Source organism: Homarus americanus, unplaced genomic scaffold (genome assembly GCF_018991925.1).
Source record: "Homarus americanus isolate GMGI-L3 unplaced genomic scaffold, GMGI_Hamer_2.0 scaffold39155, whole genome shotgun sequence".
Lineage (NCBI taxonomy): Eukaryota > Metazoa > Arthropoda > Malacostraca > Decapoda > Nephropidae > Homarus > Homarus americanus.
The window spans coordinates 20,532,947-20,599,524 of NW_024737042.1; the positions used below are offsets into that span (position 1 = coordinate 20,532,947).

At 37.8% G+C, this 66,578-nt stretch overlaps 3 protein-coding genes across 4 annotated transcripts; 1 reads left to right on the forward strand and 2 right to left on the reverse strand.

Annotated features, from left to right (window-relative positions):
* Positions 1–8,829: 8,829 nt before the first annotated feature.
* LOC121872544 (myosin heavy chain, clone 203-like) lies at positions 8,830–11,403 on the reverse strand. Its single transcript, XM_042375329.1, has 2 exons — positions 11,368–11,403; positions 8,830–9,780 (listed from the first exon to the last, which is right to left on the reverse strand). The coding sequence occupies exons 1-2, from the start codon at positions 11,401–11,403 to the stop codon at positions 8,830–8,832; spliced, it is 987 nt and encodes a 328-aa protein (XP_042231263.1).
* An 8,769-nt stretch (positions 11,404–20,172) lies between these two features.
* Positions 20,173–27,425, reverse strand: LOC121872757 (RNA helicase aquarius-like). The gene is made up of 2 exons (XM_042375808.1): positions 27,233–27,425; positions 20,173–24,828 (listed from the first exon to the last, which is right to left on the reverse strand). Exon 2 carries the CDS (start codon positions 24,769–24,771, stop codon positions 20,551–20,553), a length of 4,221 nt encoding a protein of 1,406 aa, XP_042231742.1. The 5' UTR covers positions 24,772–24,828; positions 27,233–27,425; the 3' UTR covers positions 20,173–20,550.
* A 1,347-nt stretch (positions 27,426–28,772) lies between these two features.
* On the forward strand, positions 28,773–60,731 carry LOC121872758 (unconventional myosin-XIX-like). 2 transcript variants are annotated; one of them, XM_042375810.1, is made up of 19 exons: positions 28,773–28,947; positions 31,930–32,149; positions 33,764–33,906; positions 34,942–35,067; positions 35,367–35,560; positions 35,901–36,033; positions 36,465–36,638; positions 37,583–37,673; positions 38,183–38,289; positions 38,753–38,909; positions 39,503–39,627; positions 40,975–41,082; positions 41,567–41,743; positions 43,241–43,466; positions 45,629–45,719; positions 46,817–46,951; positions 49,844–49,944; positions 50,477–51,483; positions 52,014–60,731. In XM_042375810.1, the coding sequence occupies exons 1-19, from the start codon at positions 28,945–28,947 to the stop codon at positions 52,110–52,112; spliced, it is 3,417 nt and encodes a 1,138-aa protein (XP_042231744.1). In that variant the 5' UTR covers positions 28,773–28,944; the 3' UTR covers positions 52,113–60,731. The 2 variants fall into 2 exon arrangements, with proteins under 2 accessions (XP_042231744.1, XP_042231743.1); XM_042375809.1 differs by having other exon boundaries at positions 28,774–28,947; positions 41,558–41,743.
* Positions 60,732–66,578: the final 5,847 nt, after the last annotated feature.

A 66,578-nucleotide genomic window follows, 5' to 3' on the forward strand; every position in this document is an offset into this window, starting at 1 on the left:
CCGAACGCTCTTCATCCCCAAGGCCCTACACGGGAAGATCATCGGTCATCGTGGTCAAAACATTCGACCCATTATTCAATCACTGAAAATAAATATCGTATTTCCCAATAAAAATAACAACAATGATGAAGTTATCATCACTGGTCTGCCTAATCAGGTGGACCAGGGCATAAGTCACCTCCTAAGCCTGGTGACCAGCTTCCCCCCATGTATGGCCTGAGGACATAAGGCCAGACCAGACTTCTGCCACCGACAACAACCCTAAAAAAAAAAAAAAAAAAAAAAAAAAGGACCTCACCCACTGGCCTCCACGGCAGGGTCTGGAAACTCAGGATTTATCTCTGGGGCTAAGTGGCTTATTATTATTATTATTATTATTATTATTATTATTATTATTATTATTATTATTATTATGAGAGAGAGAGAGAGAGAGAGAGAGAGAGAGAGAGAGAGAGAGAGAGAGAGAGAGAGAGAGAGAGAGAGAGAGAGAGAGAGAGAGAGAGAGAGAAGGAAAAAATATAGAAAGAGAAATGAAAATGAAAGGTGAAGATCAGTGACCCCCCCCCAAAAAAAAAAAAATCTCCACTTGATCAGGAGTATGGTAGTAGCCGATTATTTTTATGTTCAGGTTAATATTCTTTTTTTTATAATATACAATATAAAAGATAAAGGCTTCTGAGAGCATGGGTGATACACAGTGTTAAAGGGTCTTGGCGGTGTATAAATCTACGGTCATCACCACCCGTATTTCACTTCCCTCGCGTTACTCTCCTTATTGAACTGATCCCTCACTTTCTTCTTTACGATGACTTAACCTTTGAGTACGATGACTTAATTTTTTAGTACGATGACTTAACGTTTGAGTACGATGATTTAATCTTTAATCACGATGACCAACTTGTAGAAGATGTGGCCAGAGATCAAGAGTGTAGTGTACTGACAACAAGGAATTATCAACTAAAATATAAGGAGGTGAAAGTAATAAACACAAGGGAGACGTGACATAAAAAACATGAATTATAGAAGTGTCGGATCAAGCACAATGAAGCATGAGATGAATAGCGATCAATACATTTGAACTGAAATAAAAATCAGGAATACGATATATTATTGAGAGGGAAAAAGGAATATATGACTTAGAAAATTAACAACAAGAGGGATATATGAATCACTAAGACGAAACAAGAGATGAATGTGAAGCGCAAGACAGACCCCCCTCCACCCCCTAAGATACAACAACCGGTGACAGATGTGATCTAAACGAGTAAACAAAATGACACAATAATGGTAGAAATACGAAAGTAAAACGAAAAATAAAAATAACAGAAGAAACAGTTAAATAAACACCACCCGATATACTATCCAAAGGCCTCCAGCCACTTTAATATGCGTTAACGATGAGTCAAATATATTTTATGTTATGGCGTCAAAGGGGGTCATTCACCCCCTCACAGTGTCTGAGCGAGTTCTGCCGCTCTCCAATATTCACGTAATGAGTTCCAGACTTGATCTTCTTTTTTCTACGTCTGTCCTTCACTCTTGATTTAACACATCGCCAATCTATTAATTTTGTCAGTTGCCAACTACATACAGTATTACAAAGATATGTTAAATTCACCCTCTGTTACTTTGTATAGGAATGCGAAAATACCACATTCAATAGATATTCCAATTTATAGGAAAATCGTGTGTGTGTGTGTGTGTGTGTGTGTGTGTGTGTGTGTGTGTGTGTGTGTGTGTGTGTGTGTGTGTGTGTGTGTGTGTGTAAATCATTCTTCTAAAATATGTATCCTCATATTATCATTTTACTATTTCGTACAGCCATGTGCGTTAAATTCTCTTTCATAATGTAAATACATTGAAAGCGTTTTGTTCTTGTGTAATTCACATCACGTTAAATCTCAGCGGACTATTCACAAAAACCGTCCGTTCGGCAGAGTTAATAACCTCACTTTTACACTGCCGTAAATGGTCTAGAAATTCTGTCAGATATTCCATCATCCCTCCAACGTTCCAATAATGCAGCATAGCTTAATTTATTACAGCTGTAACGATTACAAATTTCTTAAAATCACACACACACACACACATATATATATATATATATATATATATATATATATATATATATATATATATATATATATATATATATATATATATATATATATATATATATATATATATATATATATATATATATATATATATATATATATATATATATATATATATATATATATATATATATATATATATATATATATATATATATATATATATATATATATATATATATATATATATATTCAGTACTTCCAGTATATATATCGCAAAGTAATACACATTAACTGGTCTTATAATTTCACTGAGGGGGATCAAGGTGATAACCAATTGGGTCTGTTTTATCTTATTTATTTTTAAGTTTGAAATGAATGGTAATTAATATAGCCAAGATTGTCAGTGACCCTGGGTCACTACTTGTAAGGGCGGAAACGATCTTCCTGCTGGTTACCGCTGCTAACTCGCTCGTTTGCTGGTGGGGACGACACTTGGGGCAGTTGGACAGAGGTGAGAACGGCAGCGACTATCTGGGTCATGGGCAGATTCAACCCAGCCGCCATACAGTCACTATCTAGCTACCCGGCTGTCCGTCAAATTCTGGCTGTGATCTCATCATAGGTCCTGGACTCGTGGGCTGTGTTCCCAGACCTTCACCTATCGACTGACAATTCTCTGGTCATCTACCACTACCGCATACCACGACTGCCAGTTCATCTCATTCCGTCTGTGTCCAGGTGTTCTCCTGCCATTTCAAGACGTCGCTCGAGTGTGCATCACCATGTTCCAGAACCTTACCCCAGGGCCACTGCAGTAGGAAATATTTGTTCATTGTTTGATTCTATCAGTTGGTGACTCCCATTAATTGTTTGATTCTATTAATTGCTGACTCCCATTAATGGTTTGCTCCCTTTAATTGTTTGCTTCCATTAATTGTTTGACTCCATGAACTGTTGACTGCAATAATTGTTATTTGATGTTTGTTGCGTGGTGTCAGAGTTTTGTGTTATATTTTTAAAGTAAAGAGATGTCAATCTTAAACGGTTGTTTGTTATTCCTCAGAAAACCATGGTCCTTGACTTTCCTTTATTAAGATCTTGATTAGCCAGGTAAGGGATTTCTATCCCTATGTCCCAGGCCTTTACACTACTAAATAAATTATATTGATTAATTTAGTTATTTTCTGATTTACTTAAGAATAATTTTCCATGGTACAGTCGTACAACTAAGATATTTATTCTTATTACTGGTAACCATTTATTCACACTCCCACCAACCTTTGTTTTTATCATAATATCTTTAAACAGGTATTGATATATTCACCAATCTATTAGCTCCTTTCATTGTGTGTTTCGGAAAATGTTTAATATAATACCGAGATTTTCGTCAATATTCTTATTATTGTATTCATGAAGAGCTTCGGCAATTAAGGCTATATCGCCCCTCTCTTCATTATTGACTCCATTTACACAGTAGGGTTGATGGCTCGGCCAGAGATCAGGTCCCTTGTGTGTCTGTGTGGCTGTAAAAGGTGAAGAAAGGGGAGGATGGGGTTGAGAGCCTTGTTCGTCACCACCTTCAGCAGCTCGGTGGTGGTATGGGAGAGGAAACCATTAAAGTACGATGACTTAAACCCTTGATTACGGTAACTGAGTACGATAATCCGGTACCGCTAAATACGATAACTAAACCTCTTTGACCAGGCTGATGATAATCGCATGAGTATGGAGTCTATGTTCAGGTGTTTAATCATCAGGTAAAATAAACTGGGGTGGGAGGGGGTAGAGGTGGAAGGGGTGTGGGAGGGGGTGTAATCTTCACGTGTCCTAACAACAGAACAGAAGATATGTGAATGGGATGAATTTGAGTGATTGGGCGAGGTGGACTATTTTTTTTTAAGGTTAAACACTGATCTGGATACATGAGGTGTGTGTGTGTGTGTGTGTGTATCTTATGGGATGGGTGGTAAGTCGCATAGTCTCTGATCTCCCCCCCCGAAAGTATTGGAGGTGGACAGTAAGAAAGTACAGTATGTGTTATTGAAGGTAAATAAACTCGAGAAAGCCTTGACTTAGCAATTGCTCCCTCACTTCATGTTGAATGTTGCTAGCAGTCGGAGAATTATATTTTTAAGTGTATTATAAAGCAAATACAACATCAACCTATCACGTAATCGGACAAAAATCGGGTCGTAAAAATCTAGCGTACGAATATGACGAAATGGAAGTTTTAAGGATTTCACAAATGTCATTCAAATCTACCTACTGTACACTGTTTATAACTACATCTAAAAGTCATTATAATACGGTAGCTTCAACATAAAAGGAGAGGTAGTTTATTTTATTACCCAACAATACACAAAATAAAACTATTTCTGAGACTATCGAAACTAACCCACAAACTTTGGCTTGGCGTAAGATGTTTCACCTTCTGTTAGAGTTTGGTAGCTGTGTAAACTTTTTTTTTGATTCCTTCTTCTCAAATTCAAACTTCTCGTCACACACAACTTTTAGCAGACACAAAATTTTTATTACTCAATTCTCGCCCCTACCACCACATGACACCACCATAACACCACCTCAAAACAACCCAACAACACAACCCACAACCACAATCACCACAACCCAGACCTCACCCCCTAACCACTAGGGTCGGCTTATAGAAAGCTTAAACCGATTTACTTAAATTGTATTCTGAAATTCAGTCCACTAAACATGGCTAGTCGAAAAGTCCTGGAAGTGGCAGGAAGCTAAACTGTAACTGAAGCTAAAGTGCGAATAGCTGAAGTTAATATTTCTGTAACTGAAGCTAGAATGTTGGTAACTGAAACTAGAATTTATGTATCTGGAGCAAATATTTGTTTAATTGAAGCCAGAGTTAGCGGTGCTGAAGTAAGGCTGTGTAACTGAAGCTGAAATATACAAGGATGTGACTAAAGCTGGAATTTATGCTGATGAAGCCACACTGTGTGAAAACTGAAACAAGGATGAGTGTGACTTAAGTGGCTGGTGGATGATATGAATTATAATGAAAAAAATTTTATCCATCTAAAAATCCTCTGAAATCCCAAAATTAACAATATGAATATTCAGTAGAGAACTATAACTCACCCACAGCGGCATGAGAGCCTCGGTCTTATGGCGTTTTATATGAAAATTTATATTTATATATATTGTACTATAATTAGGCTCTCAGGTGAAGGATATTAGGGTAAGTATGATGTGTACGTTATGGTGTTTTAGTGTGTGTGTGTGTGTGTGTGTGTGTGTGTGTGTATTTTGCGAAGGGAGTACCCACAGAGGCTTGGAAAACACTAACGGACAGGTGGTGTGAGGGTAAATGTGTGCCGGTGTAAAAGACCCGATTATACCCTCTGACCATTATAACCCCGGGTATAAACTAACCAAGGCTAGATACCACCCCGGGGGTTAAACTGGCCGAGGTTCTTTTAAACTCCCCAGGGCCAAAATAAACCTCTATACTTCAAGGGACTTTGAAATACATGTTGAGTTATGAAGTCGGCTAATGAGATGCCGATTCAGTGAATTGACGTTGACTTGGACTCAAAACGCATGTTGGGGCTTAGTTTAGTATTTACTTATTAAGTATAGAGTCTTATGTGCGTCTATTACAATGATGCCATTAACAGATAATTTCTCACAGCTCATCAAACTTCAGCAGGAGCGTTCGATCCTTTACCTTGTGGTTTTTCTCGATTTATTCATTTCTATTCGGCAATGGAATATCACAACTGTAAGGATTGATGTCACATGGCTGGCTTGGAATAAGTGAACTGCGATGATTCATGAGACGAGCTGATGACTCTTTCTGCTTGTTTCAACGTACTGTATATGCTGACAAAATTCTTGAGCCATTTATTCAGTTAATATCATCCAGTGATTTCGATTTGAAGCATTGACCGTTAAGTGATATTTTTTCGAAGTAGTTCGGACAAAATTTCATCACCTTTCTGTAGTCTCCAAATGTATCTATAGTTGCACTACTGTAGTTACCCAGTTTTATCAATTTTGCCAAAATAATATGTAAATTCTGGCGAAGGTGCGATAACGGCTTGCTGGTCTGGAAGGGGTGCGATAACGGCTTGTTGGTCTGGAAGGGGTGCGATAACGGCTTGTTTGTCTGGAAGGGGTGCGGACAGCAAAAAGAGGTAAAGAATCACTCACTGGTCTAAATGAAGTAACGATAACTGCAGTCGTAATAAGGTGTTGTGTGGCGCGGTTCAACTGACTAAGGGGTGTATTTTGCCCTGGGGAGATTATTCCAGCCTAGGCCGAGGTAGTCTCCACGGTGGTATCTGGCCTAGGCCAAAATAAACCCGGGGTTAAATTGGTCTGACCCATTTTAACCCCAGGTCTAATTTGGCGGGAGTTTATTCTGGCCTGCTACACCGGTAATGCGATCAACACCTGCTAACCCCCGCTACTAACTACACTCTCACGCATAAGGAGTTCGAACCTGTGTACCACTTTAGCCCGTGAGGGTCAAGAGACTCCTATTCTCCCTCTTCTCCATCTTCCTCTGCCGTCAACACCGAATCCAATTACTTAATCCGATTAATTTTCACCAGTTCTGAGCCTGTCTCCTCCCCTCTTGCTACACAACATAATCTCCGTCTTCCCTGGGTTCATTTCCCACCTTCGATTGGTACAACTCTCCTCCTTGCAGTTCCTCATCGCTGCTACTGCTGCTGTGGCCACATCATACGCACACAGGAGCCCCCGCAACAACCCACCAGTTCCTATGTTCTCACTTGGTATATTTATCACAATCACAAAGAGTAAGGCACGCTGAACTATGATAAAGACCAAATTTAGCTCCTATGTACAGTCCCCCCAATAAAGTATCGTTAGCCATGGGATCGATGTGATTCGAATGATGTGAATCCTACGAGGCTTCAGATCACATATTACACGACTCGGAGTGGATGTTGTAAATGGAAACCAACGCCATGCCAGTCATCAACGGGATCTTACATCTACTGGGGCGAGGAATTATTGAGGAGACATCACAAGATGAGAGAGGTGCTATTATTGGCCTTCACAACGATGGTATATACGTAACGCTGAGATAGCACGGAGAACTGGGATGAGTGAACCCACAGTATCACGATGGGTTAGGTGCCATGAAACAACTGGCGCCACACTGAAACACAACCACAAATGTCTTACTTTAGGTGGGCGGAGGGTTGGGGGGTTCTGTTCCCGCAAGTCCATTGATTTGAAACCTGATTTCGGTATTAAACCAATACAGTTTATACACCAGTAACATGGCAGATCCCATGTAGACCGAGATATTGTTTATTACTGTAGCTGTTCACTCTAATATCAAGTATTATTTGCTTAGTCACTCTTCATAAATGAGACATATCGTGAACAACATGAGTAGGCATATTGTGAAACTCAGTATGAATGAAATTCTGTTAGTACAATGACGTAATGGTGAAATGTCCGTTTTGAGGTCTATATCCGTCTCAGTTATGACGTTCCGAAACCCTTCCATTTAATGTACATTTCAGTGTCATTGTAATCATCAGTCAGTGGTTTGTTTACATATGCCTTGCTTCTACCCAGCATGATACATACATTAATATAGCTTAATGGATTTCTTGTTATATTTAAGTATTTAGTATAGCATACAAGGACGACTCCCTTTCCCCAGTCCTACCTCCATCTCTAGCTGTTGTTGATATGGCGAGCAGGCGTACCAACTTATGATAATGCACTGGGGATCACATCAAAGAATTTCGTCTAGTTTCAACTTGTAGCGACGGAAATTCTAACGATACTTTTTTTTGGGGGGGGGGACTGTACATTCCCTCCACAATTTTAATAATTTATTTCAATGAACCTTTCCTCCGATATCACCACACCACATTTTTCTTGGGACAGTACCATTATACCTTCTCCAGACCCACACAAACACGCATTGCATATTCCTTTTTCCCTTTAAAATCTTCTCTTGAATTTGACGTGTAATATAGATACCATCCACTGTTCCTTTCCCCTTCATGAATGTATATTGCATTTCATCAACATGCATCTATTTACAAGGGGGGAGGGGTAAGGTTTGATGCATGCATGAATACTAGTATGAAAGGTAATTCAAAATGTTTCCAAATTTAGGCTATACGACACAATTTTCCCTGTTGAATAATGTTACATTGAGGTGAGACGAGAGAGGGAGACAAAGGATAGGAAGTGAGGAGAGTGGAGTGAGAGGAGAGAGGTGGTGAGAGAAACGGATCCCTCTCACCAGGAGGAGGGGAGGTGAGGAGAGTGGAGTGAGAGGAGAGAGGTGGTGAGAGAAACGCGTCCCTCTCACCAGGAGGAGGGGAGGTGAGGAGAGTGGAGTGAGAGGAGAGAGGTGGTGAGAGAAACGGATCCCTCTCACCAGGAGGAGGGGAGGTGAGGAGAGTGGAGTGAGAGGAGAGAGGTGGTGAGAGAAACGGATCCCTCTCACCAGGAGGAGGGGAGGTGAGGAGAGTGAGTGAGAGGAGAGGTGGTGAGAGAAACGCGTCCCTCTCACCAGGAGGAGGGGAGGTGAGGAGAGTGGAGTGAGAGGAGAGAGGTAGTGAGAGAAACGGATCCCTCTCACCAGGAGGAGGGGAGGTGAGGAGAGTGGAGTGAGAGGAGAGAGGTGGTGAGAGAAACGCGTGAGGGAGAAGAGAACCTTTCACCTAGACGGAATGGACCACAGCCTTCACGCTTGACATCCTCCTCCTCCCTATTGAAGCATCTGTGATACATATTAACCTGAACTGTTGGAGATACGTCTGTCCTCGTTGGAGATACGTCTGTCCTCGTTGGAGATACGTCTGTCCTCGTTGGAGATACGTCTGTCCTCGGTGGGGATAAGTCTGTCCTCGTTGGGGATAAGTCTGTCCTCGTTGGGGATAAGTCTGTCCTCGTTGGAGATACGTCTGTCCTCGTTGGAGATACGTCTGTCCTCGTTGGAGATACGTCTGTCCTCGTTGGAGATAAGTCGTCCTCGTTGAGATAAGTCTGTCCTCGTTGGAGATACGTCTGTCCTCGTTGGAGATAAGTCCTCGGGGGGGATAAGTCTGTCCTCGGTGGGGATACGTCTGTCCTCGTTGGAGATACGTCTGTCTTCGTTGGAGATAAGTCTGTCCTCGTTGGAGATACGTCTGTCCTCGTTGGAGATAAGTCTGTCCTCGTTGGAGATACGTCTGTCCTCGTTGGAGATACGTCTGTCCTCGTTGGAGATACGTCTGTCCTCGTTGGAGATAAGTCTGTCCTCGTTGGAGATAAGTCTGTCCTCGGTGGGGATACGTCTGTCCTCGTTGGAGATACGTCTGTCCTCGTTGGAGATAAGTCTGTCCTCGTTGGAGATACGTCTGTCCTCGTTGGAGATAAGTCTGTCCTCGTTGAAGATACGTCTGTCCTCGTTGAAGATAAGTCTGTCCTCGTTGGAGATAAGTCTGTCCTCGTTGGAGATACGTCTGTCCTCGTTGGAGATAAGTCTGTCCTCGTTGGAGATAAGTCTGTCCTCGTTGGAGATACGTCTGTCCTCGGTGGAGATAAGTCTGTCCTCGTTGGAGATAAGTCTGTCCTCGTTGGAGATAAGTCTGTCCTCGTTGGAGATAAGTCTGTCCTCGGTGGAGATAAGTCTGTCCTCGGTGGAGATAAGTCTGTCCTCGGTGGAGATAAGTCTGTCCTCGGTGGAGATAAGTCTGTCCTCCTAAATTAATTCATGTAAATTTTGTCTTGAGTCGGTTACTCCCAGTTGAGAGACAGGTGTTCACTCCACCTCGAAAGACAACACACTGACTCGAATCTATGTGATTGATTCTAAAGTCTTCCAAAAAAAAAAATCAAATTACGTACTAACATCAATACAAATCTAAACTATTATTAAACTCAGAAAGAAGATTAGTGGTGTTTGTGTATTTTTTCCTCATAATTACCATAGGTGATAGTTCAACATGAAGTTTTGTTTGATGACGTCACATCTTGTTGAGATAAAAACACAATAGAATAATTAAACCATTACTTGTCGATTTGGCAACTTAGAATGACTATTTTGTCTCTGCTGTGTAGTACACAGTGGCGGCTCGTGAAAAATAAAATGGAGGGACTGCAAGCCTCACACAACAGTAGGATACACAAATTTGACCTACCTCAGGTATGAGTTGTAGTTGATGTCCACGAATTCCCAGGGCATGGTAGTAGTGTTGGTGGTGATGGACCAGTATTAATTGAAAATAAAGTCGGCGTGTCTGCTCTTCGATGTAGCAAAATTGTTTATTACTGGAAAGCAGAATAAAGTATTTGCCTCGTCACAACCACAGAGCCATAAACACTGATGTTAAACTGGCGTGTATATTCTTTGTTCCTGCTTGTACTGTTCTGTTGAATGGATAAAACTGGTGTAGGTCTTCCTCTTGCTTTGATTTCAGTCTTTTCATTTAATGTCAGCTGGGAAAAGTTGATGTTTTGCAAATACTTCACTCGATTTTCCATCGTCAAAGGGTAATTAAAGAAAGCACGATTTAACCACACCGTCCACACGTTGTACGAGACTGAGCTGCTTCAAGTGCAGCTCATTATGCGGCGGCGGCGCCAATTAATAACAGACATGAATCGTACAGCATTGACAGCAACTATGAAAGTAACTTAAATTTTGGTCTGATTTTAATGAAAATTCACTTAGCAACGTATTGAAAATAATTAAATAACATATAAAATGATATATTTGTTGGTAGTGTATTATTCAGCTGTCTCTCTAAAGGAATCATACGCCTGGCAGTGAGTGTCTGGGGGGACTGCAGCCCTATGCACGAGCCGCCACTGGTAGTACAGATATAAAGGAACCAGCGCTTCCTTAAACTGATCATGAAGAGTTTGTATCCTCAGTGTGGGCTACAATAAACGCCTGCATCCTCGGTCTAGGTACAGTAAGTGGCTGTAACCTCAGCGTGGACTACAAAAGCTGTGTCTGTCTCGGGTGACGGTGGGTGTAGGTGTTGGCTGGTGGTTTGTTTACTCTGTACACAAGTGGGGTGTCAGGCCCCACGCCATGGTAGTTGGAGGATAGGAGGGAGGCGAGGGAAGGATGGAGGCGAGAGAAGGAAGGAAGGGCAGTAAGGAGGTAAGGGAGGGAAGGAGGTAGGAGAAGGAAGGCGGGAGGGGAAGGAAGGAGGGAGGTGAGGGAAGGAGGGAGGCGAGAGAAGGAGGAACGGAGGGAGGGGACGGAAGGAGAGAAGGGGTATAGAATAAACACAAGCTAACCATCGTCTAATTTTCTGTTTTATTTTTTCCATCCCACACCCTCAGGCTGCGAGTACTGGTAAGTGTTCGCCATGTTTACTCGGCAGGGGTGAGAGAAGTGAAGATGGTAGGGGTGTAGGGGGGTGTATGTGACACAGTTGTCATGTTACTGATTCCTGATGGTTAATTATGGAGGTAACTATGGCTCAGAGATAAATGTTTACATATTCCGTAAATATATTTAAGAAGAAGAAAAAATATATATATAAGTATGTAAAGGAAGAAAGGATAACATACGGTAAAATATTGAAACTTTCCACGCAGTGACGTTAAGAATGTCAGTAGCCAATCATAATGCAGCCGAGGTATTGTCAGGCTCACAAAAGTATTAAAGCTTATTATCAGCGCTGACTTCTCACAATGAATAGGCGGAAAGGACACCTAGTATTACGAGGAAGAATTGTAAGCCTGAGGGAAAGTGGCAACTTCCACCTGCATCAAACTCTGTGACTACCACCAACCCCTAACCGAGTAAGCGTCCACCACCCATCCCTGTCGCCACCTCAGACAGTGTTACCAGAATAACGGAACTCTACCAACTGCTTCGAGCTCATTGGTATCCCATTATGTAAGGTTCGATAGGTGAGGTACTGAAGACTGATGAAAATATAAATAAAATATAGAAATAATAGACAAATAGCATTAAGTGAATTATATACCTATTATACAAAAATAAAAGTATGATAAATGAATAAATAATGGAATGAATATTTTAAGAAAGGTGAATAAATGAATAACACTTACCCAAGAGAGGTTGAAGGTTCGGTATAGCAACGATGGTAAAAAAAATTTGTGACCAAAATTTACATATAAATACAAGAGACAAATATAAATGAATATAAATTAAGAATACTGAGAAAAGAGATGAAAAGTCATAAACAGTATTGGAGAGAGAGAGAGAGAGAGAGAGAGAGGTCTTACAGGGGTCAACTTCATAACACTCACTCACACATCCTACACAACCGCTCACCTAACACACACCAAGGAGAGTTAGTGGGTGTAGCAGCAAGAGCTTGTACAGCACGTGATACTAGAGGTATACCTTAGTTTACCTTAAGGCGTGTTGTATACGTTCAGGGACAGTAATTAGCCTCAAGGTTGTGTCGTCTCAGATTGCCATAGTCCAAGACGAAGGTTCCAATTTTAGACGGGGATAACTGTAATACGTGTGTGTGTGTGTGTGTGTGTGTGTGTGTGTGCGTGCGCTAATAATCACAATTATTTTAGTAAAAGTCAACTAATGAAGAGAAAGGAATTCAATTAGAAATAATTTTATTTAATATTATGTCAAATGGTATAAACAAAGCAGAGCAGGTCAAGGTGTGAGAGATTAAAGTTGCCGAGGAAAAAGTCACAATACATTTTCTCTACTTAAAACTAATGGAGTCTTCTGAAAAGCAATTTACTTAATGTGTATTTGTGTGTGTGCGTCACTTCGTGTGTGTGCGTCACCTCGTGTGTGTGTGTGTGTGTGTCCCCAAGGAGCGTATACCCCCCCCCCCCCAAGACGCAGATATTGTCTGACTGGCTTAGGAGAGGATCAGGGAGCGCTTTAATTAACCCATGTGTGAGGTTGGAGAGGAGGTGGTGGAGGTGGTAGTGCCGTAAGGTGCCCGGGGCCGCCATCTCCTTAACCCAGAAGAAATTTTTACTAATTTTATAACTTCGCAAAACACATCATATGAGTCAAGTAAAATATTGATACTTTCACTAGGAACAATATGGGAAAAATTGCCAGATGGTGTAGGTCGGTCTGTCTGTCTGTCTGTCTCTCAGTGGGGTGAATATTAGGAACTAGTAGTGAAGGCAAAGTCAGTATCAACACTGTAGCTGCCAACATTACTATATTGTAGTACCCAACATAATGACACTAAGCTGCCAACATCACATTATTGTAGTAGCCAAATCCACAACACTAAGCTGCCAACATCACAATATTATAGTATTCAACATCACAATACTGTAGCTGCCAACATCACAACCAACACTATAAGCTGCCAACATCACAATACTGTAGCTGCCAACATCACAACCAACACTATAAGCTGCCAACATCACAATACTGTAGTTGCCAACATCGCAACAGTGTAGCTTCTGCCCTCATCACAACACTATAGCTGCCCTCATCACAACACTATAGCTGCCAACATCACAACACAATAGCTGCCAACATCACAACACAATAGCTGCCAACATCACAACACAATAGCTGCCAACATCACAACACAATAGCTGCCAACATCACAATATTGTAGCAGCCAACATCACACTACTGTATCTACCAACATCACAACAATGCACCAGCCAACATTCCAATAATTAATGCAATGGCAACATTCGCCTTCAAATGCACTGTAGGACATCAGTGAAAGTTATCGTCACAAAAGTTTGCTCTCTTGTTGGTGCTTGTGTCAGACATCTAAACGATAATATCAACAATAAAATAATTCGCCTTTGCTGTTATTTGTAGCACCATTTTACCCGTAAGTAAAACAGAACACTCGCTCTAGTAATCCACCTGACATGATAGTTGGGGTATTTTAACACCGGCTCTCGTTATTGGATCAGTAAACACTACAGATCAATGAATGTCCCTCAGCGGGGAAAAATAATCTTGAAATCAATTTGATTGAGGTTTATTACTGTGAATGCCAACGACAGACATTGTTAAATGTCGTTTCGTGACTAAGAGTAAAATAAATAATGTTGACGAATATTCATCAATTAAATCATTTTGGCAAATACAGAAACTGATCAGTGAAGCCTCAGCTAAAACTAATAACAGAGATAGTGGATATTAACACTAACTACTGATTGCCTTTTAGTAAATAATAATAATCCTTTTATAAACGTCGATTAAAGGGAAACAGCATTTGAACTTTGCGATAAAACTCTAAAGCAAACTCATTGTATTATTGAATGTGACACCGGTGACCTCAACCCCTCTGGCCTACTTTTTTTTTTATTATTATTTATTGGGCACTCCCCTACATCCTTGTGTAAGGTGAAACGCAGAAGCGTTTACAGCGCCCAACAGGGAAGCATGCTAAGTTCATGCTTGCCTTTATGTCTCACGAGTTAAGGGCGTAGAAGCCTGAAGAGTCAAGGGCGTAGAAGCCTGAAGAGTCAGTGGTTTATGTCATGAAGTTATTGGAAGCTCCAACAACTTTCCCTGAATACGAATTCGCAATTTTCGATTTACACCAGGTACCTACTTTACTGCTAGGTGAACAGGGACTAGTGGGGGTTAGGAAGGAAGTCCAACCAACTTCCACCGGCCCGCCTCTGGCCTACTCTACAATATACGGCATGTAACTACGGTACTCCATTGCCTCAGAAGTTCTTGAAAATATCGTGACTATGTTTTATAAATTCGCCCGCCCACACTTATTGTTCAATTTATGATGAAATAAATGAGTACGGTAAATTTTGCGCTTTGTACATTACAGTTGTGGACAAAAAGAATTTGCAGGGAGGGAGGGAGGGGGTGTATGGGAGGGTAGGGGGAAGGTGGAGATTTGGCAAGTTACACACAGCTGGCGATTAAAAGTCTACGATTTTCTTTCCACACTACAAACTGATTTTTTTTAGTTTAATTATAAGGCAGACGCAATCCATTCACGCGTTTGCGGTTGCGTTAGCGTTAGCGCCAAAAATAAATCACATATATATATATATATATATATATATATATATATATATATATATATATATATATATATATATATATATATATATATATATATATATACTGTATATTTCACTTTTTGAAGGTCACTACGAGTCACAACGAGTTGCCAGTAAACATAACGTGGGTTTGTTGACGTCTTATTACTGGGTCGCAGGCCCAGCAGCTCCACGTGTCGAGCGAAACATTTGCAAGAAGTTCATAAATAATTATTGTGATTGAAGAAATTGCTCAATACCGAGATTATCTTATTTATACAGTCTCTATCTGTATTGATTTTTTCACATACCTTTTGAAATTAATATTAGTTAAATCAAAACTTTGAAGTAACTTATGCCAGAAGCTTATTCTCACATTAGTCATCTCCCGATAACAACCACCAATCACCCGATCAGAGTACCGTCCTCATGTCTGAGGGATGGCAACCACAGTCCTCCACTCTCAACGTTCTCGGGGTGTTTTTACCAATCCTCTGATATTTTGTACCTCAAATCTTTGGTTTATTCGAATAATAAAGTAAAGATAACCAAGGTATTTGGTTATTCATTCAATGAGACAATCATTTAATCAATTATGAGCCATTTTTTGCAGTGTCTCTATTGAGCTATTCTTGCAGTGTCTCTATTGAGCTATTTCCTGTAGATGTATCGTGACTCAGAAGCTTCCGGCATGTAAACAAATCATTGTAACTCGCTTTAAACGGAACTCAACTTTTAAATACTGTAGACTACAGTATTTAATGTAAAGTATGCAATGATTTTTCATTATTTTGTAATTTAAGAAGTAAAACAATATTTCAAGTGGGTATGTGTGTGTGTGGAAGTAAAACTTGTAGCAAGGGAAGATATTCTAATCGAACTCAGGGAAAAATGTCTGTATATACTGTATATATATATATATATATATATATATATATATATATATATATATATATATATATATATATATATATATATATATATATATATATATATATATATATATATATATATATATATATATAACACATACATTTATACAGTAATACCCGCTTTACGCTGTTCTCGTTTACGCGTTTCTATATTTACTCAGTACCTTGCCAGAACCGGAATTCCCACTTTACGCATTGCATCTACTCATATACGCAGGTGAAGTATAATTTTTATATTTAGCTCATAAAATTCATACAAATTACCCGGCCAGAATATAATTTACATTGCTAGAATTCTTACAATATGATGATCATACAAATTTTAGATCTAATGTAAGAATTTTGTTTACTCAGAGCAAATATGTTATCTTGCATGCAAAATATATGATGTGTATATTCAAAATATTCCTGGTCTTGCAAGGAATCTAGCAATGTCAATTATGTTATCCTAACTTTAGTTTGAGGTATTATTTATTACTATACCTAAAAATCTAGTGTTTTCACCCAAACATTTCTCAGAGAGGGAGGAGCCAGCGAGCGTGGGAAGAGAGGGGGGGGGATGTTGAGTCCATTATTTGAATGGACATTAACCTGGCGACTGTATTTCTCTTCAATTTTAATTGTGTGTGCATACCATCATAAAATTAAGATGTTATTTTTACTACAACATAGGTATTCTGTCAGAAAAAGTGGAGTTTGGGAGTCGGCCCAGTCTCTATTTCAATTAATCCCATATGTTCTGTTATTCCATTTACGCGTTACTCGTTTTATGCGGACCCCTGCAGGTTCAATTGACCGCGTAAATCCGGGTATTACTGTGTGTGTGTATATATATATATATATATATATATATATATATATATATATATATATATATATATATATATATATATATATATATATATATATATATATATATATATATATATATATATATATATATATACTTGCTCATACCCTGACCTTGCATAAAAACGTGAACCTTTAGCTGCCAAAGTAGTTCACAACCATTTAATGTACAGTACAGATAATACGGTACCATAGGTCAAGGTGAAGTTTTGACATGTACAAATACAACTGGCATAAAATATCAACATCTAACACTTTTAGCTTATATTTGTTTTAATTTCATTACATATGCAAGATTTTGTTCATTTGAAGTATCCGAGACTGGGTAGCTTAATATAATCTTGAATTTCAGAACTGATGAAGGGGTTGACTTCATATATTTCTGAAGGAGGGTGGAAGTTGTGGAACCTCACATTTCCGTATCCCTGATGGGGACGAGACCCTACACATCACTTTCATGAATGAGATGAGACCCTGTACATTGGAATTCATAATTTGAGTACGGTAAGCCTTATATGTTAACAATTCCCGAAGGGATGACACACTAGTATCCAATAGTGAGAAGGGGTTTTAAGCATTTTAGAATGTACTCGGAAAACTTGGTGAACCTGTCTGTGGTGAGGGGAGACAAGTCAAAGCCATGGTGTTGTCCCAGTACCTATTGGCTGGCAGTATGTTGCCGATTAAATACCGTATTTGAATGTTTATCAAACTTGACTATTGGTTTATATTAATTGATCACTTCCTCTAACAACAGTATGAAATTCTCTGTAGCTATAACCTTTATGAGTGAAGTACAGTATCATTTCTGTGCAAATCACTTTGGTTATATGAACACTTCCAATCTTGTCTTGAAAAGGTTGCACTGTTTCTTGTGTTTAATTCTAGTTTTAGCGCATACTTCAATGATGGTGAATCTTGTATTTTTGCATGGGTTGGGGGGATGGTGGGTTGGTAGTGATTCTCAATCCAACATAAAAAAATAGCACCTATCATCCACAAATCACATTGGGACATGAAAAAGGTATTGGCTTTCTCCCCTACACTGTGAGTAGTCAATGGGGGAGGATGAAACCCCATTAACTTCCCCATGCACCCCTAAACTCCTCCACCAACCCCTTTAACTCCCTCACCCACCTCTTTAACTCCCTCACCCACCCCTTTAACTCTCCCCACTAACCCTTTAACTCCTCCACCCATTCCCTTAACGCCTGCTCGCCTCAGTCCGGTATAAATGGATCCCTTGTTAACGTTGCAACACGTAAGAGGATTGTCAACAGTCCTCACTACAGAGTCTACATGTAAAGTTGTGTTAACACCTGTTTTCCTGGGCCTGACTCGGATGAACAGATAGACAGGCTTACAAACAGACATCCAGACAGAGAGCAATAAGAGGAGAATAAGACAGAGAGATGGGGGAGCATGGAGAGTGGTTGTGAGTGGAAGAGGGAAATGGGCAGCCACTCAGGCAGTGTGTGGGGGAGACAAATAGAAAAGTGAAAGTGAGGGGAATTTATTTTTTAATTTGCTATCTATAACAGCTAGTTTATTGTGCACCCCATACTCATCCTGTGAGCAGTAGTGCAAAAGGATTACAGAGTAGAAGTCACAAGGGGTGTATATAACAAACTCTAGTGGTCCGAATATTATACTTTTACTTTTTACTTTTATCCTTTTCGCCACTGATTAGCTCATTAGTTGCTTGGGTGTTCGTGTCTCTGTTACGTACTCTTGGCTAGTACTTGGCATTTACTGGCTCCAAAATGTATCTGTACCTGTGCCAGTGTTGGTCAAGTTTGGTCTTGAAAGAGCTCACACTCTGGGCCACCACAACAGTCTCCGGCAGATTGTTCAAAGAGTTTACAATTCTCACTCCGAAAAAGTATACAGTACCTGGTTCTTTCCTGATATTAAATACTGTATTGTTTTATTTTGCATTTTTTCGAGTTTGTCAGTGCCTTAACTGTCACAAAAGACCAGGGTTAGTGCATGGTAATCTATCAAAGATTTTATATGGCCTAGGTATATTGATTTAACAATTCTAATACTGTATTAGCACCATAATGTGGGCTGTACCCTGCTACACTTCTAAGGGGTTTCAGTCTGTCAGTAATTTGGCAGGTTAGTTGTTGTATGGCAGGTAAGGTACAAGGGATGGAAACACCAAGATATTTAAAAGAGACAGTCAGTAGTGTTGTTACCTATTTTAAACTTGGCAGGGCCACGTTTGCGGTTACCAACTTGTTTGTTGAACACCTTAGTTTTCTCAGTGGAGATAATAAGACTGAGGTTCTCACAGGCTGCGTGTACAGTAGCTAAAACAATTATCTGTGCATACTTTGTGGGAAACAATGAGACCATGGACGATAAATTTTGGTATATGAGGCTGTCACTAGTCACACGTAAAATTTCGGAGCATAACGACCCCCACCTGCACAGATATTTGTTTTAGCAACTGTACATGGTTCAGGGTGGTTTCCATTTTACGATGAGTTTTAGTGTGTAGAAGAATATCAAGTATCAGGTTTCACTAAGTCCTGCAACAGTCCATTGGCTTTCAGTGAACAACTCCCGCTCTACAAAAACTTACTTATATGAATTTTATTTTATTAATTTTCTAATGTGTTAGGTACTAAATTACAGTAGTTCCATAAGTACTAAATTACAATATAATATGTCAATTTACAGTAGCAGTCAGTTCTCCTGAAACTTATCTTTTCATAATGCAATAAATGTACTGTATTATGGAATAAATTTTTTACAATGCAGATACAAATTGGATATACATACTGTAACTTGACTGAGTAAAGTAAATAGGTCTATCAAGTAGGAACATGTGTTATCACAGACTGTGCTTTACCTTAGTGTCAACTTTGTTGCTATTAATTATAATAAGTGGAAAGAGTGTGAAGCGTTCAGGTGGTGGAAGTGAAGAGAAAAAAAGAAAAGCTTTTACTCTTGAACAAAAACTGTTGTCAGACTGACTCCACCTCCTCCTCCACCACTCTAACCCCCCTGAACTACCTTTACACTGCAGCATGTTTATAACTTGTCTGTACTTGTTTGGGGAAAAAATACTGTACATATAAACTTATTTAATACTCTAAAGTGGCTTAGAAATAAAGAAAATATAATATAAACTATTTAATAATAAAAATTAAAAGCATACCGGTAGGTGTACGTATATGTGTATATATTACTGTACCTATAAGGGGAACCAGAATATACGTGAATTTGCACTTATGCTGGAACTCAGGATCGTAACCCTCGCATACATTAAGACCCTACTTTACTGTACAGTATACTGTACTACTTGTATCCATCTGACTACCTGTATTAAGGATATAGAAACAGTGTTAAAGTCCTCTCATCAATACAATTTATTAAAACAAAATACTACAAATGCATTTATACTGTAATTATCCTACATGTAATTAAAGTTGTAAATCTGTTTCTTACATAATTCTGAGTTGTAGTGAAAGACTGTATTCAAGAATTCATATTATTAAAAAGATATTCTAAAAAAAATAGAGAAAATACTGCAATATTTATTGATAATATTTTCATTTGCTACTAAAAGTTTCTTGCACAAAAAATAAAAAAATAATCAAGAACTGTACATGATGAAGCCACACATCAAAAATGACACAAAATTATTTACAAAACATATTAACAAATTACTTTAAAACAATGTAAATACAGTATTGTACTGTATAAAGTTCTGAGACTTCAATTCATTTGTTGTCAACTTCATTAACAATAAGCATTGAACTCTCTGATTCTTCTTTCTCTACTGTTGTCTCTTCATCCGAGTCATAACGTGCACCAGTGTCTGGGGGCAGTTCATGAGTGGCCATGACTCCAGGTGCTTCACCAATCCCTGCGACAGCTTGAATAGTTGAGCAAACCTCAGAGTACAGCTGGTGCACTAGACTACTCATATGAGTAACATCTTTTACTACCACAGGCTTATCTTGAGGGAGCTGAGTGTAAGGTCGGTCAGTAGGTATGTATTCCCATGGGGCTAAATGTAACTGTAGTGGACGCTTCGCAAGAATAGAAAATGCTGGTTGAAGTTCATAACAGTTCTTGAAGAGTGAAACACGAGCAAATATGTAGAGGCCAAGCCTGGCACGTGACATGGCGACAACGAGACGTCTCACATCCCTGAGGTGACCTACGGCACGTGTCCTAACGAGGGACAGTAGGATGTAATCATTTTGTTGGCCTTGGTATTTATCCACAGTACTGATCTTGTGAGGGCGACCAAACAGTGGATTCCGGGCACATCTCTGTTCAACCACATCACGTAACAACTCTTTTTGGCCATTGTAAGTGGTTAGCAATGAAATTTTTGATGCTGGACATCCTATCAGCCTCATATACATATACAAATGAACTACATACTCTGCCTCAGCTAAGTTCTGGTAGAAATATTTTCGTGGCTCTGACTCTCCACGCCCTTCAAGGTCATCAACATTGATAAGCTGGTACTCATAAAATATTCCAGCATTAGCAATGCGAAATTCTGGCCATGAAATTACATGAGGCAAGTCACCCAAGTTTTTATATCTCCAGTTGTAAAGTGCACAAATCGAAGGACGAGCACGTCCCTGAGCATCTAGCTGAACTGTTGGAACACCCAACCTTACAAACCGCGTGAACAAGCTCTGCTCACAGTTGCTGTACTTTTGAAAAGCCATATTTTTGATGACAGGTGGCAACTGATGATGATCACCGATCATAACCCAACGTTTGAGACGATTGCGGCCATCTTCTGGATTTTGTAGAAGCAATGGAATGAATGTTTCAATTTCTAGAATCTGGGCACTTTCTTCCATCAAGATGTTATCAAACTGAAAACCCAAATCTACAAGCTCTCGACGTTTGAGAGCAGCATGTGTGCACGTCATGGCAATAATTTTAGCTTCCTTAACCAGCAAATACCTTGTACGATCAAGACCACTCCTAAGCATTTCAAATGCACGGAATTCTTTTAATTGTGTAAATATATTTCCTAGGTATCGGAAGCACCCCTCAGCAATTTCCATATCTTCTTCATAACTTTTCCCTTTGAACAATGGTTGTGGTGCATTACTAAAGAAAACATGGAAAGGAAATAGTTCATTTATTTGTTGAACATTAACTGGCTTGCCAGGAGTGGCAGTAACCAAACTAAGGTAACGTTCCCAGCGAGCTAAAACATGTTGCAGGAAAAAGTAACCGGCCGTTTCACAGGAAGCGCCCATCTCACCAGCTACACCGAGTGATTCCTTGAGGCGCGTTACTTCATCTAATAACTCAAGTCGTTTACTGAGAACGTAGTTGACTCGGCCATACCGACTGAAGTCTTTTTCCGTTTCCAAGGCTTCTTCACCATGACCTAAACGTAAAAGATGCCGCTCATCAACATCCAGGGCAATGACCTTTTCAAAAAGCTGGTTAAGAGCCTGATTAGAGTGGGTGACAACAAGGGTTCGTTCAGCTGGGTTATTATGATATATGTTGGAAATAATCTGTACAGCAACATCCGTCTTGCCTGTGCCTGGAGGTCCCACTACCATAGTTAGACCAGGCTGCATACCAGAGCGAATGGCTTCCACTTGAGTGGGTGTGAACTGCACCCGGTTCTTACGTGGTACAGTATATGGATAGGGACCTCGACTTGGTACAACATATGGCTCCACGTGAATCACTTTCTCTACTTTGTTATCCTCTTCCTCAGCTGGTCGCTTACTCGACTTTTGATCTTCGAAAGATAGTTTGAATGGAGGCCGCATAACAGCTTTTAAATTATGATTAATGGTATAGCCTGGAAAACTCTTCTTCAGGTGATCAAAACCCAGGAAAGTGTCATTGAAATCTAAAGTGGCCAGAGCATTTTCTCTATGTGAATAATGAGCAGCTCCAGGATCACCATATCCAAGAATGATGTCCAACAACCAATCTGGTACAACACATTTTGTGTTCATCAAGTCACGGATAGTTTCTAGGACAGCTTTGAAATTGTTCTCCTTGGGTTTCCTTCTCATTAAGACATTGAAGGTCTCATATACATCTTCACCACCATCATTGGATTTAATATTGTCCATGTCAATCTTATACTGATTGCAGTCGAGCCAAACACGGAATGTTCTGGTCTCTCCTTTCAGCTCTGGTTTAGGCTCTGGTCCTTCCTCAATAACTCGACCATTTTCATCCAGCATGCCCTCCACCTCACATCCACGGATGTACCTGATACCCCATTCATCTGGAAAATATCCTTCAGGATTAGGGAATGCCATTGGGTGGATGATGGAAAGGAGGAGACACACATCATGCTTCCTCAAAGCTTCCCATTCACTTTTTATCTCTCTTCTTACACTCAAATTAACTGTGATGTCTGCTCGAACTCTTGATGGTTTATCTTCCCCAACATTGGGTTTAGCCACTTCACACACGGCAAAATTTACAATAGGCTGTGCCATACGAGCCCATCCCCTGAAAACAACATTTCTATCTTCTGCTGACCATGGATTCAATCTCATCACAATGTCTTCTATGTCCTGACGAATTTCATATGTTGACTCTAATCTAAACAGGTCAAAGTTCCTCAGAAGATAATCATGCAAAGTTAGGAATTGCAGATTCAGTTTAGGTAATGCCAAACAAGCATCACCAGAGAAATACTCTGAAGGAACAATGTTATCATCCCAAATTATCTGTTCTGTTGGATATAGTGGCATACGATTTATTGCTTCTAGCTGTGAGATACGTCGCTGGTATTTCCAAAGCATCGATTCTATCAGATATTTTCTATTGCATTCATTTTCATCTTCTTTAGGAAGCAGGTGAAGTAACTTACATAAGTTCTTCAACTCATCATCTTCTAGCTGTTCTACAAATTGTCTTAATGTTTCTGTGTCATCAACTGCAGCCACACTGGAGAAGCTGAACTGTGTCAATTGGGGAAAGTTTCTAAATGTAATGCTTTGTACTCGCTTCACCTGATTATAGTGAATTTTCATCACATCTAGATCAGAGAGGGGTTGTCCTGTGTTATCATTTATCTCAAATTGTCCAAAAACCTTTAATATATGCAGTAACTGTGAAAACAACTTACCCTCTTCTCTGGTAGCCAGTGAAGATAACTGACATTTAACAAGTAGGTTGCAAGAATGCAGAAGGGTGTTAAAAAACCTTCTTGTAGGTAACTGAGACTCGAGGTCAATCATGAGTTCCAGAAACCTTTCACAGTAGTGAACAACATCTGTTTTAACTTCCTCCTCTCCTGCAGGTATGGTTGATAATTTTTTGAGGAATTGCTGCATGAGGGAATACAAGAAATTGGTATCAAAATCAAACTTCTCTAACTCTACACCTGAAAGCTTCTTTCTGTGGCGTGCTGTTCTCTTCAATGCCTTTGACCAGTTGGGGAATTCTTTTAGAACGGCTTGAAGCTGACCTTCTGAAAGGCACTCTAAGATGTTATAAGATACAGTGTGGCTAATTCCATTACGTATGAGGTCTGTTTCAATACTGTTATATAAATGGTTGAGAAATACTACCACGTGAGTTTGTTCTTTCTGAGAAAATTTGTCGGTGGAGTCCAAACATGCTTTCATAAGATGCCTCAGAAAGTCACTAAAAGGTTGTGGGTGTTTCACAAATGAATCCCAGGCAGGAACACGTTCACGAAATTTCTCATTAACTAGGATGACAACAGACATAAGATGAGCAGAGGAAGCATTCTCTGAGTAGTTGGGCCAGATATAATTTTCCAAGTATTGACTTAGTTCTAACACAACAATGCGCCGCGTGGCAAAATCAGTCGCTCTAACTTCACTTTCGTAGACATCATCAATCACTTGGGGGTCAAAGGGAAGATGGGAGTCTCTGGTGTCAGGTGACCAGTACTGCTGTGCCAAGAAAGTCACACGATCAGCACTGATTTGGTCAACTGTTAGCCCCTTCATTTTTCTTCTTATACCAATGTATCCTTCATATGTTTGTACTGTAGGTGTACCAGTTATCTGGAAAGTAAAATGGAAATAATCAATGTACAGAATATATAGCTAATACTGTTGCTATGGGAAACATAATCGACGAAACATAAACAAATACTGTACATAAAATTTTTAGAATACTTTATAGTACAGGGGGTTCCTGACTTACAAACGCCTGCCCATACATACAAGGATAAACTTTAAATTTACAGCATTTTATATCCGTGACTTATCTTTTACTGTATTTGTCATTCTATCTCTTCTTTTCTCTTAAATTAATTGATTTTAGATGTACATATATAAGGGCTTAGGCTATGATATAGTGGGATTTTAAACATTGTTCTGTAAGTACGGTATGCACGTATTCAGACTTACGTATATTTCCGACTCAAGAACCTCCTCAGAAACGGAACCCGTTTATAACCCTGGGGCCCCCTGTACAGTATTTTCTAGAAGAAAATCCTGGGGTGTGAAATATCACAAGTCTATCCTCAACAAACATAGTATGTTTAACACCATTCAAATATTTTGGGTTGCTGGAATAACAACTATCTTGCAATCCTACCCCAGTGGTCACCAAGAAACTTCTCAGAAACCTAAAACTGGCCTTTGGTGCACCAAGAAACACTCATTGAAAAGAGGAGAAAAGACTATATAGCAAGGATGCAAATTCCCATGTGCCAACTTACCCGAGGTGACCAAAGTAACACGACGAGAAAATCTGACTACATTACTTACCGTAGCTGTTTAGCTGTCACCCAATTGGCAAGTTGGCCAGCAGTAAATGATTAATATTCATTAAGTTTTGTAAAGCTGGATTTAATAATGTTAGATTAGTTTGGTTAGGTAAGGTTAGGATTAGTTAGACTAGATTTATAATTCAATTTTATTAATGTGACGAGTGGCCAAGTGTCTGGAGTGGTGAAATGTCCAAAAACCAGTTGGTCAAAAAATTTCATTGGCAAATAGAATTTCAGAGTTTTTAGTTATTGTCTGTCACTTAGCATCTGTTAATATTACACATGGACAATGACATGTATTGCACATATAGCCTTTATCAAATTGTTACTGTAACTAGTTGGCAAATATAAGACAAGCATACAGATGACTGCAGTCAGAGCTGGCTCTAGGTGAAAGTGGATGCTTAGGGCCCCAATCCCTAGGGCACCCCACTTGCTACTGTATCTCTAGAGGACAGATTCACAACACTGGTTCAAGTGAAGGAGGAGTTTGGACTAATGTTAATCTTCAACAAAATATTGTATGGGAATGTAAACTGAGCTCTAACGGCGAGTCAGGTACAGGTATTGATGAAGAGCAACTAGCAAAAAAATTCAAATTTGTCTGATTTGCCTCACAAAACATGCCAGCAATGGAAGTAGCTACTGTACTGTACTCTCTTTAATGAAATAAAGTGAAAATAACTCGAAAACTCAATTTCCAGCAGAAACACTATATTTTTTCTGCTCAAACACCCTATATATGAATCGCTATAAAGTTCCGTGCATGTTCAATACAAAATATTAACTCTTTTTCTTTGTTCTTCGGTTAAATAAGGAAGGTTGTTATATTATTAAGACCTTCCAAAGAGGTTAGGTAAGGTTTTTTAATTTTTGGGGTGTTTTAACCCACATTTTCCCTCATCGTCAAAGCCCTACCCACTTTGGAAGAAATCACTGTTGTTCCTAGTGTTATAAGGTTTACATTTCCATGACCGGCTAAGTTCCTACTAATGCTATTACCTTGAGTGCACTCATGACTGGCTACTCGTCCATTACTGGCGAACAATGCGAGAACTATATTAGACAGTGACTGGCGGCATTTGGCATTTATTTCACCGTGAGTCAATCATTGTGTAGCTATAAACATATCTAACCATATTTCTGTTATGCACGAAAACTTATCCTGACAAAATAGGGGACATTTACTAGAACCTAATAGAACCTGACCTAACCAACCAAAGAAACCTACCTAACCTTACTTAATTTCCTAACCAGGGGGCAGACCCCCATCATATTAAACAGAAAGTACATAGCCAATCAGAGTGCACTCACGGTGAAATTGCGTTAGTTGGAACTTAGCCGGTCACGGCAAAATATCCACTACGTTATTAATTTCCCATTACGGCCATTAACAAATCTTTACCTTTTCCTACCCTGACAAATAACGCAGCTCTAGCCCAATAAGGTGATACTATCCTTACTAATAAGGTGGTACTATGCTAACTAATAAGGTGACAATCCTGACTAATGGGGTATCACAATGCCAATTAACAAGGTGGCACTGCTCACAAATATCGTATCACTATCCTAATAAGATGGAAAAATCCTGATATATTAGGTACCAGAGCTTTTTTACACTTTCACCTGGCAGTAATTCATCAGATAAAACTTTACTCAATCTACAAGTTATCATATAAACCAAAGTTTACCTGTAAATCCTCTTGTGTGTGTATATCAGAGTTATCTCCGGGGTTAGCAACACCTTCTCCTCCCCCTTATTCTTATTTTATTAACAGTTCTTGGTGAACATATCAATATACTGTAAGTTCACATTCAAACTACACAAGATTTGAAGACAAGTTGGGTTTAGTGAACACAATGAGGAATGGCCATGTTTACAACTTGTTCGTGTCTTCAACTGTTGCACAATTGGTAAAGGGATGTTGATATTACGCAAATGATCATAAAATTACATGTATTGCGCAATAAAATTATTAAAAATATATTTTAGGTCATTTTTATTTACATAGCTTTAACAGTTTTTTGTTGAGTGGTCATATGATATTACAAAAAAGTTTCAGGAATCGGACAAGTGCCGAGTATATGCATACGTTCTGGGAAAATATTTTCCCTTTATTTATGAAATTTGGAAGTATCCTGGACAAAGTTGTTCTCTTGTTTTTTTTTAAATTTATATCCATTTGTATAACACCAATGAATAATACATCCAGTGGACCAATGGCAATAGTATGCGGTGGCTCGTATACTGTACAGTCTCCAGGGTGCTCGGAGCTTGTAGTACAGTTTGCGAGGCAAACTGTACTACAAGCTCTGCCAATAAATTTGTTAAACTTAAAAATGTATCGGTGATTATCGGTCAAGTTGGTTCCCTCCGTGAGACAACTAGACACAGGGGTGACAGGTCTCCCAGCACCCTGGAGCCTGTACAGTACACGAGCCACCGATACAGTTTCAGAGGTTTTAAATGTAGTATAAAGCATTATATGAATGAAAATCTTGCATATTCGTTTTGACTGGAGACTTGCAACTCAATACAGTACTTGATTTGAGATTCAGCAGTAAATACATGAAATTTGAATGGAGACTAGACAAACATAAATGTAGACATGTGTCTGAAAAACGCACTTAACCCCCCCCCCCTACACTAACGCTATTTAAAGAGAAATGGTACCAGAGCAGTGGAAATAGTCTAATTGAAATTCGCTAATTAATTAATTTTGGAAAATTGAGCTGCATTTTAAAAAATTGCGTTTTTATCAAGGATATATATATTAAAAGTGGTCCAAAACAAACTAGTTTTCCCTGTAAGGCAGTGACTTATTATCATCTGAAAATTCATGTCACGGGGAGCAAAATTGACGTTGGCTAACACAAGTCACTAAGAGAATACTAATAATGAAAGTGAATGATTGCGAGTAATTATCTGTTGTGAGGCAACTTTAGTAGGTACTAAGGGATCCATATTCTCTCATATCCTCTTAAAGTTATCCAATAATAGCTCAGTAGGTCAATATATTGATAAATTTAGATATTTCAACCAGAAAGAACACCAGATAAGATATGCTTAAAGGGCTGCTGTAAAATATTAAAATAAGCTATTCATATCAGCTGATGGAGTGAAATGAGAATCTAAAGTTATTTGAAAGTCTTTAATTAATAATATCATGTATCAACACACACAATATGTTGCTAATTGTAATTATATTTTTATGATGTACTGGACGTATATCAGATTTTCTATATTTTAGGTGGTAAATAAGTAGTGAAGTACTACTGTAAGTCACCGAGTGTTGTGGGTAGTGGTGGTGTGTTAGTGACGGACAGATTTATTATAATAATGGGAAGACTACTGGGATTTCGTATCTAAGATAAGTTGTGAAGTCACCGACATCTTATTGATATGGTAATTGTACAGAGGAGTTGTTAGTATAATTAGATATAAGGACTGTCAGTCGCTGTAATAAAAGTGTTGCTTCATTCCGAGAAAACTGAAAGTCTATTTTACTTACACACTGTAGTGACTGTGCTCATGGACATGTGTGTACGATGTAACTTTTCCAGGGGGATGGAAAAAATCACCTAAAGCACAAAATCTCCGTATTTTTTTATATGTAGTGGATATATTGCCGTGACCTACTAAGTTCCAACTAACGCTATTTTACCGTGATTGTACTCTGATTGGCTAAGTACTTTCTGCTTAATATGAGGGGGGGGTGGTTAGGTAAGGTAGGTTTTTTTTTTTGGTTGGTTAGGTCAGGTTCTATTAGGTTTTAGTAATGTCACCTCTTTTATGATGATAAATTTCCATGCACAGCAGAAATCTGGTTAGGTATGTGTACAGCTACACATCGATCGACTCACGGTGAAATATATGCCAAATGCCGCCAGAGTCACGGTCAAATAAAGGAATAAAGTTCTCGCGTTGTTCACTGGTAATGGATGGTTAACTATTCAGAGTGCACTTAAAGTAAAATAGCATTAGTAGGAGCTTGGCCAGTCATGGCAAAATATCCACAGCCTTTTTTTATGTCTCTCAGGGTTAGGTTATGTTTGGTTATAAGGAATGGTAATGTCTGAGAACAGCACTACCACCAGAAGGAATTGTTCGAATTCATTCATTTTTTTCCACATGTTCTTATCATTATAGTATTTTAAAAGAGGCTACATTTACTAGAACCTAATAGAACCTGACCTAACCTACCAAAGAAACCTACCTAACCTTATATAACTTCCTAGCCATATTAAACAGAAAGTAATTACTGTATCTTGATATCTGGTACCAATGAAAGCAACTATGTTGAAGTGTCATAGTGTAATTTTATGTTTTTAGTGGACGTGAGATTACACTGGACTGAGTGGGTTGGTTGTATACAAGCAGACTATGTGTGGTGACGGCAGATTGTTCAGGTTATTTACGGTAAATAATTTCTTCACGTACAAAGCATGTAGAGACATCATTTCAGTGTCATATGATCAATATTTCATTGTGGTTTACCCCACAATTTCCCTCATCCTTCTTACCATGCCCAATACAAGTGATTTATGATTGTAGATAGAGAAAAACTAAACTAAAAAATACTCTCATGTCCACAAAAAAACGTAAAATTACACCAGGCCACTTAAAGACAATTGCTTTCGTTGGTACCACATATCAAAGTACAGTACTGTAAGTTTTTTCTGTTTAATATGTGGGGGGGGGGGGAATCCACCCTCAGCTAGGAAGTTAGGTAGGTTTCTTTGGTTGGTTAGGTCAGGTTCTATTAGGTTCTGTGCATTGCTGTACTATCACCCAAAGAACATCTGTGGATAAAATGAACTAAATCGAACAACCCGTTCTGGTGTTAGCCATCTGTTCCAAGATTACCATAAAACTTATCCCTGGTGTACATGGACTGCATCACAAATATAATAGCTCTAAATAAACATATAAGCTGTGTTTGTCAATATTTACACAACTTGGTTCGAACTTAGAGTTTTAGAATTTCTACATATAAAATTATAGGGCAAATTGCAATAGAAAAATAGGAGTGAAGAGGAAAAATGACATATTCTTTGGATCTTGTAAGAATTTATCAATTATGTAATTTCTGTAGGAGTTTTTGCTTATTGTCACAAATCTTCTTTCAATGAACATTCATTATGCGGTATTATTATCGTTTTGGTCATCCAGCGAATTTTAGGATTATAAGTTAGGTTAGGTTGAAATTATAGTTTTCCGATGGTTTTTTATGACAATTCTGACCTTCATAATTTTAATTTCCCAAATGGTGGATGGCCAAAACGATAATTACCCATTATGCACAGTCCAGATAAACAATCTTCTGCCATCATTGATCTCAACCAGGTTTTTACCCTTTTCATTGTGCTGAGTGATCTCTTTAGTGTGCATGTTGTCACGGGTCATGTCAGAGAAATAATAATTGCTTATGTAATAGAAGGAAATAGATCAGTGTGTCCAAGCAAATCCTGGAGTCCATTATCTTGGTTCTTCTTTTCAGAGGGGTCCTGGGGGTCTGAACCACCCCCCTCTTCATCAGAAAATTCCAATACTTTTTTCTTTAATGCAGTATTGTACTCAAGTATTTTTGTATAGTAAAAGGTAATTACTATTAACCTCAGAATATCTCCTAATATCAAGTGCACATGGCCTCAAAATGCCCATGATACTGGTCAGATTTAAAAAAATTTCTGGGGGGGGGGGGGTTACAGCTACCCCCCAAATCCCCCAGCTGGGTGGATTCTCTATGCTCACCATGTTTCCCCCACCTGCAACTTCTTGGACCCCCCCCCGGATATTCCTTTATCCGCCCCAGCTTTTGAGACAAAATTTCAAATGTGGGAAAAAAGTCACAGGAAATATAGTTGCAGATTAGTTAGATTTTAATTTTTCAACCAAACCCAACCCAACCTAATCTAACCATTCCAACCTAACATAACTATCATTACCTAACCCAACCATCATTAACCTAACCTAACCAACCTAACCAACCCAACCCAACCCAACCCAACCCAACCCAACCCAACCCAACCCACCTTAGCCTTTTAGAGGACAGGGGAGCTCTCTCAGTTGAATAAAATCATCTGGCATTAGCTACAATACAGTAGTTGTATACTGTACAGTATATGATCCATGCATGTGTGTTGGCCCCTTGTTTTGCTTCTTCTGTGAATTTCTGTGGTTTTTACTCTGTTGTCTGGTTTATATAAAGGTTAAAGTTAGGTAAAATTGATAAAAAACAAAGGTATAAAGAAAAGTGAAGATGGGTTAAGGCCTTTCCCCTTCTCGTGTCAGAATTTAAAGATACCGGTACCCCACAGAATTCCCTTCTTTGTTAAGGGAGACATATAAACCTACATGAATTTCACTGAATTTTCCATTTCACAGGACGATGATGACAGTAATGTTACAACACATGGACGCTCCAGAAAAATTCCACCCCCTGTACCGAAAAAGAAGCTCAAGAAAGCCCATGTTACTTCAGAAGTTAAATATGACAGTAGTTCTCAGGAATCTTTACTGTCAGACTCCTTTCTTAGTGTGCCAAGAGAGGAATTGGTCGCTTGTGATGACTTAACAAGACTTCCAATTTTATATGATGATATAGGTTTGTAAATAGTTTCATGTCTCTTTTCAAGTGAGCAAGACAAACTGATATGGTAGTAGCTTCCTTACATATGTATTTTCAAATTAATAGCCTAACCAGTACAGTTCATAATTTCTTGTTAAACAAATGCAATAACTTTCTAATTCTCAGAACATGCACAGTACATTATTGTACTCACACACCCACAGACTCACACAATGTGATACAGTGTACTATAGTTCAGGGGTATTTCCACACTAACCTGGTCTGTAAGCCACACCCCTCGTCTATAGCTACAAATAGCTGATTGGTTCGTAGAAGTTGTTTTGTGTAGCTGTCCATTTATTCATACTAAATATGTTCACAATTGGTAAGCAGACCTGTTATTCTCTAAAATAATGTTAAATAATTGGACTATCAAAATGCAAGTGATCTTGAGGCATTAGCACAGAGACGATTTTTGGAAATTTTAAATATTTACCATAGAAGGTCGAAGTTAAAGATGAAAATCACTTTCGAGTGCAGTCTTTTCATATTTCTTTGTTTTGTACCAAACATAAACAAACAAAAACAAATGATCCCAAAAATATAGCACAATAGGTAATGAACTACAATTTGTTTGGCTGTATATATCCCAAATTATTTATATAACTGATAAAACTCGATATAAATACGTACTTATATACGTGCAGTCCGTGAGGAGGTAAAACGCTCAGGGGAAGAGCCACTGGACTTCATGGCCAGATGGACGGGTGATCAGTTGGACACCTGATTCATACTGCCAGTACGGTAGAGCTCGCATTAGAATACTATAACACACAAATTAACTATACCTGGAGAAACCTTTCCACCTGAACATACACTGATTCTCTTTGGAATTTTCGATACAATACAAAGAATACTAACTGATTGGTAATTACTACATTAGACCTGTCGCCTTTCTTGTAGAAAGGTGTTACTCTGGCAAACTTATACTCATCTGGTACAGAATTGGTGCTGAAGGAGAGGTTAATTAGATGTGTTATTGGTGTCTTTAATATAGTGGTACCACACCTCAAAAACTTGGCTGGAATGCTACCAATACCTGTGCTCTTGTAGGGGTCTAACTACTTTAGAACAAAGTCCTCTGTCACTGTGTGGATTTCAATATTGTACTATCTTGAGTGTTTCCTTTCTCTCTGAAGTGGGATTTAAAAGCATCTGATCCCGCACTAATTGTTTGAGGCTATCAGTAGTTGTTCAAGTAAAGATTAGGCAACTGATGTATTGAAGGAATTAAAGTGGTTTGCAACTTCAGATGCATTGTGACAGAGCTCATCATTGATGTTTAACACTACGTCGGAACGTTCTTTTGGTTTGTTGCAGTCCCAGCATTTTCTAAGAACACAACCATCAATAAAAATGGGGGCAACTTATATTCTTTTTTTAGCTATAGTGACAGCAATTGTCAGATGCCTTACAGTTATATCTGAGCCAAAATTAAAATTAATATTTTTACCTTGTTAGGGGTACCGGGTATACTTTAAATTCAGGCATTAGTGTACATAATATTGGTGAAGGAAAGGATTTTATTTGATGTGTACAGTATATGATTTTATAGTTATTAATATACAGTATTCTACTTCTTGTTTTCAGTTTTAGAGTGCATAATCTTGCGTTATAATGAGAATGCATTCTACACATGGGCTGGTCCAACCCTGGTGGCAGCTAACCCGTGCCGTTCTTTGGACCATCTGTATACTTTGTCTCAGATAGAGCATCACCATGACCAGGTTAAGGTAAGCTCATGGGTATTTTTTTAAGATATGACCTATTATGAGTTTTCCACCTCATAAGATATCTAAGAAATGAATTTTGTCACAAATTGATGATTGTCTAACTTCACCCACAGTCTTTTCCTCCTCTTCTTGACCTACAGTCTTCCTTTTCTTCCTAATTCTTTTTTAATAACTCTGTATTGTACTTCTGTATCACTTATTTTCCTTCTCTGGCTTTTCACTTAAAAGAAATCCTTTTCCCCCCAAACAAGTCTACAGTACAGAACTTCCTTTTCTTGCTTTTTCTACATATACAGGTTGACAATCCCTTATCCGAAATCCTTGGGGCCAGAGGCATTTCGGATTTCGGAATTTTTCGGTTTTCAGAATGGTTAGGGTTTTTTTTTTTCTTTTTTTTTTTAATGTGTATTAGCCCACCCGGATATAGATCACTGACCCACATTAGGGCCTGGGGGGGGGGCGAAAATATAATAAAAAAGTATAATACATGTAATAATAAATAATAATTCATTGGTCTAGGTCGTGTTTCTCACTTTTGATCTTTTTTCATTCTTGTATTTCTTTATTATTATTATTATTATTATTTTATTATTACAGTATTATTGTTATTATTATTAAATCTATTATTATTATTTTATTTTGGTATATTTTTATTAAAATTTTTATTTACTATGAATAATTATTATAATTATTATTACTATTACATTTTTGCCCCCCATGCCCTGATGTGGGTCAGTGATCTATGCCCGGGTGGGCTAATCCCTGTTATAAAAAAAAAAAAAAATTGCCCCCCCCAAAAAACTTTCGGTTTTCAGAGCTTTTCGGTTTTCGGAATTTCGGATAAAGGGTTGTCAACCTGTAGTACAAGGAAACATATAGGAATATCCTGCCAGGTAATGGTAAGTATCCAGTAACTCGCCAGATTCTTCTCTTATCTGGCCAATATCAACCATTTTGTTGCCCAAGTGTTATAAAGTATTGAACACTTGCAAATGAAACTATCCTTTAGGCCCTAATATCTTGCAACCTTTCCAGAGTGGACTGGACAGACGTGATGCACATGTGTACAGTATTGCCGGTGTAGCTCATCATCGACTCACTCATGACCTTGGTTGTATAAATCAAGCTGTTTTGGTATCAGGGGAAAGTGGTGCTGGAAAGGTAGTGTTATATTCTGTTTATAATTGTCATATTTAACATCTCTTAATTTGCTCCAATATTTCGTGTATTTCATTATATTGTATTTTAGCTTCTAAGGTCTGTGATTACACCATACAGTATTATTAAAGTTATTTTAATGGTCGCTCAAAATTGCATGGAGAAAGTCACGGATTGAATGGTTGGAGCAAGATCTTAAATTTAAATTTCTATGATTATTTCCTTCAAGAGGACTTACTAGAATGATATATCAGAGAATTTGGTAGATAGATAGATAACTTAATAATTCCTTTAATTGCCAGACTATATCTGCACGCTACATGTTGGGATACTTGACGCATGTTGAGACAAAGTTTCCTCAAGTTCCTCGATCACCACTGAAAGGTGTGTGGGAGGACAAGGAACCTGAGGACATCCTGAATAGGATTTTAGCCTCTGACCCTATCCTTGAAGCCTTTGGTAACTCTGCAACACTTCGCAATGAGAATTCCAGCAGGTATGATTGGAATTTGTTAGTGCTAGGGAGATGGTTTATTGTGATGTTCAGGTAAAGATATTATCTAGGGAAAGTACAGTACTTACAGTGTTTCCAGGAAATATTTCTTGTATTTTGCCTTGCAATGATGTAGAATATTGTTTGCATGTTATACAGCATGCCCTTCAAATTTAATTTGCGAACCTCGATTATTCGCGGATGACACCCTGGATGTACCCAAGAACACCTAGCAGTACTGTACAGCAGGAATAGGCTTGCAAGATTGAAAAATTGTGTACTAGGGTACTGTATACATGGTACCGTATATCCATGATCAGTGTTTATCTTTGTTTCATTTCAGATTTGGTAAACTTATTCGTCTACAATATGGGGGCAGGCAGTTGCGAGGGGCAGAGATTGACACTTACCTCTTGGAGAAAACCCGAGTCACTCACCAGTCAGAAGAAGAATGCAACTTCCACATATTTGACCAGGTTGTTTGAATTTTTTTTTTAATGGTTGCTAGACATATTGACCAATTGAATTAATATATGTCTGAGTTGATTCAGATTTTTTCTGGGACAAAGTGTTTATTTGATATTCATCTTTATCTATATCTCTTTTATTCAAATCAATTGTTTAATGAAACGGTATACATATTTAAGCCACATTCCTTTGCATTCTTTCTAATCTACTTTAATCTGATATGAAACTTCTACCTCAACATTTTGTGAAAATTCTGAGTTATTAAGAACTTTTCTTCTTAATGAGGGGAATTTTGGTAAAGATTTTAGGAGATGCATGTTGACACATGGCCTCTGAATGAAGTAGTGAATCTGGAATATGTTCAAAACTTATAAAATCCAGATCGTGCTCAGACTCCAGATATAAATTCTAAAACTAATGTGTCTGTTTATATCAACAGGTTGTAGCTGGCATCAGGTCAGGGATAATAAAAGATCTGATGCCCAATATTGATGAGAAGGTCATCACACTATCAATAGAAACAATTGATTCTGATCTCTCAAATCTTCAAGAGACTCTGCAGGCTTTCAATCAGCTAAATTTCTCACAAAGCCACCAGATCCACATATTCCAGGTGAATGACATGGAAAGTTAATAGACAAAGGTTGAATGGTTATAGAGGATTTATTGGACCTGACATGCTGGTAATGGGGATTGTGAGGCTTGGGTTTGGAAAGGAAACAATACTGCAGCAGAGTGGTAAAAACATAGAGGGAAATACTTGAAAGTTAGAGAATAAGGTAAATGAGATATATTGGTCTCGTAGTTAGGGATGAGGGATGGTAGAAAATTTAATGGGTAAAATTAAGGGTAGGAAGGCCAGGGGAAGGTAGAGACTGGGGTGAGTTCATGAAATTAGAAGTTATGGTCCCCAGAGGTGCAAAATCTGAGAGAACTGGTAAAGACAGCCTGCAGACATTTTGAGTGGAGGACCGTGGTTGATAACTCTGATACACAAGGGTGCCATTGTGAGAGATTAAGTTATAGAGATAGCTTATGTATAATGGTTTATTGTGTTAACTGTTTATATTACAGATTACAGGTACTCCTCGACTTACGACCTACTCGACTTACGACCACCTGTCCATACGACTGCCGCAGTCGTATAAAATATTTTTCAAGTTATGTATTTTCGAGTCTCGGCGTTAGTGATCGCGCTGTGTACTGACAAAATTTTCGTTTGTAATTCCCTTTAAAATGGCTGGTAAGCGTAAAAGTGAGAGTTCTCGTGGTGCTGAGAAGAAAAAGAGACTCCCAGTTTAGATTTTCTATGTATTATTTTTGCATTTTCAACTTACGACCAATTCGACTTGCGACCAATTCGACTTACGACCTGGTCGTCGGTCCCTAACCCCGTTGTAAGTCTAGGACTGACTGTACTGTATTTGATATTAATTGTCCCTGCAGCCCCCAAAGCTTGACCTCGACTTAACGGAATCCCCCCCATTACTGACACGTTGCTGCACCAACGTGTTCACTATAAAGATGTCTCACTGTAGCCTTCTCTTTTTCCCACAGGTTATTGTAGCCTTGCTTCACTTGAGGAACATTACCTTCGCTCAAGATGATGGAGGACAAAATAAGTGGACTGTCAATAAACAAAGTAAAGGTATCACATTTCTAGGCCAATATATCTAAGATGTTATGTATCAGTACAGTACTATTTTTACAATTTTATTTTATTTTACATTTTAGTCTGAGGTCAAGTGGTATATCCCTGAAGACACTCAGTTCTAGGATATAAACAACCACATTACTATTTGCCTGACTATTCTCATTTTCTCCCCTCTTATGCCTTCACTATTCAGCATTTACACGAGTGCATCCTGTTAATGTTCATACCAGTAACCTTGTAAACCTCTCCTCTGGCCCTGTGATTGGCCTTCAGGTGCTCTTCCTTATCACTATCCATCTTTTAGGCCTTATATAAATGGCTCTATACAAATGGATTTAAAGGCATTATAAACATCTTTCAAAAAGAAAAAGATGTATTAGATAAAAACAGAACTTTATTTAAATGCGTGATGTGTTGTTTTATTTTTATTTTTTTAAATTAGTTACTATGATTACTTTGGTGAATTGGAAAAAATATTGTGATTTTTTATTTGTAATTTACAGAATGTATGGAGAGCTTAAGAGTAGCTGCATTCTTATTGGGGTTGAATGAAGACAAGCTGGTTGATACTCTCACCATCCATACCTTCAGTGTCAGTAGTGCTCGCAAGGTTAGTGTCAGTTTTTACAGTTTCATGGGTAATATTTTAATTATCCTTTATATTACAGGTTATCATATTGATTGTTGGTTATGTTACAGGTTAGTACAGCACAGTTTATCAATTATTGTATTAAAAATTATTAGTTATTGTTTGTGTTATAGTTTATTTTTGCATTACATGTTATTGTATCTTGTACAGAGGCTCCATGCTACATTTAACCTGTTATAAAGAAATATTAGCTACTGATAGAACACTCTGGGTTTTGTTTAACACTTTGCATAATAGTGGTATAGTATGTCAATTTTACACCTTGCTAACTGCTTGGGTGACTCATGCTGGTTGACTTTGCATACTTGAGTCTTGTTCTCACAACTTCAATATTCCCCTCACATTTCTTCCATCATTTAATTTAATTGGTAGTTGTAGTTTGTATTGCAAGTTACATTACTTTATAGGTTATTGTGTGTTACAGGTTAATGTGTTTCACAAGCCTTGTGAGCGTTTGAGTCAGTGTGTTGAGCGACGTGATGCTCTCATGCAGCTTATTTATCAATCTCTCTTCCTGCACATTGTCAAGTTCATCAATGGCAAAATCAGTGCACCCAGGAATATTTGGTCAAACTTTTTGGGTAAGGGTTCATTTAAACATTTTGTTGCCATTTCATTATTCCTCTTTTTTTTTAATTAGATTATGAAAGAGTATTTATTTCTTGAAATTTACTGTACAGATAATAGAGTACTGTAAATTGGTTGACCTCTTCTACTGTAGAAGCATTACTGGAGGAGTAATTTAATCTCATCTATATTTCTTTCCCACTATGCAATACTGTACTGTATTGGCTTTGCTGTGATTTATCATCTGATCATCTGCAGTGATTCTTTCATTATGAATTGAAAATTTAAACATTATTAGTGTAGATCCATTTGAAAATTAGTGAAGTTAGAGTTTGGTTGAAATTTTACAACATATTTGCCTATAGGTATAACAAGTGTAGATAAAAATATTTTTGTTTTTGTTCGGTTTATGTCATTTATTTTGGGTGTACGGTACGGTATGTTGCTTAGGCTGGTAACTGTCTTAGATGTGAGGTAATGTTTAGGCTGGTAACTGTCTGAGATGTGAGGTACTATCAGCTAGTGTTAGAGCCAGAGTATATCATAACCAAAAACTTTCTGTATTTAATTTGCTACAAGAGCTGATCTGACTTCTCTGCACTTTCAGGGATATTGGATGTTTATGGATTTGAAACTTTCGAGCAGAACAGCCTAGAACAATTGTGTATAAATTATACCAATGAAAGATTACAGCAAGCATTTATGTTAAGGTACCTGGCCACTGAACATCAGGTAATGGTTTAATGTTTCAGTTTTGGATGTTACATTGACATTTTCTTGTGTGAGAGTAAACAAAGCAGTGGGTTATAGTAACAATGGAAAATGAAGAAATGTGGATAAGATTTACACAGTTAATACAATTAATTATTAAAATTTCAACATCTTGACCACACATCCTGGATAGGTATTCCTTGACATGTTGATTAAGGATCTGTGGTCAAAAAGTTTAAATTTTGATAATTACCCCTGTAATTGTTCTGAAAGTCAACGGGGTTTGAAATTTGGATTCTTAATTTCCGTGATTAATTTTAGAATTTTGTTCTCAATATTTTACCTAAAATCTCAATAGTACATATATGTATTCCTTGACACACAGATTAAGGATTCGTGTAAAGTCAACTCGTACCCCCAAGCACCTTAGCATTGTTAAATAACTTTTAACATGTATTTTCTTTTCTCTTTTTAACTTGTCCATACTAACGTGTTCAGGGTAAGCGTTAACTTTACACCTTGGCTGACCACTGATTAATTGCCTGGTTTATATGTTTTGGGAAGTGGGGAAAAGATGGATTCAGTGAAGTTGCTGGTTAGGAAATTTGTGGCCGCTAGCCTGTTTGGCTTACAAATGGCGTAGACCATACATTGAATTCAGTATTTACATTTATGTAGATAGAAGATAGAGGAAAATATATTCAAAAAGAAGAAAGAGAAACAAATATTCAGTAATATCTCCATTAGCCGGAATCTCTCAAACCCGGAACTCTCTAATAGCCGGAATTGAAATTTGCTCGGTATTTTTCAGGAAAATTCTCTGAATTCCGGGTTTAGGAACAAATTATGAGGTTGAAAATCAGTTGCATTTTCTGAAAATTCTAAGAAAGAATAAATCTGGAAAATCATAATTAATTTTTATTTCTGGGTCTGGGAATAAATTTTCAGGACATTCCAAAAGATTGCATCATGCTCCAACTCATCCCCACATGCCATACGCATGGGTGGTCCGGCTGCTTGGATTGCTTAGTTCATATTCTGCTGCCAGTGTAGAAGGTTGTTCCCTCACTAGCCACCGTTTATGTGTACAATTTGTGTTGTGCAGTGCTGTACATTATTGTACCAGAACAAAATCAATCTATTTGTTAATTTTGATTAGTTCCTTGTACAGTATTTCATATATCTGTTGTTATGAAGTTTAATATGTTTGCTGTACCTAACATGGAAGGAGATTAAAAGACTAACAGATCGCTCAGTAGGATGTTTTATGTCTTCAAGAAATAATGGAAATGGTATTTAAAGTTAATCCTGTAATGTTTATATCTGAAAATAACTTGTATTATAACCTTATTGTTTACTGCATCACAGATCTTAAAAGAAGAAGGTTTCCTCGGTGTGGATGTACCTTACACTGACAACTCGCTATGTGTTATGACCCTTGATTCTCGGATTTCTGTCTTTGCCATTCTCAATGAGGTTAGTACAGAAATGTGTGTGGGTATTGTCTTGATTTAGGTAGTCCTGTATATCACAAAGATGAATTATGGGTTGTGCATATATATGTTAATATGAATTTTTATACCAAACTATACATTTTATATTTACATGCATCATGGGTCAATACTAATAATGTAAGTATAATGAAATGTGACAGTACACTGTTATGTACCATTTATATACTCTGGCAAAATCACATAATCTATATAATAAAAAAAGTTTTTAGAATGTAGCTAAGTGACTAATTGCTCGTATATGTTTTTGATACGTTAAATTTCCCAGTAGAGATGCACGGTGCAAAGTTTTGTTACAAGATTAGTTTTAATTTCATGTGTTATGGTTTCTGGTGAGAATGAATGTTTTACCACTGTCATTAGTAACTGTTCTGAATATTATGTGGTAATTTTATCATACATTAAGCAATATAAAGAAGGCTCTTATGCCTGTAATGCAGGAGTGTCAGTTAAAGCGGGATGTGAAGGAAGATGAGGCTTGTGACCGTGTCTGCAAGGCCCTAGCGGACACAGGTGTGGTATATGCACCATTCTCTCCCCGCGACACACCTGGCTTTGTCATCAATCACTATGCTGGCCCAGTTAAGTATGATGCACAAGGCCTACTACACAAGAATAAAGATGAGGTGAGTCACAATAACACATAGTGTGTGTGTCATTCCTTCATCATCATCCTCCTCGTTTTATGGCCATTTTCCACACTTGTGTAGTTTACCTGCAGTTACCTGATGGCAGGTGTCCATGCTGCATGGTCTCTTGTCAGGATTCTAACTCTAATATAATTTTTTTAAATTTTCCCTGCGTCATTCTTGGTCTACCCCTGGCTCTTCTCACCTCCACATTTAGGCTCTTGCACCTCTTGACCCAGTTGGTCTCATCCATTCTCTCCACATGCCCAAACCATTCCAACCTGCCTCTGCACAGAATTTCACCAATACTGTACAGTACTCTTAATATCCAGTTGCCCTCTTAGTTCCTGTCTTTCAGTGCTTAGAAACAACAAATACATTACCATAGTAGTTTTCTCATGAAGTGCCTGTTTATTTATGGTACTCTAAGAGAGTACAGCGGGCTCGTAACACTCGTCTTGCCCGTGGTGTCCAACTTTTCTGTGTCAAAGTCGGTCACACTGGAATAACTTGTTATAGTACATCCTTCTTTCCTCACACAGCCAAATTGTGGAATGCTTTGCCTTCTGTATTTCCATCTTCTTACAATGTCTCACTTCAAAAATCTGGTTTTCCGGAATCTTCGTGGTGTACATTAACATACAGTACTCTTTTTCTCTTCTAATTTATATTTTTTACTTCTATTTATTAACCCCCAGGCCCCGTTGTGGGTTGATGACCTGTGCCCGGGTGGGCTATTACCTGTAAAAAAAAGGTTAAACACAAAAGTCAATGACACTACAGTAGTTATTTCAAATTAGTTTTGTCCTGCTTCCATTTGTTTGCTAAATATTTTTTATGAATACAGGTGCTCCTCAACTTACAAACTTTCAGAGATACAAACATCATCACTGAGGGGGGGTTACCTGCCAGGACAGGTGTTTAATGTGGATGAGGCTGGATTATTTTGAAGAAAATTACAGATAGAACAAACATTACCTAAGAGGAGAAGAGTGAGCCAGGTTTTAAGGCTGTATTAAAGGGTATAGCTGTACTAAATATCCATAAGAGTAAAGTTGGACTTACAAACAAGCCTCAGGAACGTAACTTGTTCGTAAGTAGAGGAGCACCTGTATACAGTATGCTAAACTTTAATGTAAGTTGTCTAATTACTGTATTGGAAATATATTATGCTGTAAGATTTGCTATAAGGTTATATGCTTCTGGAATTAATCACTAGAATAATATTGCCAGCCAGATGCTGTGAGTGTGAGTGAACTGTATACATCTGTTCTTTGGGCAGTAAACTGGTCTTAAATAAAAAATTCTTTTTTATCTAAATGTTAGGAATCTTTTATACAAATAAGTCAATCATGTGGGGTTTAGGGACCTAACCTAACCCATTGTATACTGTACAGTACATGTTAATATCCACCCATGTTCAATTAATATATAATAGGGTAGTCTTTTAAATGTAATTTGAATATATTATTTTTAGCATTTATTATTTTTCAGGTTCCATATGAAGTCTGGGGATTGTTAGCAAGTAGCAGTCAAGATTTCATTCGTAATTTAACTGTGGGTACCGACAGTACAGACCTTGAGAATGGAAGACGGACAACTCGCAAGATTACTACCCTTTCCAAGTTTAAATCATCTTTAGATAATTTAATGAAAACCTTGTCTGAGTGTGACTTGCACTATGTACGATGCATAAAGCCGAGTATGGGAGCCCATCCAGGTGAGATCCTTTACAAAAGGAATAATGTGAGGGATTAGGTTTTTTGTGTCTCTGCATTTAAGTGTCAAACTTTGCAGTAAAAATGCCATTACAATTTTACAGTGTTGACAGCATACTGTATTATCGTAATTCTCCTGTTTGCTTGTATTTTTCTTTAATTCCTTCATAAATATAGCAGTAAGTCCCCACTGAACAAAAGGGTTAGGTTCCTCTAAAATGCTTTTGTTAGGTGGATTATGTTCATCGAAACCATTTTCCCATATAAATTAATGTAATAAGGGGGATGTGTTGATGTACTAAGTTTTGTGATAGAATAATATACTGTACTAAGCTCTGTGACAAAATAATTGCAACACATCAAAGGACTGTAGATAAAAAACATGTAAAACATAAAGTTACAAATAGTGTTACTGTAATTACCAAATCCATGTCGAAAGTGACAGGTGCAGTGGTTGTTCCTCTCCAAGGCCAGAGGAACACAGTTATTTAATCTTATTTAGTTATTGCTAGGGGCAGGATCATCTGCCTCTTCACTTGAGGCACTGTGATCACTGCCATAGTCCTCGGGTGACAGGACTGGTGGTGGTGGCGGTGCGGGTGGTGGTGGAGGAAAAGTGGCTGACAATGTAGTGGTGGTGGTGGAGGCAGTGGTGTCAGCTGACTGAGCGATGACAGGTGGAGGAACTGAGGTTGTCGTTTTCTTTTTAAAGAAAGCATGGAGTGTTGGCTCCAGTTGCAGCAATTCTTCATTTGTTAGGGATTCACCATATCCCTCAAGCAGATCCTCTATGTTTTCCTCATGTACCTCATTAAATCCTGCTTGCTGAACCAGCTGCACGATCTGCTGGTTTGTAGCAGCTGGCGATTGTGGGAATCCAGGGTATTCATAAACACACATTGGCCAATTTTTTTTCCACACACCATTCATTGTAGAGTCGGAAACTTTATCCCAGGCCTCTTTAATATTTTCCAGAGCTTTCTTTATATTAAAATCTTTCCAAAACTGTCTTAATGTTGGGGGTTCTGGGCTAAGAAGCCTTCCTAAGAATCATTCCCAAAACAGAGCAAAGAACATGTTAGGCTTGTGGGCACTGGTTGACCGGGAGGTGGGAAACATAAACAGTTGTCAATTGTTGTTTGTGGGAATATTTCATTCACTCTAGTAATGATACAATGTTTCTTATTATGTTATCGTAGGTAAATGTATGCTTATATACTTTGTTTGTCAGTGGGCCTGTCACCATTTTCAAATTAGACTACAAGATACGTATTTCAATCATACGCCTGACAATGGGTGCTGGTAAGGGGAGTAAGTCGAGTGTCTGCTGCTAGTTGAGCATTGTCTGCGCTTAACTCTTCTCCCTCTCTGCCATATTTCACTGGATTTATTGTTATGTTACATAAATTTTAAATTATGGAGTGAATATAACAAATAAACAATACAGTACTGTACAATATTGTATCATGAATGACAGTCATAGTAGAATGAGAAGGAGACAGTATCGGTGAGATGCAGTGGGTGGGAGGGAGGGAGGAACATGGGTAGTGGGTGGGAGGCAGTGGATATCGTGCTGATCTGCTCTGGCTAAAGCAAAGCCATCACTGAAATTATGATTTAGGTGGTGGTAATAGAGGTAGTGGTGGTGATCATGAAGCTGGTGGTGAGAAAGCAGAAAGGTGGGATTGACTTACTATTCGTAATAGTAGAAGATTCTTTCATTAATCGGCAAATGGTTATTAAAATCTTGCTTTCGTTATACCGTATATCACGGCCTATAAGGCGGCGGGGTGCATAAGACGCCCCCCCCAAATTTCCATTTAAAAAGTAGCTTTTGAGCTCTATTTGCTGTATAAGACCAGTACCCCAAATGTGACACTTACCCACTGACTCAGTAGTCCTTTACCAACCATCCTTGATTTTTTAAAATAAGGAATTCTTAGGGTAGTGTAAACACTAGTGACGTCACTGAAAAAAACATGTGTTCAACAGCAACCACCGTATTCTAATTGTAGTTTGATAGAGGAGGACCATTTAGATACTGTTCAACTGATTTCATAGGTACTGTTAGTTTTTTATGTGACGGCATCTGCTATGTACTGTATTTAGTTTTGTCGTTGAAATACTAAAATTTTAGATTGTTTCAAATTCTTGGGAATTTCAGGTGAGGTTGAGCGTGACTTCGTCTTAAACCAACTGAGAGCCTGTGGAGTTATTGAGACAGTCAGCATTAGCCAAGCAGGTTATCCAGTCAGGTGAGTTTAATATTACAAGTAACATGTCAAGACAATTTCTATACTGTAGTAATATTTCTGATAGCCAGAATCCCTCTTAACCGGAACTCTTTGATAGCCAGGATTTATATTTTCTAGGAAAATCGTTTCCAAAGCTGGAATTTAAAAAAAAAATTCCGGCTTTGGGAACAATTTTCCGATAAAATTTAAATTCCGGCTATTGGAGAGTTCCAGTAAAATGGGATTCCAGCTAACAGAGATATTACTAACTTATTTTTTTTTCCAATAAGTCAGATTCACCTTTATGGAAAGAATTCTGAGTTGGCAGCATAAGGTGTTAGGTGACTGGTTACATGAGGGAGAACTTTCCTAGACATTGTGATATACTGTAGGTTCTATTATGGTGATGATGATTATCTGTTATACAATTAGAAAGTATCAGAAGTTGTTGTAAGAACTCCAAAACAGGAAAGGGATGTAAATTTAATTACAGGTATGATTATTGAAAATCAGGGAACTGAATAATGTTCAGTAAGTAAAAACTAATTGTCTTGCCTTTTTTGTTTTTATTGACTGCTTATTAACAGACTTTATAGGTGATTTAGTTGATTGATATACAGTACTATATTTTAATATTACAGTATATTCTCCTGTAGTGGTTATTGTTTGGCATAATGCATTATTTTAATATATTTAGGAAATATTTCATTTGTTGAATGAATGTAAATTTGACATAAAACACAAAATAGTGAACATAATCAAGTATAAATTCCATGAACGGAACAAGGGATATAGAAGTAATATGTCTGGATGCTTTTTCTTAATGCAGCCACTATACTGTATTCGACTTCGTTGATGAATTCCATATTTGGTTAAAAAATTGAGTAAAGGTTTGTGATGGGGTGACATTGAAAATAGCATGTGTCAGATGTTTGTGAGGAAAAAAAGTTAAGAAATTAATGAATCTTGTCAGTTGTTATACATTTATTAACTGTAGACAAAATTTTAGGAAAAAAAAATCTGGAACTCTCCCATCATTGTACATCATAGTACAGGTATCAGGAAGTTTAATGTTTTTATTTTGTATTAACTTTCTTCTTGATTTTATTTTTTATTAGAATTTCTCATGAAGATTTCTACAACCGATATGGGGGATCAAGAAAAATAACAAATGTAGTTGATTCAAGCATAGCTGTTGCCAAGTCTGTCCTAGGGGTAACACCTGAACAAGAAATTGATCCAGTAAAATGCAGGTAAGCACACTCATTTGAATATGAATAATATTGTAAGTGCCCGAAACTAATTCAATAACTTTGGCATTTGGGAAATTGACCGTATACCACAAAAAACATGACATGTGTAAGTTTAAAACAATAACTATATTTTTTTAATTGAGGATATAAAATTAAGAAGCCATGCAAACCACATAAACAAATATGTACTCATTATGAGTGTTGAGTTATGAGTTTGTGAAGTGAGGCAGAGTATAACTGGCAACTGCTGAACCCTGACTGTTGTTGTGGTGGCTGTGGTGACAAATGACATGATTGTGGTGGTACAAAGTGGGTTTTTGTGGTGCAAAGTGGGTGGTAAGTCCTTGTGTAGGTGGTGAGCCAGGGTGTCATGTCATAGGTGTGGGTAAAGGGGCTATTGAGGACAATAGGAGGGTGATAAGGTGTAAATAATTTCAAATTATTCCAAGATGCTAATATCAAGTTGATATTGAGGCTCCACCAGCCTTGTGTCTCACTCTAGCATTTACCGTAAAATCGTTGACTTTCCGTTCATGGTATGATTTTTAGCACGGCTTTAAATTCATGATGCCAAATGCCAATTGTCAAGACGACAATGGTGCTTTTGCCTTAAATCATCTGAAGATGATGATAACAAATGGTAATATATTATGTTTTATTATATATTTTGCCAAAATTTTTACAATGTTTATTATGGTACAGTAAAACCTCACTTAATGAGCAGTGGGTTGTGGAAAAGTGTTTGTTAGGTGAATTCTCACTAAGTGGGATCCATCTTCCCATCGTATCCCATGTTGAAAGCTGAGAGTAGTGTAAAGTGTATGGGTTACTGGTATAAAGGATAAGGAAAATTTTGATCAGTTGTCCAGTTGCCTCGGGTTTTTGTTCCGGCGTTTTAATGCCATGGCTTCTTAAATTACTCTCATTTTCCTGTAAGTGAGCTCTTGGTCCTTCAGATGAATTGGGGGAGGAGGAAGGGTCTGGATTAGCTGACTATTGAAATTAAGTTAAAATGTACAGCATGCCTTGGCAATTCGCTGATTTTCAATTTGTGAACCCTGGATGTACCCAAGAATGTCTCAGGGTAGTTTTAAAGTTGCTGGCATATTTGTGGCCGGGACAGGGAGCCATTCATTCTAGAGACAGTAATTTCTTTTACCTGTATTGTATATATGTGTGTGTCTACACACACACACACACACACACATATACAACACAGGTAAAATCCCCGGTCAGCAAATGTTATTCGCAGATTTGGCTATTCGCGGCCATTTTGAGAACCCAACCCTGTAAATTTTAAGGTGCATGCTGTACAGAAAAAAACTCCCAGATGACCCCAGAGTAAAATACTATACAGTCAACCCTCGCTTTACGCGGTCCCACTTTACGCGTTTCCACATTTACGCAGTACCCTGCCGAACACGGAATGCTCATTTTCCGCGGTGTGTGTACCCTTTTACGCGGAGAGCGGCGCGAGCAGGGTGCGCACAAGGTCGCCCAGTCATCAAAACATTACCGAGTTCTACACCCGCCACCCACCACTGCCGGCCCAAGTCAGTGATAGTGATAATGATAGTGAGGATATGGACTTATATGGACTTTGAGGGGTTTGACATAGAGGCCCTGCAAGCCTCTGTGGTGGATAGTGATACAATTGATACAAGTGATACAGGTGAGGGCCAATAATCTGCCCTCTGCCTCGGAGCCAACCCCCCATCCCCGTGTGCCCAGCCATCTTTTCTACTAATGTAAGTGTTAAAAAGCCTAATATTATTGATATTTCTCTTAATTATTAATTGTGTGTGCATACCATCATAAGATTAAGAAGTTATTTTTACTACAACGTAGGTATTGTGTCTGAAAAAGTGGAGTTTGGGGGTCGGCCCGGTCTCTATTTCAATTAGTCCCACATGTTATGTTGTTCACTTTACGCGTTTCTCACTTTACGCGGGCCGCCGTGGGTTCAATTGACCGCGTAATGTGAGGGTTCACTGTACAGTATAGTACAAGTCCCAAATTCAGCAAATTTTGATGCTATAGAAATATTTACAATCTTCAAAACATAAGATACATTTTTAATCAAAATTTTCAAATATAATACAGTATGGGCACTCCCTGATATACGAAAGGGTTCCATTCCTGAAAAACTCTAATTAATCAATTTTTCATAATTTGAATTCCATTTTTCTATAGACTCTTTATAAAAGCTGAAATGTCAAGAGGAAATGTGGCAAGATATTGAAATTCTGTGTTGACAGTGAAACAAATAAAGGCTTGAACAAGTATAAATCACTGCCTGGAGCAGGGTCAACATAGTCTGCTGCTGCTGTCGTGTTTGAGTGATTTAAGCAATGAAGAAGTGATGGGTGGCTATTTCTGGCTTCCTTTTGCTGTGAAAATCTTGACAGTCTAACCAGAATTTGAAAAAGTCAATGATACAGTGTATGTGATGGTGATAGTGGTAACACACTCATACCTCATAATAAAACAACCAGTATAAAAAAAATTACATGTTATTTATGTATCCTTGAATGTTTTTGTATAATTTAAAAACTAATTGTTATGTAAAACTACAACTTGACTCCATAATATCAAAAAAATTAAATTTTTGGAAGTCTGCATCCTTCTTGGTCCCACAGTGTTCCGATTTTTTAACTTGGACTGTAATAATCTTGGTGGGGGAGATGTGAGTGACATGGTTTTTGTTATCCATGCATCCTCACATAATTTTTTATTACATTATCTTTTAATAATATCCTGTATCACTTTGACTGTATCTTCCTTCTTACACCTACAGACTAATATTTCAGTGGTTACTAAATCCATTAATATAATAATATTTAATTGATAGCAGTTTATGACATTAACCTTTACGTATCATGGCTTTTGCAGGTTTGGGCGTACCCGAGTTTTCCTCTCTGAGAGTGCCCTACATGCCTTAGAGAAAGTGCGAGAGGATAAAAGACACCAAGCTGCTACTTGCCTACAGAAATGTGAGACTTATTGACATAGTACATCTGTTCCATCAGTACCCTCTCTGGAGGGCAAATTATGAAAATGCTTGCATGGAAAACAGTTTTCTTGTGAAGTTAGTGTGACATGAAATATCTATTTGTCCATTATAATTTTGTTTTGTTCCATGTGTTTGAAGTGAATTAAGAAAGCATAAACCTCAACAAAAGGAAGAAAGGGCTAGGTAAGAAATACACAAACATTAAAATTGATCTTTATTACCAACCTCTTACCTGCCTTTATCTCCATACACCCATACCATATTAATTCACTCTCAGTTATTCAGTTTCCTAAGAACTTTTCAACACCACATGTTCATTCTGTACCCTTTGAACCCCCTGAACCCTGAAAAATACTTTTCAGGCTATCCATTCTACAAATATTAGGCTTCATTTGTTACTCCTCTGAAACTTCAGAGATACTCCACATTGCTACATGGTAGAGAGTAAAGAAAAGATAGTTTTTGATCTTGGTGGTACATTTATTCATATTTTGATTTTTTTTTGTTTTCAGGTTGGCGACGATACATATGCTTGAGGCAGTACAAAAAATATAATGCTGCATCTTGTACAATTCAAAAAAATGTGAAGAGTTGGCTTACCAGTCTGAAGTACAAAAAGCTAAAATATGCATGTGTATATATTCAGAAAAATATGAGGAGATATGTTACACACAAAAAATATATGAGATTGTGTAAAGCTACAATAACAATCCAAAAATATTGTAGAGGCTGGTCAGCTAGACGGAAATATGAAGCAATGTTGCAACAGGCAGCCATGCGACCTTACTCCAGACAATCAGTTGTGTCAATGAATAGTCTAGGTTATTACAGTTTGACTACCTCAACATCAATATACAGCTTGAACCCATCGCTACATGATGTGAGCCCATGTGACATTGCATTTGGTGACATGGCAGCAGTTGGTTTATCTGGAGAAGCATTGAAGGCCTATTTTTCTCCCGAGCACCACCGGAGGCTTCTGGAGACTGAGGAGTCAGGTATCGAGACTGATACAGAAAGCATTAATGGTGATACTGATCAAGAAGCGGGGCGAAGATCACGGAAATTGCGTCGGAGAGCACAGTTACGAGACCTGAGAGCTAGAATTCAGGCTAAGATTAATCGTGTAGCAAGCGAAGAATCTTTGGTTGATGTTCCTAATAAATCCCTCAGTCAGAAATTAAAGTTGGAAGATTCAAACTGTGAAGTTGACGGTGAGGCAAAGCCCAGTCTAGGTTTAGGGAAGTCTGAGAAGCCAAAGAAAAGAGAAGAAAATTTGTTTCCAACTACATTTTTCAAGAATACCAAAAATTCTTCAGATGAAAGGGAAAGAAAACAAAAACCCAAGACAGACAACATTAGTCAGAGGATGAGAGTGGCCACTATGAGAACTATTCAAGAAGTCTCAGGAATTCTCAAAGATTACTCTCCTTCCGAAAGTTTGCAGATGGTTTTACCAAAACAGAATCTGTCACTTTTCTTCAAGGATGGAGTGCTCTCATACAGACGTATGCCTTTGGTAGGTATTCCTTACAGTATTGGATGAGTTTAAGAAAAACATATTAGAAAAAGAACAGAATTTTAAAATTGTAGTATGATTTTTCAGTAATTCAAATTATCCACCAAATGTGCTTAGTGTGCATTTGGTAAGATGTTTATGTAAATTAATCAGAACCCCCATATTTGTATATTCATGGCAAATTATATTAAGAATATGTAATAAGAATGACTTAATATTTACTCAAAGAAGACCTTTGGGACTTGTGGGAATCTCATGAAAAAGTGGAACTTGGAACTTCAAAATTTGCATCTACTTCCTCTTCCCTTGTCCCATCTTTGATCACACTGGGAATTACTTTTAAATTAATTAACATAAAAGAATGACCATGAGCTACTAATGGATAGGAGGTACCATTATAGTAGGCAAGACAGTCACCCTCTATCTTTATTCTTTTGAAATTGATGTTTTTTTTTTTATAAGTACAGTAGTTGATGTGTTAATTTGAATTATCATTATATACATCATGTTAATACACATTTTAATCACAGGTTGCGATCAAGTTTCACACCCGTCCTACTTGCCTGCCATTTTCCCACCACCTCCCTTACCGTGAGCAGCCACACGGCCTTTGGGACGCCCTCCACTAACTGCTGCTGCCTGAAGACTCCATGAGGACGAAACTACATTCCGTCCACAGCCAGAGATGTGGGTGGCTGGTGGACTCAGGTAGTGAAGCTGGAGATTATGACAGATTATATTGATTTTTAACTTTTTCATTGACATTTTAGGTCTTTTAAGTTGCAATGAAAGACAGGGTTTTCCCTAAAGTGGTTACCTATTGCTGGACCTGTACACCACTAAGAATGCGCATGTAATACAGTACTGAAAATAACGTATCAGTAGCATCCTTGCATAACAGTGTTCATATATCTCTCCCTGTCAGTATCTTAGTGTTATAAAGTACATTTGCAGATAATTATTATGGAAATTTCTAGGTTCTGACTGAGGCTCTTTAGGTCTTATTGTCAAGGAATTCTAGAATCCATTATATGGTACAGGCACTTCCTGATTTATGAGAGGGTTACACTCCTAAAATAGTTCTAGTATATTGATATTTCATAAATCAGTGCATATTTTCCCACTGGCTCTCATTATATAACAAGAGGTATGTTCTGTATGGGAAAATCCCAGAATGTAATAAATTGACATATAACAAGTTTTTAATGAGAATTTTGGTGGTAAATAATGATTATAAGCTACTGATAAATATAATGATATGGAATTACATGCAGTAATTAGTTTATATAATCCACATTAAGTATTGTACTTAAGATAACCTGGAGTGTTTGAGACGCAGGTGATGGTGTGGTTGGAGGGTGGTGTATGGTGTTACTGGTTCCTGTTACTGACATTATTAGGTTTAATACTGGCACCACAATCACCTGAACTATGTTTGCCAGTCATTTGGGATATGAAGGCACAATAAAGTCCAAATATAATGTGAGCAGTACTTTGGTGTCATCTTCCTAGATTCAGTGAAGTGCAGAAACATGCTGAGGTAGTGTGAAACGCACTCGCATCAAACTGAAATGTACTGTACGCAGAGGGACAATACGTACAAAACACCATTAAAATGGTTCAAATAGGCACATAACGATAATGTTGTAACTGCCATTTACAGCAAGGTGGACTGAATTCTTACCTGTATGGTATTTTTTTTCTTTTTATACCTTAGATTTTATAATGGGAGTATGGGAAAGTGGGATCCAATTTATGACAAATTTGTTTATGAAGGATTTTTCAGGTATGGAACCCTTCCATAAATTGGAATGTTGTACCTGTCACTAGATATAAAAATGATTATTACTGTACTTAGTAAATTCTTTTTGTGCATATAGATAATGAATACTGTTGCATTACTTAATGGACCACAAAATCTGACCGGTACTATAAGAAGTGCCATGTTTCAAGTCATGTGATATGGTGTATTTAATTACTTTTCTTAGTTTTTTAATAGTTTTGTGTAGTAGACAGTTATCATGATCATTTCATGGAATTTACTCTCGTGTACTTTAGGACATCGGTAGTAAAATGTGGCAACTTGTTAAGTTTTGAGGAACAAGAAGATTCTCTGAAGAAAATTATATAAGCAGGATCTTATGCAGCTGATATATAACTTCAGATACAACATTAAAATCTCTGGTGGCTAAAATTTATTCACAAAATAGATCAGATGGTTGTATAATATTGATCACTTCAATTATGTTTAAATTTAAAGTATAATTTATTGACTAAAGGACTAGAAGATTGTATTTTATCACCTCGTTTTATGTCCCGTACAGGTATGTAAAATAAATCCATCTAACTATCTGCCTTACTCTCAAGGAATAAGACTAACATCTCCCACCCTGTGAGACATTCCTGACAACCTCCAGAGACACAGAATGTTGATCCATATACTATCCATATCTAACAGTATCTGTTATTCGTGATATTACGCCAAGATACCATTCAGCCTTTTTCCGGCCATTCAGCCTAGGTTGCTGTACTTTTTGCGGTAATGTACTTGTGTCAATTCTATGAAGCAAAGTGTATTTCATATACAGTACTTTCTTAAGTAGGAGAATACTTAGTAGTTGTTAAGTGTTTTAATGATATATATGTTATATTTTTATTTAGAGTTCAAGTTACTGTTGTACATGAGAATTTTCAATCATTAAGTCTGGATCAATAATATTTTTAGATTTTATGCCCAAGAAATTGGGGTTTGACCTATTAACAAAATTTAATTTTCAAAGAAACCTTTTATCTAGAAGAAAGAGACATATCAGAGTTTTAATGGTGTAAACTGTAACTAGCAGGGTACCTAGAATGACCTGTGTTACTGTGTAAGACATAACAGCTGCTCAAGTAATGTTAAAATAATAAACTGTTGTAGGTACTGTACTAAAAATTACCTATAATACCACTTAATGGCTGCAGTTAAGTTAAAGTGTGTTTTATATTTGTGTCTCAGATGATTTATTTGTTTTGTTTAAATTTATTATAAATTTTTATATTTAGTTAATGACAGTATGGCTTGTCAGTTTAATTGGAATTATTAAGTTAACTCTCCAGTATGATGAAAGAACCTGTATGAATGTAGACCAATATACCATCCCATGTTGTAAGTTGCACATTTTGCAACCATGACTCATTTTGTAAACAACTAATTCTGAAAGTTCTTTACTCCCATCAGCTAGGATTTAATTAACCATTCTCTCTTCATGTAATCACTATATTCCAGTACCTTAAGCTATTAGAGATTAATATTTAATACTCATATTCATGTTGTATCTTCCATCTCATTCACGAGAACTAATACTATACCCGTCAACATCTCAACCAGTAATAGCAGGTTGAGTTGGACACTAACGATATATCACCGTGTACTGATTCACCAGCAACCTAATCTGCTATAGCTCAGATGTTGTATTAAAGAAGGTTGATATTTAATTAACAACATTTAACAAAGTAATAGAAGGAATACGTAGGGAAAGTTTCATTTGCAAATTCACAGTACATTAGTTGGTAAAATAAAACCTCCAGGTAAGGAAAGCAAAATGACAACAAATGTATTGGTTAACTACAGACAGGCCTCTTATAGTGGACAAGCCACATTTCTGACGAGTGTCTGATAAATTATTAATCTGTTAAAAGAGGTCTCTACAAATGCCACAGAACGACTGACTCCTTTGGGTAATGGTAATGGCTCTGCAGATGTTATGAGGATTTTTTCTACAGTTGATAAAATTAAATTCAATCAACACTCACCAGTTAATTTTATTGGAGCTTCCCATATTGTTTACCACAGTTGCCTTACTCCTGCTGCACCCTTACTCACTCTTCTGTGTTGCTTGTATTGTCACATCTATACTAATGACTTTCCTGAACACTTACTTACAGGCTGTTTTCCAGACATGATGGCTTAAAATTTTCACTTAACACAAGCAGGAGATCGTGTAAAAGTAAAGAGTACCGAGACAAAACTGCTGTGAATTTTGGCAGGTTGTGTATGTGGAGCACTGATTGGCTAAGAAGATGTAAACAAAAGGTTACAGACATGTTAGTTGGTTTCTCTACTTTTTGTTTTCTTTTTTAATGATATACTAATGTGCCCTTTCTATTGCACTTAATGACTGAATAGTTTTTCATGTCTGTTAAACAGAAATATGTTAGGTGAGGCACCATAATAAAAGGTCTGTCTGTATAGATTCATAATTGTAATTTATAATTACAGATTGTAATTGTTTTAAGTACAGTGCAGTACTGATGCTTTGAGAGTGAAAAACAATTCAGGAATCAACATTATTTCATTCATAACACCACCAATATCTTAGTCTTCCTTATTCAGAGGTTTTAGTGTACTGTATTTCAAATTAGAATTACCAGTATGTATATTATACTGTATATTGCCTGATTCGTGTAGAATTGTAAATATAAACTTGTTGGTTGTACTTATTGTATCTCAGTAGTAAAGGTGTTTAATGTTTTGCTCTCAGGTATGGTAGCAAAGCATTATAACACAACTTGCAGTGGGTACTTTTTGTTGGTAAACAGGATATATATTTTGCATTTAGTTCTCTTTAAGATATAGTACAGTATTTATATTCCATACTAAATAACATAAAAGTCACAGTAGTCTGTAAAGACTTTTAAGGTATTCGATACATTAACAGTTTACTTACAAATTGTTTATAACCAGGATGTGATTGATAAGTGAGTTTGTTTTAAAAGTGTCCTCTGCTACCATTGTGAATTACCTTATGAAACCAAAGTGCCATGTATTATACATAAAGGAAAGTGGTATATTGTATTTGTTTTGCTAATGTAAGAAATTTTTTATGAATGACTGGCTGATGTGTTACTAGATTGGATTAATTTTAGCTTCTTAATATATATATTTTGTTTCATAATATGTCATTTGATTGTTTACTTGAATAGAGCCAACAAATTATATTTCTTTATTGTGTCTTTAACTCATATTTTGTGTTGTCAAGGAGTTGCACAAGATTATATCTCAGACTTATAACAACAGTGGCAAGTAAAACATTGTAGAGTGTATGAATACAGGATCTTCAGTTTAATAATTTTTACACAAATTATTGGCAAGTTTTCAAAGAGCATATGTATACTACTGTAAATATCCTTTGAAGTGTTGGAACTTTCAGAATCTCCCAAGAAGCTAAGAGATATTTGCTGAGGAGTACAGTTGTATTGTAAATACGGTATAGTCCTGGCAGCAGAATTAGATTGGAGTGTTGACAATAATACTAGAAAAAAAGTAACCTTGGATCAAGATTTTGTCACATGTTGCTTAAGGTGAATGTTTATGTTACTTGCTGCAGTCGGCAAAGAAGTTGTAGGATTTTGAAGATAGGGGTAATTAAATCCTAGAGCTGTAAGTTATGGGGAATGAGGGTAGTGAGAGGGGCGAAATAATGGTCGACTGGGTGGTGAAGTTATAATAGATAATGAAAGATATGATAGGAGGACCAAAAATTTTTCAAAGATTATTCTTAGTTGGTGGGGAATGATGAAGTGATAAGGGGATATGAATATGAAGGTGTAATAAAAACTTGAGAGTAAAGAACTCTTGGGAATCGTTGAGAAAATGAGGTTGTAAAATCATGATTAACCACATGTTGGGAGTTGTGAAGTTTAGTCATCCTTTACATCATGCTCACTGTGGTTGATATGTAATCTTTCTTATCTTTTGTCATTACAGGTGCAACATTTCCATATAAAGAGAGGGCAACTACTGTACAATTTTCTATTAAAAGGCAGCAGCATTTTCCATGGCATTTTCAAGTACACCATCAAATATTGCAAGAATGACCTTTTGAATGTTTAGATAATTTATATCATGTTTGTGCAAAGGATATCATATTATTGACTGACATTTGTGATAAGGGTAATTATTACATTTCCCCGTGTTTATCTAAGGACACAACAGCCATGATACATGGTAGACATTGGTTGACTTAGAATCTTCCAGGAATATTTATTTCTCCCGTGTGAACATTTTCGTGGCTGTAATTTTAATGTTGTGTATTATTGGTGCTAATTATGTAAAGTTAACCTTTTGTAATGATCAAGTATATCTTGGTCTAAATTTACCTAAAGAGCTGTATGATGCATTGATAAATTTTGTCATACATTAGATATAAACTAGCTTTATTGAAGGGAATTTTGCATTTAATACAAGCACTAATTTAATGTAATATGAGGCTTTATTTGAAGTTTTGTCTTTAATTGTGAAGGTATGATGATAGTTAACTGTGAAGTTTAAATTACACTGATGACTGGTTTTGCTAAGCAGTTAGAGGAATATACTGTAAGTACAGTACTCAATTATTCCATTGTAAAAACAAACAAACATTGAAACCATTGCAGTGTTAAGGTTTTGATAGACAGGAAGAAATGCAACTAATGGACTCAGTACCATCACTTTTGCATTTGTTTTGAGACACCTAACTAGGGTCCACAATGCTTTTTGAGTGACAAATGAATTATGCGAGCAGCATGAGCACACCATCAGTTGACATACTTACTCAAGTGTACACCAAAAAAAAAAAAAACACTAAATTTATTCTCTGTTGTAAGTCAATAGATCATTTAGAAAAAAATATGGTTGTGTCTGTCATAAAACTGGCATCCAAACCTATAACTTCAGGATGGGGAACTTGATGTAAATCATATGGGATTGTTTTTAAGGGCTATTGTACTTGGAATAATAATTGTAATCCAACATAGCTGTAAAATTTAATGTGATCCGCTATAAACTGAGTATACAGGAATAATTTTCTCAGAATCTATTTTATTGTCAATATCAATACTGTAGCTGCTAGTGTCACTTTGATGATAAATTTATTATTTTAAATTGCACAAATACCTACAACTAAATAATTGAGGGAAGTAGGATAATGGAAAGAGCAACAAAATATATTATTTATTTTGATATGGTAAAACAATTAATAAATATTGTTGAGTTGTATCCCTTGTAGTTAATACTAAACAATACTGTACTTGAGATAATACTCAGTAGTGATCGTACATTTCTTTCTTATTGTACTTAATTCTGCAAAGACTTCAGTTACAATAATTATATTTGCTAACATAATTCCTCATGCTATGAAATTTTTGACACTAAGATTAATTACAGTGAGGCTTCGTTATTAACCAGGTAATTTCTTTCATGTTTCCAGTAATTAACACTTTATATTTTACTTGACTGTCCAACCATTGACATTTGAAGTTGGTTTACTATTACGTATATCCCTCAATAAGGACTCTTCAGTATTTTGCCTGGGGACACTTAGACACTGAAATGATACTTGAAATAATATTTAAGAATATAAATACAATTATATAAATTACAGTAATGGCATTTGTTAATTTGTAATTTTTGTAATTGTAATTTATATTTATGCAGTCTTTTAAATAATTCTCTTGAAACAGATGCCTCCTCTTTCTTTTTTAACTTATGTAGGTGTCATTGAGTTGATGGTTTATAATATTCACATTCTCAAATAAACAATCTCAGAGTTTTCATGGATAAACTATGGCAAATAAAGACATTACCTGTAGAAAGAAGAAAGTAAATTTTTTTTAATGAGCTTTCAAGTGAACATTCCTGAGAGACATTAACAAAAGGTTAACTTGTCCAGTCTTCTCTTAATTTTGGGGTTTATGTGTAACAAATTAAATTTAATAATTATAGACTTATGGAGTGAGGAAGGTGAAGGATATTAACAAGCTGTATACATTTCCAAGTTATGATTATGGTACATATCATGTGACAATATTGTAACTGTGAACAAATGTGTTTACTGAGATTTTGAAGATACATTAATATTGTAATTATTAAAACAAAGCAAATGTTGGCAGTGTTAGGTTTTGATATGTTATACTGTAGTGCAAACTGTGTTGTCAAAATTAATGTAAGATGTACAGTACAGTATTGCAATCATAGAGTAACATTGTTTCAACTTTAATGTTCAGTGTTAGTGTGTCTCCTGACTATGAAATTAAGGTTAGCTTTAATGGAATACTTATATATTTTGTATAGTTTTTCTATGTGTGTTTGGTTATAAGTATGCTTGAAGGAATGGCAGAAAGTGGAGAAAAGGTGTTTAATGTTAGAATCTTTTATAATGGGTTTTATAAAATTCAAATTTCTGTTGAAGGTATACCACAGATTCTTCACAGTTTTAGTGGAACTTCTAGTTTTAAATATGCGTGAATATTATGGAAGTGCTTCAGACTCTTGAAAGTTAAGTACTGTACAGGTATTTGATTTGATTCTGAATGATGACTGAATATTAGTGTCTTGTTATTAAGGCCTTTGGGATACCCATGTGCTAACAATGTGTAATATTGTTCAACTACAGTATCCTGCCCATCTCTTTATGTGCTGTATCTCTCATTTTAAACAGTTCAGTGTATTACTGGCAATGTTTTGACCAAGATGTGTACAATAATTTTTTGCATGGCCACTCGGAATATCTCTTAGTATCAAGTGGACATGGCCTCAAAATGCCCATGATATTGGTCAGATTTAAATTTTTTTTCTTGGTGGGCTCGCTGTGCTCGCCTTGTTCTCACACACAACTTCTTGGACCCCCTTCTATTCATATTCCTGGCTCCGCCCCTGCAAAATACTAAAACCCGTCAGCCCACTTACCCCTCCAACCCTCCCACCAAAAATCCTCCCACCATCCCACCCTCCATCCCAAAACCCACCCAACCCCCTAGCATCTCAAAGCCCACTAGTCCACATAAAACCTACCAACTAAACTAAAATATATCAACCTTTTTTACAACCTATTAACCCTTATGTATGCTTGTGTATTCAATCTTTTTTTCTGCTGCAATGTAAGATCATCTAAATTGTCCATGACACCTCGGTATTGAACGATTGAAAAGTGTCTGTTTTGATTAGGAATTTGATTATGCAGATGGCCATGCAAAGACATACGTAACATTTTATGCTTAAAGTGCGAGCCTCTACATAGGAGATGGATGGAAGTTTCTGTATATTAAGACTTGTACTGACAAAGGTAAGTCTTTCTTCTGTTGGAGGTACTGAATTTGTCGGTAAATTCTTGTACCTCTCTTTTTAATTGAATTACATTGTTGTGCTGACATTATCAATAACCATTTTTTGTTTCCTATACCATTATCTCTTTACCTTTCAAAATTATAATAGTAAATTGAATTGTATATCCCTTCTTTTATTTGACAACTAAACCTAGGTGTGTGTCTGTTTTACTTGAAATTAAAACATAATGTTTCTATGGTTAAATAGGTCATCATGTATACAGAAACGTCTTTTTTCAAGAAACTGTTACAATGCCAATAAGATGTACTCGTATATTGTAGGCTGTATGAAGCTCCTGAAGGATGTAGTTATAGGCTGTATGAGGCTCCTTGGGGATGTATGAAGCTTTTAGGGAATGTATGAAGCTGCTATAGGCTGTATGAGGCTCCTTGAGGATGTATGAAGCTGATAGGGGTTATATGAAGTTTTTGTTTTATATAACTGCTATGGGTTTTATAAAGATGGTATAGGTTCTAAAGCCCCGTCCACACAATCGAACAGTGCCCGGCAGACTTTAAAGCCTGTGTGTCGTCGTACACACGGAGGTGCTGGTTGGCAGCAGTCACACTCTGCCGCTGGTAGCTAGTAGGTGATCGGCAGTAGCTGCTGCGGTACGATCACCATGGTGTGTCGCAGGACAGTTAAATCAAAGACTATAGCGCTGTGTATAATAATTGCTACAGTGTGCAAAAAGAAGAAAAAACAGAAAAGGGAATGGTGCAAGGAATGGTTATCTCAACGAAAAGTTAAGGGAAGTCATGCCACGATTTTACGTGAACTGCAAGGTGAACATGAGAAAGACTTCACTAACTACATGAGAATGGACCCCAACACCTTCTATAGACTTCTCGCAGCAAACGGTCAAACCACCAGGCAGACAGCCTTATCTGGTGATTTCGCTCGACCACGGGCACTCCGTTGGTTTGCCCGTCAATTTTGCCCGAACAACGGGCATTAAGCGAGTGCCCGTCGGGCAGTGCTCGATCGTGTGGACCGGGCTTAAGAGGCTCCTAGGATCTTTACGACTCATGGCACTGTTAGGATGAGACTATATAAGGCTACTAAAGGTGGTATGAGGCTCCTAAGATGTATATGCATGTAGCTATGGGCCTATATGGTATAACTGCTTCATCCCTCAGGAGTTTCATACAGTCTATACAGATTCATACATCTCATAGGAGCACCATACAGCCTATAGCAGCTTCATAGAGTCTATAGGAGCTTTATGCATCCTCCAGGAGCCTATTACAGCCTATAATAGCTTTATACACTCCCTAGGAGCCTCACACAGCCTATAGTAGCTGCATACATCCCCTAGGAGCCCCATACAACTTAATTGCAGCTTCATACATTCCATACGAGTCCCATACAGTTTATAGCAGCTTGGAGCCTTATATATCCCTTAGGAGCCCCATGCAACACATATCCACTTCATACATCCCCTAAGAGCCCCGTACAACTAATGGCAACGTCATATATCCCCTAGCAGCCCCTTACAGCCTATAGCAGTTTCATACATCTCCTAGAAACCCCATATAACCTATAGCAGCATTATACATCCCCTAGGAGCCTCATACAGCCTATACCTGTAGCATCATCTTATATCTCCTACAGTCAGTCTGTGAGAACCTTGGTCTCATCATATCCACTGAGAAAACTAAAGTACGTATTTAACAAACAAGCTGGTAACTGCAAATGTGGGCCATCAAAGCTTAAGATAGATAACAATAGAATTGACTATGTCTCTTCTTTTCAATATCTTGGTGTCCCTATCCCTTGTACCTCACCTGTCAAGAATAGCTAGCCCGCCAATATAGTGATAAGTTAAAATCCCTTAAATATGTAGCGGGGTACAACCCACATTTTGGCGCTAATATCACATTTGTCCAAACAATTGATAAGCTCCAAAAAAAAATACATATATAATAAATAATGCCCTTAGAATTATCTTAGGCTGTCCCATGAGCACTAAAGTACTTAATATGTGGAAATAACTAGGTATCCCCAGTGTTAAAGATAGAATAATTCAAGTTAACCTCATTATAGCCTTGAGTCTTTTGCGTGGTGATCCAGATAACATTGCTTCTAAGAAGTTGTTAGAATATAAGAGTCATGAAACTGGTGAATCCAAATGGATCCAAACTACAGCTACACATATGAGGATGTTTAGACTGGAACATCTGTACAAATCCGAGACACAGCAGGGCTTCATGCCACCCTGGCGGGCAGTTCCCTTCGATATCACAACACCCACGCACCTGCCTGAACTTGACTGACCACACATAATCCTTATCTCCAACACATTGCCAAAGTGAGAGCTCTTCACCACATACATAACATTGCAGACTGTAAATAGCATCACACAGACCATCTACACTGACGGCTCTCTTAACAGTGTCTGTTGGAGAGCTGGAAGTGTTGTCATTGTGACTCAGCCTAACGGTAATGTAATAAAGGAGCTAGAATTAGTAACTGGGCACCCACTCTACAAACTGAGCTATTTCCCATACTCACAGCCCTTTAACTTGTTGAAGACAATGCCACTGATAGTCTCATCATCATTGACTCCTTATCTTCACTTCTTGCTTATGATACCCTGAACTCAGATTGTCACCCACTTGTCTCTGAAGTCAGACACAAGCATTTGTTGACGGGTATCAGGATCAAGCTGCTGTGGATCCCCTCTCACATAGGCATCAGTGAACATGATAGGGTTGATGCCTTATCCAAGGATGTGATTTCTCCGTTTTTTTCGGTTTTCCGTATTTCCCATCGTTTTAGGCGACCCATGTGAATCGCGTAGTGAGAAAAACTTGGGGGGGGGGGGGACCATAACGAGAGAAATGTTTGACAATAAATAAATAATAATTGACCCTCTAGGGATGATGGGTCTGCCGCCCTAGGAGTCCCATACAGCCTACAGCAGCTTCACACATCCCCTAGGAACCCCATACAACATATAGCAGCTTCCTACAACCCTAGGAACCAGCATAAAGCTTACAGTAGTGTCATACATCCCATAATAGCCCCATATACTTTATGGCTGCTTCATACATCCCATAGGAGCCCCATACAGCCCATAGGAGATTCATATATCCCCTAGGAGACCATATAGACTAGCAGCTTCATACATTCCTAGTAGCCCCATATAACGCCTCACAGATCCCTTAGGAACCCCATACAACTAATAGCAGCTTAATAAATCCCCTAGGAGCCCCATGCAGCCTATAGCAGCTTCACACACCCCCTGGAGCCTCATACAACTAATAGCAGCTTAATACATCCCATAGGAGCCTATAAGTTCTTCATATAATTTATAGCATCCTTATATATATATATATCCACTGGGAGCCCCATACAGCATCTTCATTCATCCCCTTGGAGCTTCATATAGCCTATTAGCTGCATCAAACATCTCTCAGGAGACCCACACAGTCTGTAGCAGCTTCATACATCTTCTAGGAGCACCATACAGCCTATTGCATCTTCATACATCTTCTAGGAGCCACATATAGCCAACAACTGCACCATATATCCCCCAGGAGCCCCAAACGCCCCGTACAGCCTATAGCAGCATTATATATCCCCCAGGAGCCCCATACAGCTTATAGTATTTTTATACATCCGTTAGAAGCTTCATACAGCCTATAGCAACTTCATTCATCCCCTAAGAGGCCCATACAGCCTATAGCAGCTTCCTACATCCCCTAGGAGCCCCATAAAATTTATATCAGCTTCATACACCCTCTAGGAGCCCCATACAGCCTATAGCAGCTTCATACATCCCCATACAACTTATAGCAGCTTAATATATTCCCTAGGAAGTTTATACAGCCTATAACAGCTTCATACATCCCCTAGGAGCTTTATACATCCCATAGAAGCCTCATATGTGTACGTCATCTACTGTGTGTATGTCATGTATTGTGAGTACTGTACGTCACCCACTTCACGAGCTACTGTTATTATTATGTCCAAGAGTTGCCCTGTGTTTAGACTCGCTACATCGTATAATAAAAGTTAAAAAAAAATCACAATTCATATAAGACTGAATGTCAACATGTTGAAAGGAATTACGTATAGTGTTTAGGTTCTAAGAAAAACCTATCTTGCTTCATAACGCAAGAAATCCCAATCTGAACGTAGTAAAATTGTGCCTTGGTTGTGAGCGGATCCCGCATATATTACGGGTAAATTTTTTTTCATTCCCACGAAATACAAAATTGCATTAAATTTATCTAATCTTATCATAGTTATATTAAAATCTAAGATAATCATGGTCGCAATTAAATCTGCAAAATTTATAAGACAACAGATAACAGTAGAGGAAATTGTTCGTCTGATACCTTGAACTCCTTAAAGATATCCGGACGTTTGGCGAGCTGTCATCTTAGTGAGACGGCTTGTGGGAAAATTTTGACTAAAGAGCTTTTGACGGATACTAAGCAGTAGTATGGTTATACGCATTGTAGAACAAGTCTTTTGGCGGTAAGCAAGTGAGAGCGCGTGGCCAGCAATGTACTCGACCGCCTTCACTTATCCAAATGTAAAGTTAGGACAGGTACGCATTCACAGCTGGGTGGACTAAGGGTACTCTAGGAACGAACCAGCGACCATTGGGCAGGAGATGAGCTTTGTATCCACTCGGCTGCAGCACCTCTTAACATGTCATCTGTCACCGTCTGTCAAACATAATTTTCTTTGCGAGTCAATGAAAAAATTACCGAAGATTTTATGATTGGACACTTCCATCACCTCTTGTGCTGCAGCATAGCTAATTTTGTACAGTTTTATGGAGGACCCCGCACACTCACCCAGCACCATAATTACTAATGTTATTCTGGTGTGTTTTAGCATCACCAAATGACTTATAGACCGACACAGCCACCCCAACCATCACTGGACTATGACTGTGTACAACTTATGTCATAAGAACGAGTAACACCCTCTTCACCCCTCATCCCTCCTCACCCTCCCTCACCCCTTGACGCCAGACTTAGAGGGGACACAGCAATATGCAAATTAGAGAGGCGAGGACAAGGCAGTAGAAGCCTCGCCACAATTTGACTCATTTTTCCCTGCCATGTTTATCAAATTACTTTCCAGGGTCTCTTTTCACGCGGGGAGATTAATGACTGGTAGTGAAGCGACGGTAAAAACTCCTCCCGCTCAGCTTGAGATGTAACGTGGGGCTAAACAGTGAGTTTTTCTTTTTTGGGAGTTCCTAAAGTGAAACATCTTTATAAAAAACCCCACCTCATTATCATCAAAATATATCTCGTAAACATTATAAAACATTATCATTAAGCCATAAAATGCGGACAAAATACTGTAGTATATGCAATTTCAAACATCGTTAGTTAAAGAGTTAGTAAGAGTTTGAGTTTGATGATGAAGCGAGCGAAGCATTTGGAAACGTATCTGGTATGGTGGAGAAAATTTTCGTGCAATTCTGGATGGTTCACGTCGCGTACAATTAAGGGGGTGATGAATGAAACTCTCCATGAAAGACTAACATCGATTACATTGGAGGCTGATTCATTCCTCCCTAAATTTCTGGCTTTAACCAAATAGTCACTGGACGACACCACGACCCAATGAAAGAATGACTACACCACGACCCACTGACTGAGCGAGTGCACCACGACCCACTGACTGAGCAACACCACGAACCATTGACTGAACGAAAACATCACGACCCACTGACTGAACAACACCACGACCCACGACTGAACGACTAGGCCACCCTTCAGCTGGACATGTACAAATTGGAGGGCTGTCTGTCTGAACACTATTGCAACACAATATGAAAGGAACTAGATAACATTTGAAGATAAAAGATGGAAGGAATATAAAACAGTACAGTCTTATGAAGGAACAAAAAGATTAATGTATGACTGTACAGTGAAGTATACTCACATCTACCGAGGTGTGTTAATAGATGGGTGTACAACTAGACAGATGTACAGTA

Coding starts and splice junctions, on each gene's coding strand:
- LOC121872757 (XM_042375808.1), bottom strand. CDS start 24,771: ATGAAGGGGCTAACAGTTGACCAAATCAGTGCTGATCGTGTGACTTTC.
- LOC121872544 (XM_042375329.1), bottom strand. CDS start 11,403: ATGGCGAACACTTACCAGTACTCGCAGCCTGAGGGT. Junction 9,781..11,367: donor AGTACTCGCAGCCTGAGGGT/GTGGGATGGAAA, acceptor GAATTAATTTAG/GAGGACAGACTTATCTCCAC.
- LOC121872758 (XM_042375809.1), top strand. Junction 36,034..36,464: donor ACTTCCACATATTTGACCAG/GTTGTTTGAATT, acceptor TTATATCAACAG/GTTGTAGCTGGCATCAGGTC. Junction 51,484..52,013: donor CATACAGACGTATGCCTTTG/GTAGGTATTCCT, acceptor TTTTAATCACAG/GTTGCGATCAAGTTTCACAC.